Below are 72,089 nucleotides of genomic sequence, written 5' to 3'. Positions count from 1 at the left end.
TAGTATGTCTCCCTAGAATTTCATCAGCTATCACTTCTTCTACATTTCTAGGTAACATCTTTTCTTTTTCAACTGGACAACCATTTTTAACCTCATAAGCACGACCAGATGTATCAACTGTCTGCAATAAAGTATTGGTTTGAAAATAGCTCTCTTCATTAAAAAAAGGCTCTGAACTTGAACTGTGTTCCCATTCACCCAAAAAAAATCACAAAAGTTAATTCTGTTAATTACTCTCTCCTTTTTACTTTTGGCCTTCATAAAATGTATTGGCTTATCTAATGATCGAATTCTGTTTAAAACTAACATGAATAATTTCCTTTTTAATTCAAAAGCCTTTTCAAAAATAGTTTCCATCTGTTTCTTCTTTATATAAAATGCTGATTTTTTTTTATATTTCTTCACATCTTTTAACAAATTAAAGACAACTCTATTGTAAAACATTCTTTTCCTTATTTCATCAAATTAATTCTTACACCTTTTACCATCCATTGGTTTTTGAGAACGAAATGTCCCGTTAATTTCTCCTTTTTTCTTTTTATTCTTCTTTGTTGAGGCATTCTTTCTACTTTTCCACACTATGCACACTGTTTCTAGCCTTTGAAAGCTTTTTTAGTAAATTCTTTTGTTCTCTTACCGCAAGACTTTTTCTTTTTTCCCACATCTAATTCTTGCTGTTGTATTTTCTTCAAATAATAGTCCTTTTTTTGTTGTTTGCTCTTTTCAGTTTCTTTAGTCATGGTAAGTTTGTTTTAATGATGATGAACAATATCTGTTAAAAAAAATATATATATAATATTATTGAAATAATTCTCTAAAATATACTACTGTATTAGTAAACAAACATGTATATAAAAACCATTTAAATGATTAGTTTTAAAATCACAATCCATATACTACAGTACACAGGTATTAGCTGGATAATTGTAGGCGTAAATGAGTAGTGTTTATGTGTTTAGAGGACTCCATCAATAGTGGATAGATGATTGTAATACTAGATGTATTAGTACCTGGGTCATTCCATGAGTACATGGGTACGGACTGGATGATTAGAGTACTGCAACGAAAGAGAATGGTGAATTTATAAGTGCCTTTGTTTTGGCACAGTGATTAGATAAAGACAAGCTTCTGACAGGATGATTCCAGGAGTGGACAGAGAGTGACAGTGTGAATGGTGGACTGCATGGGTACTACCTGGATTATTGCAGGAGTGAATCAGTAATCTGCGGGGGTTAAGGGACTGGATAGATTATGCACATTTGACTGTAGCATTGTGTGTCTTAATGCATGAGTCATTGTACAAGTGCATGCATATTGACTGGTGGGTTAGAGAGCTGGTGGTTGACAGCAGGGTGAGTTTATAAGTGCATGTGTTTTGGTAAAGAGATTAGATAAGGGCATGGTTCTGTCACGATGATTGCAAGAGTGGACAGAGAGTGACAATGTGTTTGGGGCACTGCCTGAGTCCTACTTGGGTTATTGCAGGTGTGAATCAGTACTCTGAAGGGGATTAGGGGACTGCATAGAATTTGCACATTTGATTGTAGCACTGCGTGTCTTAATGCCTGAGTCATTGTACAAGTGCATGCATATTGACTGGTGGGTTAGAGTGCTGGTAGTTGACAGCAGGGTGAGTTTATAAGTGCTTGTGTTTCAGCACAGTGATTAGATAAAGACAGACTTCTGACAGGATGATTCCAGGAGTGGACAGAGAGTGACAGTGTGATTGGTGAACTGCATGGATACTACCTGGGTTATTGCAGGAGTGAATCAGTAGTCTGAAGGGGGTTAGGGGGCTGGTTAGATTGTGCACCTTTGACTGTAGCACTGCGTGTCTTAATGCCTGAGTCATTGTTCAAGTGCATGGATACTGACTGGATTGTTAGAGTGCTGGTAGTTGACAGCAGGGTGAGTTTATAATTGCTTGTATTTCAGCACAGTGAATAGATAAGGACATGGTTCTGTTAGAATAATTGCAGGAGGGGACAGAGAGTGACAGTGTGATTGGGGCGCTGCATGAGTACTACTTGGGTTATTGCGGGAGTGAATCAGTAGTCTGCAGGGGATTAGGGGACTGGATAGATTGTGCTGATTTGACTGTAGCACTGCATGTCTTAATGCCTGAGTCATTGTACAAGTGCATGCATATTGACTGGTGGGTTAGAGTGCTGGTAGTTGACTGCCGAGTGAGTTTATTAGTGCTTGTATTTCAGCACAGTGATTAGATAAAGACAGACTTCTGACAGGATGATTCCAGGAGTGGACAGAGAGTGACAGTGTGATTGGCGGACTGCATGGATACAACCTGGGTTATTGCAGGAGTGAATCAGTAGTCTGAAGGGGATTAGGGGACTGGATAGATTGTGCACCTTTGTCTGTAGCACTGTGTGTCTTAATGCCTGAGTCATTGCACAAGTGTATGGATGGGGACTGAATGGTTAAAGTGCTGGTAGTTGACAGCAGGGTGAGTTTATAAAGGCTTATGTTTTGGCACAGTGATTAGATAAGGACATGGTTCTACCAGGATGATTGCATGAGTGGACAGAGTGACAGTGTGATTGAGGCACTGCATGAGTCCTACTTGGGTTATTGCAGGAGTGAATCAGTACTCTACAGGGGATTAGGGGACTGCATAAATTCTGCACATCTGGCTGTAGCACTGCGTGTCTTAGTGCCTGAGTCATTGTACAAGTGCATGCATATTGACTGGTGGGTTAGAGTGCTGGTAGTTGACTGCCGAGTGAGTTTATTAGTGCTTGTATTTCAGCACAGTGATTAGATAAAGACTGACTTCTGACAGGATGATTCCAGGAGTGGACAGAGAGTGACAGTGTGATTGGTGGAATGCATGGATACAACCTGGGTTATTGCAGGAGTGAATCAGTAGTCTAAAGGGGGTTAGGGGACTGGATAGATTGTGCACCTTTGTCTGTAGCACTGTGTGTCTTAATGCCTGAGTCATTGCACAAGTGCATGGATAGGGTCTGGATAATTAGAGTGCTGGTAGTTGACAGCAGTGTGAGTTTATAAGTGCTTATGTTTCAGCCCAGTGATTAGATAAGGACATGATTCTGTCAGGATGATTGCAAGACTGGACAAAGACTGGTAGTGTGATTGGGACACTGCATGAGTACTACTTGGGTAATTGCAGGAGTGAATCAGTACTCTGCAGGGGATTAGGGGACTGCATAGATTCTGCACATCTGGCTGTAGCACTGAGTGTCTTAGTGCCTGAGTCATTGTACAAGTGCCTGGATAGGAACTGGATGGTTAGAGTGCTGGTAGTTGACAGCAGGGTGAGATTATAAGTGCTTGTCTTTCGGCACAGTGATTAGATAAGGACATGGTTCTGCCAGGATGATTGCATGAGTGGACAGAGAGTGACAGTGTGATTGAGGCACTGCATGAGAAGTACCTGGAATATTGCAAGAGTGAATCAGCACTCTGCAGGTGATTAGGGGATTGCATAGATTGTGCTAATTTGACTGTAACACTGTGTGTCTTAATGACTGAGTCATTGTACAAGTGCATGGATAGGGACTGGATAGTTAGAGTGCTGGTAGTTACAAGCAGGGTGAGTTTATAAGTGCTTGTGTTTTGGCACAGTGATTAGATAAAGACAAGCTTCTGTCAGAATGATTCCAGGAGTGGACAGAGAGTGACAGTATGATTGGTGGACTGCATGGGTACTACCTGGGTTATTGCAGGAGTGAAACAGTGATCTGCAGGGGGTTAGGGGGCTGGTTAGATTGTGCACCTTTGACTGTAGCACTGCGTGTCTTAATGCCTGAGTCATTGTTCAAGTGCATGGATACTGACTGGATTGTTAGAGTGCTGGTAGTTGACAGCAGGGTGAGTTTATAATTGCTTGTATTTCAGCACAGTGAATAGATAAGGACATGGTTCTGTTAGAATAATTGCAGGAGGGGACAGAGAGTGACAGTGTGATTGGGGCGCTGCATGAGTACTACTTGGGTTATTGCGGGAGTGAATCAGTAGTCTGCAGGGGATTAGGGGACTGGATAGATTGTGCTGATTTGACTGTAGCACTGCATGTCTTAATGCCTGAGTCATTGTACAAGTGCATGCATATTGACTGGTGGGTTAGAGTGCTGGTAGTTGACTGCCGAGTGAGTTTATTAGTGCTTGTATTTCAGCACAGTGATTAGATAAAGACAGACTTCTGACAGGATGATTCCTGGAGTGGACAGAGAGTGACAGTGTGATTGGTGGACTGCATGGATACAACCTGGGTTATTGCAGGAGTGAATCAGTAGTCTGCAGGGGGTTAGGGGACTGGATAGATTGTGCACCTTTGACTGTAGCACTGTGTGTCTTAATGCCTGAGTCATTGTACAAGTGTATGGACAGGGACTGAATGGTTAAAGTGCTGGTAGTTGACAGCAGGGTGAGTTTATAAGGGCTTGTGTTTCGGCACAGTGATTCGATAAGGACATGGTTCTACCAGGATGATTGCATGAGTGGACAGAGTGACAGTGTGATTGAGGCACTGCATGAGTCCTACTTGGGTTATTGCAGGAGTGAATCAGTACTCTGCAGGGGATTAGGGGACTGCATAGATTCTGCACATTTGACTGTAGCACTGCGTGTCTTAGTGCCTGAGTCATTGTACAAGTGCATGGATAGGGACTGGATAATTAGATTGCTGGTAGTTGACAGCAGTGTAAGTTTATAAGTGCTTATGTTTCAGCACAGTGATTAGAGAAGGACATGATTCTGCCAGGATGATTGCAAGACTGGACAAAGACTGGTAGTGTGATTGGGGCACTGCATGAGTACTACTTTGGTAATTGCAGGAGTGAATCAGTAGTCTGCAGGGGGTTAGGGGACTGGATAGATTGTGCACAATTGACTGTAGTACAGCATGTCATAATGCTTGAGTCATTGCACAAGTGGATGGATAGGGACTGGATGGTTAGAGTGCTGGTAGTTGACAGCAAGGTGAGATTATAAGTGCTTGTGTTTCGGCACAGTGATTAGATAAAGACAAGCTTCTGACAGAGTGAAACAGTGATCTGCAGGGGGATAGGGGACTGGTTAGATTGTGCACATTTGACTGTAGCACTGCATGTCTTAGTGCCTGAGTCATTGTACAAGTGCATGGATAGGGATAGTTAGAGGGCTGGTAGTTGACAGCAGGGTGAGTTTATAAGTGCTTGTGTTTTGGCAGAGTGATTAGATAAGGACATGGTTCTGTCAGGATGAATGCATGAGTGTGCAGAGAGTGACAGTGTTATTGGGGCAATGCATGAGTACTACTTGGGTTATTGCAGGAGTGAATCAGTAGTCTGCAGGGGGTTAGGGGACTAGATAGATTGTACACATTTGACTGTAGCACAGCATGTCTTAGTGCCTGAATCATTGTACAAGTGCATGGATAGGGACTGGATAGTTAGAGTGCTGGTAGTTGACAGCAGGGTGAGTTTATAAGTGCTTATGTTTCAGCTCAGTGATTAGATAAGGACATAGTTCTGTCAGGATGATTGCAAGACTGGACAAAGACTGGTAGTGTGATTGGGGCCCTGCACGAGTACTACTTGGGTAATTGCAGGAGTGAATCAGAAGTTTGCCGGGGGTTAGAGGACTGGATAGATTGTGCACATTTGACTGTAGCACTGCATGTCTTAATTCCTGAGTCATTGCACAAGTGCATGGATAGGGACTGGATGGTTAGAGTGCTGGTAGTTGACAGCAGGGTGAGATTATAAGTGCTTGTGTTTCGGCACTGTGATTAGATAGGGACATGGTTCTGCCAGGATGATTGCATGAGTGGACAGAGAGTGACAGTGTGATTGAGGCACTGCATGAGTAGTACCTGGAATATTGCAAGAGTGAATCAGTACTCTACAGGGTTTTAGGGAACTGCATAAATTGTGCACATTTGCCTGAGGCACTGCATGTCTTAATGCCTGAGTTATTTTGCAAGTGCATGGATAGTGACTGGATAGTTTGAGTGCTGGTAGTTGACAGCAGGGTGAGTTTATAAGTGCTTGTGTTTTGGCACAAAGATTAGATAAGGACAAATGTTCTATCAGGATGTTTGCAAGAGTGGACAGAGATTGACAGTGTGATTGGGGCTCTGCAACCAGTATTGGCAAACTTTCTCTCTATTTTTCTATACATATACACATAAGCCACAAATGGCATTGCTTCCCAGTGTTTTTCAAATTGAAAAACAAATTTCCATTGGTCATAGAGAATAATACTTTTCAACTGACATCTTCACCCCTTGTCCTTAATGTCAGTTTCCATAGCAACAGATCATGCAACATTCAATTTAGCTGCCGGGTCACAAGTTCACCACACAATGTTGCAAATGACAACCGCATTTGTGGTTGGCTTTGCAAAGCATGCCCTTATCCTTTCTGCTGTACCTTTCCAACATTTGTTAATAACCAATAAGAAACATGCTTTCTAAACAAAGTAAAATGCACCCTATATTTGAATATAGTTTGTTCTGAAACAGCCAATCAAATCTCTAGTTTCTAAAAAAACAGCATGTTGTCCACCATTTAGATAGATTACAGACATCTTTTGATTCCCTACAGAGATCCCTTCATGATGCTTTCAGTGTGGATTGTTGGGCACAGCTATGTTTTCAAAGACCTAGCTTTGCAAAATGGCTCGAGCCCCCAACACAGGTTTTTTTTTTTTTCCAAACAAGCCCTGGGGGTGGCAGTCCCCGGGGCTGCGAGGAGGCCATGTGCCCCCCGCAAATATTTCAGATAAGCCTCAGGGGTGGCGGTCCCTGGGGCTTGGGGGGGCTTTGTTGGTCCTCACACTATAAATAAAACAAGCTTTGGTGTTGGCAGTCCCTGGGTTTGCGGGGGTGCCGTGTGCTCCCGCAAATATTTAAGGAAAGCCCCGGGGATGGCAGTCCCCAGGGCTGCGGGAATCTCCCTGGGCCCCCGCAATTATAATATTACATGCCCCCAGGACTTGGCCCACCCGGGCGCTAAATATTAACAAAGCGCGTTTTTTTTCCGGTCGAAATTCACCCTGGGTGCAGACCTAGGGGGTCATGGTATTTCTACTCTGCCCCCTTTTCTTCTTTCTCACCTTTGTTTCCCTCTTTTCCAATGACTCGGTCACAAGGTGGCTGCCAACACTTGCTGGTTTAGAGTGTTGACAGCCAATTAGAATAAAGCTCGTGGTCGGGAGGGTGCGCGGATCCACCATGCGGGTCCACAGATCTGCCGCGCCTCTATATATTGAAACTTTTAATTTTTGATTTTCTTAGCAACTACTGAATTTTGCCAAATTTGGTGTAGTTCTGTTCAGCAGTTCGAGCTCTAGCCATGACTAAAGTTTCCTATGGGAAATTGATTTTCTGACCTCTTTTTAAAAAAAAATTCTCAGGAACTACTGAACGGATTTACACCATTTAACAACAAGCATTTGCAATGCAATAGGTCTCGCATTTTTTTTAAGTTACAGCTGTTGGCATTGAAAATGACAATGTTGTTACTTCTTAGTTTTTTATACCAGTGGCATAGTGCTATTGCGAATACCAAAGTCAAAAACGTTGTCATTTTCAACGCCAACAGCTCTAACTTTAAAAAATGTGAGACCTATTGCATTGCAAATGCTTGTTTAATACTTTTTGTGACTACTATACACAAAGTAAACCAAAATTTGCATGTGGCCATCGCTATGAGGGTTTGGCCATCACATTGCACTTTAAAATATATAACGTCCTTGCTTTGGCTGTTCGTATTTCAACAATAACGTATACTTTATGCACAGCAAACGCAGCCAGGTGCTTTGCTTCGTACTATTGCAAATACCAGATGGGAGTATACCTCGAGTCAATGAATATCATTTCATTGACTTGTAAAGGATGGAAGGCTCAGTCTAAATGTCATGGTTAACATCCACGCAGGGACCCTGAAGTCCAATGTCAGAGACGTGCGCGAGATTCTTCAAGGTTACTCCGTGGCCTATTGATGGAGTTGTGTCCCTTCCTAGAAAAACCTTAATTTGAAACCCCATTTTCAGCTTCAAAGTGCCTTCATTATGACTTTTGCTGCTTGAGAGAAAGAAAGAATCAAAGAAAGTAAAATAGAAAAGGAGGAAGAAAGAACCAAAATAAATTAAATGTGAAATACGATTATGGGGTCGAAAGGAAGATCGCATGGGTGACTGAACAGGTGCAAGAAATAGATTTCTGTAAATAACAATACAGGTTTGAAACCCTCTGCTCTCATGCAGTAGAAAGAAGGAAAGGTGGTGGCCTAAAGGGTTAGATTTAGCAGCGAAGGCTCAGAAATGAAGGAAAGTAGAGAAAGTGACTCAGAGAATGCATGGGGTATATCCCTCTATGCATCAGGGGCATGTTCATTCCCCAAGCAAAGGGCACGATGGAAGGCCCCTTTCTGAACAGAAGAAGAAAAACATTTCTGAGAGGCAGAAAGCTGCTCATCACATGTATGCCCAGGGCACATGGAGCGCCCCCGTTATCACTTGTAAGGGCTCAAAATGGACACACTGGTGTTTGCTATTCATCACAAAGTGCAGGAGAAAGACACACCTCACGTGATAACCAGGTAACTTAATGTGTAGCACGAGCAATTAAAAGCAATTAAGCAGTTGATCAAAGTTAGTTTTCTGAGAATTATTCTCTTGGAAACCTATAATAAGTCAAATAAACAACTGAATCATACACAGAACAAGTATTTGCAATGCAATAGGTCTCGCATTAGGAAAGTGTGAGCAGTTGGCATTGCTATTAATAATGCAATAGTATCTATTGGCATTGTAAATGATAATGGCATGACTATGTGTTTGTTTTATAAAATATATTAAAAAGGCATTGTCATGAGCAATGGCATTATCTTAAAATTTTGCAAAAGCGAGAACTATTGCATTGCAAATGCTTGTTTCAGTACTGCAGTTTTTTTAAAACTTGTAGTCAGTATTCACAATGAAATCCATTTTATCAGCGTTGCCAGTGCTCCTTTATGTTTAATGCTATAACTGAAACACAATCTTCAAAGCAGATTACTAATTAGCATCTCCAGCCCCGATTACAATGTCTCACTTCATGATGCACGTTCCCAAAGCTCCTTCTTGTGTAAAGTAAGTGTTGTTCATATAAAGCCCTCTAATAATAGCCCCAGGTAGTGTTCATGCTTGCTAAAACGGCATAAAATAAATAGAGCTGGAGGATGGAGCATGTAAACGTAAAACACGAGGACTGTCTGGAGTGTCCCAAGACAAAGTTACTACAAAGTTATTAGTGCGTGTTTTTAAGTCCCTAAATTGTTCTCTGCATGTATTTCGTTTTTAAAACCTTCCAATCCAATCTGCGACTCTAATGTGTGTTTAAAAGCAGAACCAGAACCGGTTTTGCAACTTGAATTCGTAAGGATGTCTGGTATAGTTTCTGTGCTGGCGCCGGTGTTTACTGTATTTGTAACACTTGTGAATGGCGCCTGTTGTCTGTTCTCTCACGTTAGTCTCCTGTGCAGTAAGGGAGTTGGAGGTGCGGGTGAGAAAGGGGGAGCAAAGTCTGGCATGCGAGTGGCATGCTAAAACGAGACCTATTTCATTGCAAATGCTTGTTTCAAATAAGAATTTTACTAATTAGAAAGACAATTTTCAGGTGTTTAATACTTCTAGTTTTTCAGGCCTTTAAACGAAGGGTTTACAGTGAAACGTACTTCTCCAGGCAAAGGAAGCTATGTTTTTTCGCAGTGGGAGGGAAAAACAAGAGCCGGGAACAGGAAGGGGGAAGCAGAGAAGGGCGAGAGGAGGGAGGAAGTGGTGGAAGGCAGTCCGTGGGGTTTGGGGTGCTAGCTATTTTTAGCTGCAGGCGCTGGAGATTAGAGTGTTTTCCAGAACCCTGTAGGCTGATTGCTCTGCTAACAACCCAGAGGCGATTTTGCTTTTTTTTACCTTTTTGTTAACCAATATTTTCTTAGCTGTATCAGATTTTCGCAGTTATGTTCTATAGGTTTGCAGTTGACCAAGGTTTTGAATTTTTAATAATGCACACAGATTACACTAAGAAGGTATCGGTGTCATGTTTTCATATTTTTATCTAAGACTGTGACCTATTAATGTTGTCCTAAAATATCCCAATAAACCGTAGTAATATGCAGTGCTTTGTGCCTTGATTGCTGAGCAGCATCGAATCTATGCGCCTGAACACTGGCGCCCATGAAAGATAATGAATTAAGTGCGCGATAGGTTCAAGAGAACAAAGCTCATTGCATTTGGTCTGTTTTCCAAAGCCACTTTCTATGTTGATGTGTTTAAAGCAACAGGGGCTTTTCTGAAGCACCAACCTCCTCTCACTGTGTTCCTAGAATTGCGCTGATATGTAAGCAACTACTTACCTGAAAACTATCCTGTCACCTGTGAGTGTATCTGAGCGGTCCGTGCGTGGTGGTGATTTTTGAGAAGGTTCACTATAACATTGATGTACAGAAATGTTGTGTTCAGTCTTTCACAAGAATAAAAACATTAGCGGACATGTTGACACGGTAATTATACGATTACACGGAGGAAACGCCCAGGTCTGCCGTCCAAGGAGTTAAACTGCATTCCTGTACAGTGATCAGGGCTGCTCTTTCATGGAGGGAAGAGTGAGTTTGGAATGAGGAAATCAGAGGTGGTTGGGAAAATGGGGAACCTCGCTTAAATAAATAGAGTGCCACGGCGATTGCTGCTTATTGCTGTTTGGGAGGTGGGAGGGGGGCCACGGCGATCGCGATCGCTGCTCGATGCTGTTTGGGAGGTGGGAGGGGTGTTCTTTTCAGGCAAGCATTACGGGTGTTCTAATAAATAAATAGAGTGCCACGGCGATTGCTGCTTATTGCTGTTTGGGAGGTGGGAGGGGGGCCACGGCGATCGCGATCGCTGCTCGATGCTGTTTGGGAGGTGGGAGGGGTGTGAAGCTGACGGATGGGAGGGGGAGTGGGGGCGGGCACGCAGGCTGCCAAATGGTGCGATGAATCACGGCTAAAGTGAAAGCAAACAAGTGGTTGCAGGACTCCAAATGGTGCGCGCGCCCGGACGGGTCACATGCACTGTAGTTGGAGGCCTGCAAAGCCACTGTTTGCACTTCCAAAACGCGCTTACTATAAGTCTCGCCAGAGCAGCGCTAAAGCGCTGGTCAGGCGAGACCTAAAAAGTAACATTACCATCCTTGTATACAAAACAAACACGACAATTGCAAGTCAAAGAGAGTGCCACAGAAGGTGCGTCCATTACCAAATCATGTGTCAAGTTAAACTTCATAATCAATTCCGAACCATTAAAGTCCCAATTAATAATTCGTAAAGAAAAACATACTGGTGGAATCCTTAATTAATGTGTCCGCACATGCTATCCAACAAAGAAAAGCAGGGTGCTGGGTTCATGCGATAGTAAAATTATAACTTCTAATATACCCTTCTGCTCGCTACTGCTTGTGTTATCGATATTAAGCACGTGTATCAATGGTATTGATTATTGGCCTGCGGCAAGGGAGCGCAGTCTGAGAGGGAACTGTGGTGGGGGTTGCATATGTCGACTGAACAATAACGCACTTCTTGGTGGTCTAGCGGTCGGCTCTGCTCACTGCCGGTCCGTTATAGGGTGCATTGGGTGAAAATGGTGGACCTGTAGGAAGGGAGTGCGATGACTTAAGCCCTCCGGGCTCTTGGGAAATGTAATTGTGGCCGGACTGGTTCGAGTTATTGATTGGGTTTGAGAGCATGGGCGTGGAAAAGTCAAGTTTAATGCCAATGTACTATAGAGGCTGTACAGAAGTCAATCACTGCACATACGTGTTGCGTCTGGGGCATAATATGAATGTGCGAATTGATGGGCAATTGCGTGTATCCGGCTACGATCATTCAGGTGGCAAAGCCAATATGAGTTCTGGAATGCTAAGTCAGAAAGGATCAAAGTGTGAATAAAAGTATAAGATGTTGTGAACCTCAGAGATGTTCACTGGTTAGTACCGGAATCATAAGATGCAGTTCTTCTGACCTGTTTGGGATATTCCAATTGAATTGGCAGTGAGGAGTCGGAGAGGAAATGGATTGCCTTAAACACCAGGAAGTGAATATGTGTGGTGCATCGTGCTGCGTGCACTTGAATGCTGACTGCTTTTCTTAGCTGCGCAGCCCAACACACAAAAACAGAGGCAAAAAGAAAACGTTTTTAAAAGTAAAACTCAAAAAATAACAAGCGTTGGCCGCGCGTGAGCGGCCGGACACGCAAAATAAGGTGGGGGAGGGGGAGAAGCGGGGGTTGTGTGTGCGCGTGCGTCATCGCAATCGCTCTGAAAGCGAAAGTGATCGCGATGACGCACACGAGTTTTCAAAGTGCTGCTGGCGGCCGGCTGCGCGCGTGCACGATCGCGTGAAAGCAAGCGTTAGGCCAGCCAGCAGCACTTTGAAAATCCCACATACAAAATGTCTCTTCGAGCCTTTGGCTCAGCGAGACCTAAAAAGGGCTCTTTCTGAACCAAGGGCTACCTTTTAGCCAAATTTGTTGTAATTCCGTTCAGCAGTTCGGGCTGTAGCCGTGTCTAAAGTTTCCTATGGTAAATAACATGGAGAAAACACGTTTTGGGACCCCCTTTTTTTCTCGGACCCTGCTTGGTGAATCACCTCGAAACTTTCAGAATAGGAGCTGACCGGAGCAGCCACAAGTTTTGAAAATTTCACGAAGGTTTGTCAACTGGCGCCAAAGTTAATCTGAAAAAAACCGCTTTTCCTCTGGAAAATAGGTCCTAACTATAACTATCTACTGGCGACCGCCAGTAGATAATATATTACCTACTGGCAGTCGCCAGTAGGTAGTTATAGTTAGGACCTATTTTCCATAGGAAATCCGCAACATTCTATTTGGATTAACGTTGGCGCCAATTGACGAATCTTCGCAAAATTTTCCAAACTTTTGGCCAGCTCCGGGCCGCTCCTATCCTGAAAATTTCACGGTGATTCGTCAAGCGGGGGCCGAGAAAAAAGGGGGGTCCCAAAACGCATTTTCCCCATGCATTTTCCCATAGGACCTGTTGACGCAGCTACAGCTGAACGGAATTACACCAAAATTGGCAAAGAGGTAGTCCTCAGTTCAGACTCGTGCCTTTTGCTTAAATAGTGTAAATCCGTTCTGTAGTTCCTGAGAAAATCAAAAGTAAAATCACATATATATCTGGGCGGAGCCTAACCACACATTTCATCGTGTGATCTGATTGGCTGTCAACACTTCATCCAAGAAGTGTTGGCAGCCATCTCGGGACCAATATACATGATAGCACCTCATTAAAAAGCATTGCAGTGAATAGAAGGTTTTAAGACTTTAGTTACATTATAAATCATTTGTTGATGGTACCATACTCATTTTAGGAATTGTGGTGTGTTGTAAGGTGGTTTTACCATGTGAAAAAGCCTTCTGATGTGATATCATGAATCATGTTTGAGAGAAAACTATTTTCTCATACTTTTCCCACAGAGGTTTGAAAGGTGATCTATAAGCTAAACTGAGAGCATATTTTCTGTAAATTCACATTATCTTTCTCAGTCATGTGAGAATGAAGTCTGACATTCTCAGTAAAACATGTGCATCCAACAAGGGCAGAGACTGTCAGTTGATTCCTTTGTGTTCTACTGCAGCTTCCCAGAGTGTTCCAAAGAACAACTAGAGCGCTTAGTCCTACTTATGACAAACGTATTGCACACCTGAAGCCATCTTGATTGGAATAAAGTGGTAACTCTTAAAAACATTTAAATTAAAAAGGAACCAAATGAGGGGGTTCATTTTGCCATAGAAAGTATGATTAGTGCTGCAGAAAGAAAAATTAGGGCACATTTTGAGTGACTTCTCAAATCCTCTTCTATTTCATGAAAAAATTCTGACATGCAGGCTGAAACATGCACTTTCAATACCAGCAGCAGACTTCCCTGGTGAGCAGTAGCTTTACCACAGTGATCAAATGAGCAACTAGAGTGCTAACATTTTGAATTTATGGCATTGGTTACTTCACACAAGAACAAATTCATTTTGGTTGTAGACATGGGGAGATTAAGTGATTTGACCAGAATCACAGAATGTCGAGCTGAAGCAGAAACTCCAACCTGGTTCCCCAGTTGCAAAGTCTGCAGCTCTGGAAGTAACACCACATCCTCTCCCCTAAGTGCAACATTTAATCAAGTGGTCAACTGGATAAAAAAACATAAAGATAACAAATAATTTAAAAGTGCTTTGTCGCTATTTGAAAACTCAGAAAATATGTCCTCATTTTAGTTTTTTAGAGCACTAACCATAATGTTGATGCAAATAAGACCCTCTCATATCTGTAATTTCTAAAGGAAATGCTCTAGGTATTACAGTTTTGATTACATCAAGATGACGTCAGGTGTTCCACACTTTTGTAATAAATATAGATTGTTAGCAATCTAGTTGTTCATTAGGATACTGTTGAGAGGCAGAGGCCAGGGGCACAGACTCTGAAAATTTAAGGCAGGTAGGAGGGTGCAGAGGCAACAATTTGACCATACTGGGCAGGCAGGAAGGGCCTCGGCAGCACAACAGACTATGGAGGGCAGTGGAAAGGGGGCCGGGGCAACAAACCAACAATACAGGACTGGCAAGAGAGGCTGTGGCAATATAATAGATCATTGTGGACAGAAGGAAGAGGCAGTGGTAGTACAACCATACATGCCAACAGACCCGATTCAGCCAGGAAATGTCCAATGTTTTAAAGCTCAAATGGGCTTTATTTGATCTGTCTCCTGTCTACAATCTCCTCTTTTTCAATGTAACTCAAAGGGGAAAATCAATACCCCATTTTTTTCAAAATGTTCGCAAGTATGGTACATTGGATCATGGAAGGCAGGAGGAATTGGGGTAGAGACATGGACTTGGATAACAGAGGACAGGAGGGACATGGAGAGGTGCACCAAACAGACCCTGCAGGGCAGGCATCAGGGTTTGCAGCAGCACAATACACTACACAGAGCATGCGGGACGGGAGTGCAGCACAACAATCCATAGAAAGCAATAGGGAGGGGACAGGATCATGCACATGGACAACAGAGAAGAGAGGGGAAAGAGGCAATGGCAGCTAGCTGACCACAATGGACAGACGGGACAGAAAGCTGCAGCATAACAGACCATAAAGAGCAGGAGGGACAGATCAGGGGCATTACAATGGAACAGACAAGCCAGGAGGGAGGGAATAGGGGTCTGCACATGGAAACAGAGGGCTGGGGCAAGGGGGCAGGGCAGGAGCAGTTAGATGACCATGGAGGTCAGGCAGGATGGGCACTAGAAGCAAGACACACCATGGGGAGCAACAGTGAGACTATGATGGCATACACACAGACCATGGAGGAAAGGTGGGAGGGGATCACGGGCAGCTAGCTGACCACAGAGGGAAGGTGGAAGGGGCCGTGGCAGCACAGAAGACCATGCATGGCAAGCGGGAGGGTTAGTGGCAGCACAATGACTATGATGGGCAAGAAGGAGGGTGCAGGGGCATACACTAAGGACCATGGAGGATAGAAGGGAGGCAGTGGTAGTACAACCATACATGCCAACAGACCCAATTCAGCCAGGAAATGTCCAATGTTTTAAAGCTCAAATGGGCTTTATTTGATCTGTCTCCTGTCTACAATCTCCTCTTTTTCAATGTAACTCAAAGGGGAAAATCAATACCCCATTTTTTTTCAAAATCTCCCTCTTACCAAGTTCAAAATGTTCGCAAGTATGGTACATTGGATCATGGAAGGCAGGAGGAATTGGGGTAGAGACATGGACTTGGATAACAGAGGACAGGAGGGACATGGAGAGGTGCACCAAACAGACCCTGCAGGGCAGGCATCAGGGTTTGCAGCAGCACAATACACTACACAGGGCATGCGGGACGGGAGTGCAGCACAACAATACATAGAAAGCAATAGGGAGGGGACAGGATCATGCACATGGACAACAGAGAAGAGAGGGGAAAGAGGCAATGGCAGCTAGCTGACCACAATGGACAGACGGGAGAGAAAGCTGCAGCATAACAGACCATAAAGAGCAGGAGGGACAGATCAGGGGCATTACAATGGAACAGACAAGCCAGGATGGAGGGAACAGGGGTCTGCACATGGAAACAGAGGGCTGGGGCAAGGGGGCAGGGCAGGAGCAGTTAGATGACCATGGAGGTCAGGCAGGATGGGCACTAGAAGCAAGACACACCATGGAGAGCAACAGTGAGACTATGATGGCATACACACAGACCATGGAGGGAAGGTGGGAGGGGATCACGGGCAGCTAGCTGACCACAGAGGGAAGGTGGAAGGGGCCGTGGCAGCACAGAAGACCATGCATGGCAAGCGGGAGGGTTAGTGGCAGCACAATGACTATGATGGGCAAGAAGGAGGGTGCAGGGGCATGCACTGAGGACCATGGAGGATAGAAGGGAGGGTCAGGACCTGGGCACAGACAAGATAGTTCAGGGGAAGGGGCCTCACAACAGACCACGCGGGACAGACAGGAGGAGCAGTTGCAGCACAACAGACCAGGGAGGGCAGAAGGGTGTGGCAGTAAAATGGACCATGGAGGACAGGAGGAAGGGGAGAGGGGCATGGCATGTGGACAGGCAAGGTGGAGGTGGCAGGGACAGGTTACAGTCATCTGACAATGCTAGGCAGGTGGGAGGTTAGTGGCAGCTCAACAGAACACTCAGAGTAGATAGGAGTGGCAGGTCCATGGAACATGGTGGGCAAAAAGGATGGAGCAGGGGCATGCACAAAGACATTGGAGGGCAGGGGGAAGGAGAATAGAGGCAGCAAGCTAAGCACAGAGGCTAAGCAGGAGGTCAATGATGGGGCATATAATTGGGCAATGGAGGGCAGGAGGAGTGGACTGGCACATCAAACTAAATGGAGAGCAGTGGCAGCACCTCAAACCATGCATGGCAGGAGGGAGGAGGCTAGTCCACGGATTCAGACAACAGAGGATAGGGAGGAGGGGGATGGGGCAGCAAGCTAACTGTTCAGAGAAGGTGGGTATTAGGAAGTTTATTGTCATTTGAGATGTCATCAGTGATGTCATGAGTGATGTCACTGACCATGTCATGAGTGATGTAATATGTGACGTCATCAGCAGTGCATTGCGGGAGCGCGAGTTATAGTTAGCTGAACTAACTATAACGGGGGAATTTCAATGGTTTTGTACGAGTCAAAAGTCCACCTAACTATAACGCCCCTGAAACCTATGGTTTTTGCAGTGAATTTCTAAGGTTTTTTAAATGCTAATTACTAACTTTAACGTGCCTGAAACCTATGGTTTTTTCAGTGAATATATATATATATATTTATTATACTATGAATACATGTGAAAATGTTTTGGTCCTCCTGTTGGCCTCTGTGGCACAGAAACAATGGGTAGAACTGACGTCAGCACACCAACGAGGTTCTCTTATGGCCCGATGACGTCATATGGTGTCGCGAGCGGAGCTGTGCTATTATGACGTCCTCGTCGATGTGGGAGAGCTAGGAAAGAATTTGCGTGGAATGCTGGTGCAGGAGATATTCACCTAAGTGTTCAGGCTAGTCCACCAAAACCAGTGATCCAAAGAGGCCCTACAGATGGCACATGAGGTTGGGTGCCCAGTCGTGTGCACCGGCGGGAAGTGAAGTGACAAGCACCACAACCCAAAAAAAAGGTAACAAGGGCACTGAATAACAAAGGATCTTCTCTTTGTATCTGGCAGGAACAACAAAGCTTAAATGCCCTAGTACCAAAATGTAGAATTAGTGCTACAAACGTCTTCAAGAGGACCTGCGATGTCGCTTCTGCCTCCCATACCCTGGAGGCGGCACATGGGTCACGAGGTACAGTCACACACTTGTTGACCTCTCATGGCACTGCTCCACACTTCAGGGAGGACGCTTTCCATTAGCTATGCTTTCTGATGACGTGTCGCACCGGCCCCGTCCAACAACAGAACTCCTTTAGATCCAAACAGACTCTTGCACTTTCTTACCGGAAGTGAAACCAGGCCACGCAGACACTTTCACAATACAACAGCTGGGAATGCACTTTTCGGTATAAAAAACACATTCCTTCCTCCTAATTAATCAAATAAACATCTCACTGAATATATATATATGTATATATATAAATATATATATATATATTATCTACTGGCGGTCGCCAGTAGATAGTTATAGTTAGGACCGTGTTTCCATAGGAAATCTGAAAATTCTATTTTGAATAACTTTGGCACCGGTTGACGAATCCTCGCAAATTTTTCAAAATAGGTGGGGCGCTCCGCTCCGCTCCTACCCTGAAAGTCTCGGGGTGATTAGTCAAGCGGGGGCCGAGAAAAAAGGGGGGTCCCAAAACACGTTTCCCCCATGCATTTTTCCATAGGGACCTTTAGTCCAAGGTACAGCCCGAATGGCTGAACAGAATTATTTGAAATTTGGCAAAGAGAAAGTCCTCAGGTCAGGGATGTGCCTTTTTAATATCTGGAGTCAATCTGTTCAGTAGTTCCTGAGAAAATTTCAGTTAAAAGTACATATATATCTATAGGCGCGCACCGTGCGCGTACGGTAAGCATACCGTACGCGCACCCTGACGTGCGCGAGCGTAATTCTGATTGGTGGTTACATGACAGTAAACATTCCAGTCGGTCGAAATCAGGAAGTTTCGGCTGCCATTTTGTCTCTCGCAGTCTGAGGCAGTGAAAAACAAAGGTGGAGAATGTGAAAAGGGGGCAGGGTGGACAGTTCCTGACCCCCTAGCCTTTGTCAGGGGGTCACTGAAGGACCCCAAGGATGAAAAAAACATTCGTTTTTTTTCGAAAAAGCGCGGGGTGCGCGCACTATGCGCGCACGGCACGGACAACGCATCGTGGGTGCTCGGTGCGCGAAGTGCACCATGCGCGCACGGTGCGCGCACGGTTAAGAACCTGAAAAAAAAAATATTAATAAATACATAACTTAGCATTTAAAAAAATGTACAAATTCACTTAAAAAACCATAGGTTTCACACACGTTATAGTTAGGAATTAGCAATTAAAAAACCTTGCAAATTCACTTAAAAAACCATAGGTTTCACACATGTTATAGTTAGCTGGACATTTCCCTCGTAAAAAACCAATGAAATTCCCCCGTTATAGTTAGTGCAGGCAACTATAACTCACGCGACCACAATCCTCTGCTGATGACGTCAGATATTACATCACTGATTAAATATGTGTCTTTCTGAAAAATAAATATTTGTATATGTATAGCTAAAGATTAATGGAAGAAGACATGGGTAAATAGGTGTCTAAATACAGTGATGTAATATCTGACGTCATCAGCAGAGGATTGTGGTCGCGTGAGTTATAGTTGCCTGCACTAACTATAACGGGGGAATTTCATTGGTTTTTTACGAGGGAAATGTCCAGCTAACTATAACATGTGTGAAACCTATGGTTTTTTAAGTGAATTTGCAAGGTTTTTTAAATGCTAATTCCTAACTATAACGTGTGTGAAACCTATGGTTTTTTAAGTGAATATACATATATATATACTACACTCCAAAGCACATAGATAAAAGACATTTTCACTAACAAAACACCAATAGCTCTAACTCTCGTTTCCCTACTTGTTCTTATTTTAAAACCTCCCCGCACACCTCACACTGTGATATCATTGTTGACAGCAGCTATTGTAATCTGATCCATATTGTAACATTAATTCAAAAAGTTTTGTTCTTAGTTTGATGTCTAACACATATGCCATGTTAACTATATTTGTGTCAACGACCGGTATGGCATAGTACTGTGACTTTTGCCTAAACTAATGTGGAATTTGATTGTTTTTTTACAGCATAAATGTGCCGGATAAATAAACCAATCTATCCTATGTACAATAAAGTTGAGTAACTAAATGTGTGTGTTTTATCTGGTTTTTCACATTAATAGCACAAACATACACCCCAGTAAATCTACTCAATGCCACATAAATACACTCCACAACATGCCTTATAATTCCAGTCAACATAATTTCACTGAGCACCACACTGTTCCATGCCACACTATTCAACTCAACACAAATCCATTCCATGCCACATAATTCAACACCAAACCATATATTTCAACTCCACAACACAATTCCACTACACACTACTTATATCCACATAATTAAACTCCACTAGATAACACTCCTCAACATAATATACAATTTCAAATAAATACACTCCATTACACACACCCCAATACACACACACCCACTCAACATAACTCCAAATCACATAATTACTATCCACATATTACAGCTGCTCACCTTACCACACAATTGGACAACACAAATCCACTCAACACCACACAATGCCATAACTAACAATTCCAATCCAACCAACATAATTCCACTACACACTACATACATCCACTACAATCCATAACACGTCAGTTAGAGACATTTACATTAACAAAGCCAATAGCTCTAACTCTCTTTCTCTTTTTAACACATAAGCGCACATATCTGGAGCTTAGCTCCAACCTATTCGTTCTTTTTTGTCACCAAAACACAAAGACATCCACAATGTTCCACATAATTCAACTCTACACATTTCCAATCCACATCACATAATTCAATACCAAACCACATAATACAACTCAACAACACAAGTACACAGCACATAATACAAGTCAACAACACAATTACACAGCAAACCACATGCATCCAATACACACCACACAATTCCACAGCAGGTCACAAAATTCAACAGCACAACTCATAATAAAACTCCAGTACATACCACTCCACAACACAAAATACCATTCCACATTATAACACTCTATAACACACAATTCCAATCCACATATTTCCATTTTACACTCAATTCTTCATAATTACTATCCACATATTTCTACAGCATACCATGCCACATAATTCCACTAAACAAATGCACTCCACACCACGCAATTCCAAGCCACACAGTTATACAACTAACTGATATAATCCAACCCACATAATTCTGCTACACACCGGAAAACATGCCCTCCATAACGCAGAGGTAAAAGACGATATCTACAATGCCAATAGCTCTAATTCAAACAAATGCAACACCAATTGCATTTCTAATGGTTGTTAATTTAGTTCACGTGTAATGATCTCATTGATCAATTCAAGTATACATTGGAATACATTCTTGCTTTACGGTGATTGCTTCTGAACTGCATTCAAATTTTTGTTTTTGTGAAATGTTATTCCCAATCACATGCTTCTCAACGCTTCCTGCATAGTCCTAATACGGTCTTGGAGTGAGCTAGCTATCTCTTGTTCCTATGCAGTGACCATAACCAAATATCAAACTATACAACCATGCTCCCGATCTCTATGTCACAGCCAGAAGGAGCAGCATTTTATATTTTCAATTGTATTAATTAAATGCCAGGGTTTCTTAATTTTTTTGAAACTGTCTTTTTGATAATGTCCAGTGTGCTAACCATCACACCATGGAACCTCTAAACTGCTGTGGTTAAAAGTACACTATATAGTTCTGGTAGTGCATTGCACCTATATATTTGTGGTAGTAACATATGTTCCAGGGCAAATTCCTGTTGTAACTAATTGCTTTATAATTCTGTGCCCATTCAATAGCTGCAGACATGAGAAATGCAGCCTGCAGGCTGAATCTCGTTCCCAGGGTTCAAAAGCAAACAAGACGCGATAACGTCAGTCAGCTTAAGAAGCAGTACTTTTAGTCAGATGAGGTGTTGTATTGCCAGGGTACACCAGAGACCTGCGTCAGTTCCTGATCACAAGACACTTGGAAACCACATGTTCTGGTCATCTGGGGGCAACAAGCAGCATCTCTCATTTATTTTTTTCAATACTGTACTACTCTGTTGGATACACAAAGGCAACGTCCACCACTCCTGCGATGTTGCAATTCTTGCCAGATTGATTAAGTGACATGGGTTTAGGACTCCATGGGCTCCCCCCCCCAAAACGTGCCTCTCGAACATGCAATTTGTGCACAATGCAAAGAAGAACGCATTAACACATTCTATTTTCCTCCGCTGCTGACATTACAAAAAAAAGCCACTTTGCCAGAGATCATCACTCCTGTAGAAAGTGACCACAGAGGTCACAGCATTAGGACACCCACATGCAGCTCTCTCAATGACTCTCAGTGTGGCCTTGAAGGTCAATTAGGCGATGTGTGAATTAAATTATAGAAGAGAACTCACCTGCCAATCACCAGTTTTGCTGACCTTGCTTTATACTGTTTTGTCTTACAAGGATCAGTTAAGGTCCCTTAACCGTAACACAGTCATTCCTTTGGTATATAACCAGCTCAAGTATTAAGATGAATTTTTAACGCTTGTTAGTCCACTATAATAATTCTGACCTGCATGTTGCACGTTTTGGAGACTTTCGGGTCAGAGCATTTCAATCGACCATTCAAGTTGCTTGACATCTCTTAGCAGCCAGTCTTTATGTATTTCAGTTTGATCACTTGTCACATCCCTTGACACATTCCATGTGCCCCTGGTGCACAGTTGAGATACTTCATGAAGGAGATGATGCCCTGGGGGGATGAAGATTGCAGGTTTTGAGACAACTGTGATGGTGGAATTAGGTGGTGAAACTCTACGCAGCCACTTGTTGGGATAGTATAATTGCCTGGAAGCCATTACTGTGAGACATTAGAGACGTAGAGAGGGGTGGCTGGGAAAAAGAGAAGGAAAGAGTGTGGAGATTGGCATGAACATGTAACCAGAGAGCTACAGGTGGAGCCTATTTAATAGGTGGGGATTATAATTTTAGGGCAAATGTTGATTTATCGTCTAACAGGTCACAACCTGAAAATTACGCTTAGTGGTAAATTCAGAAGATCACGTCTAGAGAAGGAAGCTTTTCTCCCATAGGTGAGAAGGTAAGGGTTTCCTTCTGAGCATCCAGCTAGAAAGCAGAAATAAATCATAAATGTCATAAAGTTTCCCGATGATTTGCATTAGGTGCAGGCCAATTTTGCAGCAAGAATAACTGGTGTCTCAGAAAGGCAGAAGAATCCCTGATTACTTACCAGTAAACCTCATTACTTTGAGCACAGGTCTTCCTCGTCTCAGTTATGTTATGTATTGTTAAATTTTCTCATATAGAGCACGTACACTGATTGGTTTCTTGATGCTGTATCTAGGAAATGCCGGGGCCCTGTTATCGCATACAGGAGTTCAGTCATAAGCTTGGGTAAAGAACAGAGTTTTGAGGAGCCTTCTGAATCTCAAAAGGTCAGTGCAGGCTCAGATGGAAGGGAGTTCCAGAATCTTGGCACCAGGACTGCAAATTTGATTCTGTCTTGATGCTTCAGTTTGTAGGGTGGTGTGACCAGAAGATTCATGTGGGCTGAGTGCAGGTTATGCGTAGGTTTGAATGAGGCTAGAGATGAATTTTGGGCTTGCGCCGTGCAAAGACTTAGAAATAAGATAGCCGACTTTGAATGTACATCGTTGTGGAATGGGGAGCCAGTGTAACTTCATCATGAGAAGGGAGACGTGTTGCCATATGGGCTGGCTGGAAGATCAGTATTAGCTGACTGGTTTTGCACCAGTTGCAGTCTCTTGGTAAGATATGATGGGATGCCAAATTATAGAGAGTTGGCATAATCTATACGTGATATAACCATGGTTAACACAACCTGTACCAGTGCTTCCCTCGTAAGGAGTATACTGATCTTCCTTATCTTTCTTAACTGAAGGAAGCAGATGGAAATTACTGATCCAATCTGGGTTTTCATGGTAAGGTCGCTGTTAATTATTACCCCGAGACTCTTAGGTGAGGGGGCTGGAGTGGGGGTAGAACCTAGCTCAGTCCTTACTGCATGATCATTCTTCTGATGCCACAGATACTTATTACCTTAACCAGCCATAATCACACCCAATATGGCCACCACTATCAAAGTATACCATATAAAAGGGAGTCCCACGAAATCCTGACATATACAAGCCAACAAAAAACAAAATACAGGACGGTGACAGAGGGAGCGGGAATTCAGGACTGAGATGAGGAAGACCTGTACTCTGAGTAATGAAGATTACAGGTAAGTAACGGGCATTACCTCATCATATGTCTTCCTCATCCAGTCTTTACTGCATGAGCCTATACCCAAGCATACACATTTTGGTTCAATAAACCAATCACAGTTTACACTGAGCGCTAAATTGCAATTCCAAGTTTTTAATAAAAAAAGGAACTCAGGAAAGCTCAGACGTCATGTACAACAAATAACAATGATCAGCAAAAGAGGTAGATGACGAGTAATGCTCCAGGTTTTATCGTATTTATTTCTTAACCGTTCAGTCTGTATTTAACCATATTTATTTTTGGGCCATCTTATTGGTATTCATACACATTTATTTTGTGTTTTGTGAACAGATGAGGGCATAACTCATATATTTCTGCATTTATTTAATGGATACATATGCACTCATATTTTAATGCCTATCAGGCTTTTGCACATTACACAGCTAAAAATAATAAAGTAAATATCCTGCATCAAAAATTTGCATAATATCACAAATGCATGTAGAGATTTGCAGTAAGATAAGCAAATCAGCTTCAGCGTTGTAACTCCTCATGCTGCCAATATGTACAGTTAGTTGCCTGAACGTCATTAATCTCAGTATGGAGAGTCACTCAAAGGAGCCAAATGATCTGTTTTTTTCCACTATTAAAAATAAATACCGACAGGAAACACAATGTTTTTGTCAGTAATTATCTGCAAAAACGAGCAAAAATGGAAATCAGGAAGTCCTAATGATGAACCATCAACCTGTAACCTATAGTGAGACATTTCCTCATATTGGGACACACAAGTGGCAGCGCAGCAAATATCATGGAGCAAAAATGCTCAACTTCCACCTCGACAACCAAGTGGACCCAGCACCACATCCCTCCTAGACAACCTACACAAAATTGGACTCCGCCAGATCGTGACCGAATCCACGCACTCAGCAGGACACACCCTCGACCCCCTCTTCACAACAGGAAACTCCATCACCTTCAGCCACACCACCGAACTCCCATGAACCGATCATCGATGCTTTCACTTCACCTTCAGAACACCCACCATCCACAGATACCAGCACCTGCTTCCACGAAGAAATTGGACCAGAATCACTGACGACCAGCTAACCTCATCACTCAGCAATTCCACCCTGACCGTCGTAGAAAATGACAACCCCAGTGCGGCATCCCGAACCCTGCACAGATGGATCACCGACGCACCAACAGGTTAGCCCCACTCAAGAAAAACAAAACCCATGCCAAGAAAGCTAGATGGTCTAGCACCGAACTTCGAGAGTCCAGACGCACTTGCCGCTGCCTCAAAAAGGACTGGAGGAACACCAAATCCACAGAAGCCCACAACAACTTCAGAGCCGCCACCAAAGTCCACCACCAACTCAACAGAAAAATGAGGAAAAAAGAGACCGAAGACAGAATCTCCACCCACGCACACAACAGCAAAGAATTCTTCAACATCATCAAGGAGTCTGCTCAACCTACTAGCGAGTCCACCGACATCCCACCCTCACAAGTCCTCAGCGACAAACTCAGCACCATTTCCACCACAAAATCAAGGGCATCTACGACAACTTTGATGAAGACAACCAACACACTGAACCCTCACCAACCACCCCGACACCATGAAGCCAACAATCGACAACTGGACAGCCCTCACCACACACTGAAGATGATAACCTCAATCTACTCCGGGGCTCCCAAGTACCCCCGCCCCACCAAATTTTCAACAGACCGCCGACACCATCGCACCCATGCTCCGCCACACCATCAACTGCTACCCGGCAACCGCATTGTTCCCCGATGACTGGAAACACGCCGAGATCAACCCCCTCCTCAAGAAACCCTCAGCAGACCCCACCGACCTCAAAAACTACAGACCCATCTCCCTGATCCCCTTCCCAGCGAAAGTCAATGAGAAAGCCATCAACAGCCAACTCACCACATTCATCGAAGAGCACAACATCCTCAAACGCCTCCGAATCCGGCTTCGGAAAAAAACACAGCACAGAAACCGTCCTCCTCACCGCAACAGACGACGTCCGCACCCTACTGGACAAAGGAGAAACAGCAGCCCTCATCCTCCTCGACCTCTCAGTGGCGTTCGACACAGTCTCTCACCGCACCTTAATACACAGACTCCATGACGCAAGGATTCAAGTCAAGGCCCTCGACTGGATCTGTTCCTTCCTCTTTGGCAGAACGCAGCGGGTCAAACTTCCTACTTTCCTCTCGGACCTTACACCATCCACCTACAGAGTCCACGAGGGGTCATCCTTCAGTCCTACGCTCTTCAGTGTCTACATGGCTCTGCTCGCCCCCATTGTCAGAACCTACGGACTCAACATTGTGTCATACGCAGATGACACCCAACTCATCCTCTCCCTATCCAACGAACCCAACACCGCCAGACACAATTTTCGAGAAGTCATGGAAGCCGTCACAAAATGGATGGGAAACAGCTGCCTTCAACTAAACACCAACAAAAAAGAAGTACTCATCATGGGTCCACACCCTGACACCTGGAATGACACAAGGTGGCCCCCGCCCTCGGAGGTCCACCCACCCCCATGGACCACGCACGCAACCTGGGAATCATCCTGGACTCCAAACTCAAAATGGACCGCCAGATCAACGCCGTCTCATCCTCCTGCTTCCACACCCTCTGCCTCCTATGCAAGACCTTCAAATGGATCCCCCTCCAACACAGAAAGACCGTCACTCATGCCCTGGTCACCAGCAGACTCAACGACGGCAATGCACTCTAAGCAGGAATAAACAAAAACCTCACACGCAAGCTACAGAACATCTAGAATGCCGCCGCAAAGTTGGTCCTCAACCTGCCAAGACACTGCCGCATCTCCCAGCACTTGCACACACTCCACTGGCTCCCCTTCGAAGCTGGGGTCACCTTCAAGATGCTCACCCACGCTCACAAGGCCCTCCACATCACCGGACCAGTATACCTGATCAGCCAACTCAAACTCCACGTACCCCAAAGCTTTCCTACTCCGTGGTCCCCTGCACCAGATAGACCAGATCAGGTGGCCACTCCTTCTCCTTCCTCACGGCCAGAGCCTGGAATGCCCTCCCTCTCCACCTCAGACAGACAACATATCTCCCCATCTTCACAAGTAACCTCAAAACCTGGCTCTTCGACAGACCCCCTCCTTGATGGACTGGAACCTGCAAAACCCCCCTTCCCCAGTGACTTGAGACCCTCACGGATGAGCAGTAGTGCTTAACAAATGCGTGATTGATTTGACTGAACGTTCCTTTAAATGCTGCCCTAAGAGGCAGACATCCCCCTGGTTGATCTGCCCTGTTATGTTATGCTATATGTTATATCCACTTAGTAAAGCGCAACAAATCACACTAAAAGGTGTATCTCAGTGCTCGGTCTACACATAACTTACATCTAACAACTAAAACATCCAGGTTTTTAATAGTTTTTTTAATTTGGCATAATCCGAGCAGCAGGGAGATAGAATGGATTTTGGTTCCATGCCATGGGGGCAGTGTAGGAGAATGCTCTGCCACCGTGAATCAAGGCACAAATGCGAGAAATGGTCAGAAACGCCTTGTCGCTAGATCTTAGTGTGCAAGTGGGACAATGACAGAATAATTTGTCTTTCATATAAAAAGGAGCTATACCGATCAAAGCTTTGTGTGTAAGACAGTACATTTTGAAGACAGTGTACTTTCTGACCAGAAGCCAGTGAAGGGCTTTGAGGATGGGTGCAGAGTGAGGTTATAAACTAGGTGGGCAGCCATATTTGAATAAATGAATGAATGAATGAATATAAGTCTTGTAAAGTGCGAACTATGCCCAAAGGCGTCACCACCTGTAGTTTGAACAGGAGGGTATCATTCACTGCCATAAACAAGGTGTTGCTATAATCAAGATGGCTGATTATCAGAAGCTGGACCAATGTTTTTCTAGCCGATGATGGCAGCCAGGGAAAAACTTTCCTTAATAGCTGTATGCAGCAAAGCATGTTCCTCTTACAGTGGCTATGTGGGCTTTCATAGACAGCTCCTGGTCTATTTTAATACTCAGATATTTGAAGATTGCCTTGGTGGGGGCTAACCCCATTTCAAGAGGCCACAGGTTGGAGGACTAGAGGTGTTGAACTTTGCTAACTGGGTGCCATCTGCATAAGCGATTCGTTCAAAACCCAATGATTTGAGGATCTGAGCCAAAGCAGCAACATAGATGTTAAACAGAGTCGGGCTCAAAGATGAGTCCTGTGACGATCCTTTGGAAACCATATGAGATTTAAATAGACCCAGGGCAATTGTTTGCGTCTGATCACCTAGAAAGTCATCCAGCCATCGAACAACATTATCTCTGATGCTGATCTCATACATTCTGCTCACCAATATTGCATGCGAAACTGTGTTGAAATACCCTGCAAGATCAAGCAGCACAAGCATAGGAGGTTACTCTGGCAAACAAAGAAAGACGGGTGCAATCTGTGACTGCAACAGTGCAGTCTCTGTGCTACGGGCAACACTAAATCCTGATGGTGAGAGATCAAAAATTGCATGGGCCTCTAAAATTGTTTATTCACCCAGCGTTTGAGCATTTCTCCAGCAAAGGGAGGAGAGATGTGGGACGATAATGGGACAGTCTTTTGGGATCGCAGTTAGATTTTCAAAGTATATGGGGAGACCAGAGGGGTCTTCCAGGCTAATGGTAATTTCGATGACTCTAGAGAGAGGTTAAATAATAATAAGATGGAAGGGACTAATACTACTGCTAAAGTAGCAGAGACCCTAGGGGACAGACATCAGCAGGAGAATCTGATTTGGCTTTAGTCATGAATGATAGGATATGTTCTACAGTGAGGGGAGTTAAAACCTATACCAATGCAGAGTGGAATCATTAAGTTAAGGGGCACAGTCTTTGAGATGTAGTTAGTGTGACCTTAATTGATGGAAAGTTTCTTGTATATGACATAAGTCTATTTCTCGAAAAAGTCAGCTAAGGAATTACAAAGTTGTCAAGAAGCAGTATTACCTGCAATGCAGGCACAAGGCTTAATAAAATCATTGGAGCCTGGACAGAAAAAGGAATCTGCTGACTCACTGAATCATAAGCCCCTGTAATTGTCAACTTAACCCACTTGAACAAGGTAGCAGAAGAGGTGTGAAGAACCATAGTACGGAGGCCAAAGGTAACGACAAATGAATCCACTTTATGGAAAGACTCTGTTCGAGGCAATAAAAGTCCTATGAAGATCTAGGGTATCCAACTGGACTTGGTCCTCCAAGGAAGGATCCATAAAAGAAGTATGATGTTCTCCGAACAACTGAAGGATGTACGCATCTCAGGAAGGAAAGAAGGATTCAGTCTCAAAATAACATGATCCACAAAAAAAACATAGAAAAGGAGGAGAAGATAACAATAGACCAAGTTCCCCAAACCGTTGACCTGAGCAGATGTCAACCAGAAACATCACATTGCCCAACAAAATTAGCAAAAAGTTTAGGGATTATTTTATAGTCAGAGTTTAAAAGCGTGATGGGACAATAGGAATTGGGGTCTTCACTATCCTTGCCTTTTTTAAAAACAACTGACTATATTCCCATTTCTAAATGACAATGGCATCACCCCACCATCTAAAATTGAGTTGGCCAGCAATAAAAAAGAATCCAAGATGGTACTGTAAAACATTTTAAAGAATTCTGCCGGGAGGCCATCCGGCCCACAGGCTTTACCATTCGGAAGATTTTTAATCACATCCTCCAGTTCATTTTTTGTGAAAGGACTCGTCATGTTTAATTTTTCATCATCTGAAAGTACAGGCAGTTCATACTTCTGAAGAAAATTTCTCAGGGTTGTTCTATTAATAGTCTGTTGTTGCCCGTATATGCTTCTATAATGATGTAACATTACATCCCCTATTGCTGCCTGGTCGTCAGTTCGGGAAGCAGTTATAGGACATTTCAATACAGTTAGTAGATTAGTTGCAGCCTGCTCTCCTGCCTGCCAGGCTAGAAACCGCTCGGTATAGTTACTTTCTCCATATATTTTTTGCCTGTGGTGCTGATAAAAAGATTCGCCTTTGAGATAATATTTTTCACTAAGATCCCGCTTAGCCTGTTCCAACTGCCATTGGTTAAAAGCTGAAGGACTGCTGAGAAATGTATCGAAGGACCTTTGTACTTTCTGTACTAATGTTCGCTCTTTGACCTTGGCTTTCCTAAAATTGTTGGCATCCTTTCCGATAGCTATTCCCCTTAGAAAGGCCTGGAAAGAGTCCCAGACTACATACAGAGGTGCTGAGTCATAATTTCGCTCAAAGAATTCTGTAATCTCAGATTTAATAAAAAGTACTCAGTTCTCATCTGATAAGTATTGCCTATTTAACATCCATCTTTTGGGGTCATGGTGTATTTACCTAGCTCTGAGTCAAGAATCACCATGGCATGATCCAAAAACCCATTCTGTAGAATTCTATGCTGGCTAAAAATCAATCTCATGGAAATGAGAAAAAAATCAATGCGCGATGAGGCACGAAATCTACCTGAGGAGCAAGTATAGGCAATCTTAGTAGGATATGCAGCCCTCCAGGGATCCAATATATCCATAGTCAAGCTATAATTTTGCAAAGCTCTTAATGTTTTAGGTTTTAACTGTTTTTTGGACAAAGCAGAGGAGTCGATTTTAGGGTCTATTAAAAAATTGAAGTCCCCCCCTAAGATCAATTCGCCAGGTACTTGGATTTATGATTGAAAAAGTTCCTCATATGGCATAGGGTTATCTTCCACAGGGGCATATATGCTGGCAAATGTTAAAAGTCTGCCCCCTACATTACAGGTGGCCCAACACCACCTTCCATTCTGATCATTTAAAGAGTTAACAATATCGGCCTGAAGTTTTTTGCTGAGAAAAATCGCCGTGCACCTATGAGATGCCGGAGATGAAGAGAAACCCATATAAGCTGTCCAGGACCTAAACATTGAGAAATCTGCTAGTTTATCATGCTGGTATATGGGTCTCTTGTAGTGTAATGTCCGCTGGATTTTCTGTCTTAATCCATTCCTCAATGGCCCGCATTTTCTTTTTGTTGTTAAGTCCATTGACATTGAAAGAAACTATTTTCAAAGTTCTCTTTTTATCCATTAATTTCTAATTTCTAGGTTTGGTGAAGCGCGACAGCTACCCCAGCAATGGGGCGTCCCGGCGCTGAGAGACAAGCTCACACCTACTAGACGGGGGGGTGGCTAAGAGCCCTGAAGAGCAGGAAAGAGGAGGGTCTTGATTGCTTTGCGAAAGGTTGGGAGACAGTCTAAGGAACGAATGCTGAGCGGGAGATCGTTCCAAAGTTTGGGACCGAGGACGCTAAAGGAGCGACCTCCAGCGCGGCAGAGCTTAGTTCTGGGTACTTCCAGAAGAAGTTGGTTAGAGGAGCGTAGTTCACGGCCAGGAACATAGGGTCGGGCCAGGTTTAACAACGGGCAAGGTAAAATCTGAATAGCCTAATACCATAGATAGAGATATGATGAAAAGCTACGACGATCATCAAAGGCTCCGTCTGAGATCTCGAAAAATATCAGTCTATAAATGATTGAAAATGAAAGTATATGGATCGCTGTCCCTGCCCACATCTGCCACACTGCCCCTCCTCCCCCTTAACTGGCACTATGACTTGGTGCCTAGTGCTACCGGTCTCCCTCCCTCCCTCCTAAAAAAAACAATTTTTATGAATGAGAAATAAGGAGTTCAAACAAAATAACTAACTATATGCAATTATCTACGGATATGCGCTAGCAATTGGAATTGGAAAAAGCAACAGGAAAAGAGATCCATAATACATGGTCACTTATAACATCAACACTTTGACATTATATTAGTATGTTATAGTCTGTAGACCATTAGGATTTATGTAACGAGATTTGTTGCAGTAATTCCTGTGCTTCCGGAACATTGCAAAAGACTTCAAATCTACCTTTAACTAACACTTTTAACTTGCTCTGTTGAGCAATCGTTACTTGCGCTACCTGTTCTTTAAACAAATACAACATTTTTACAAATTCTTTCCGCCTTTTAGCTGTGGAAGCTGACATTTCCGGGAAGATACAACAGAGTGGTACTTCTGTTGAGGGGAACTGTCACTGTTTTATGGCCTTACTTAATATTTGTTCCCTAACCCTGAATTCACCAAAATTAACCAGAATAGTCAGTGGGAATTTGGCGTTGAGGGGGGAAGGTGTGCTGGCACCCGATAGGCTTGTGTAATAGTTAGGTCTCCAATAAACTCCGGCAGTACATTCTTTTTAATAAAAGAATCCATCCATGATAAGGTCTGCTGTCCCTAGAGTCCCTTCCGGAATTCCAAGAATGCGGATATTGGAGCGTCTAGAGTGATTCTTTAACTCTCTCAGTTTATATTCCAAAGCTGACTTCTGGCTCTGGAAGGTGGCAACTTTTTTGTTCATAGTCAAAACCTGGTCTTCCGATTGTGAAATCCTGGTCTCTGCCTCAAGAAGACGCGCTGGGACCTGAGCCATATTTTCTTCTATTTTGGTTAAACGGGCGTGGACTACAGCAATTTCCGCAGATTGGGAGGCTTTCAGATCTCAAATCTCCTCCAGAATCAAGTTAAGGATGCTCTTAGCATCCCATTGCATGGAAAATTATCTATAATCTTGAGAGGGATTGTCTTGAAATAATTCTGCCTGACCTCAGACTGCGAGACCTGTGGATCCAAAGATATAGTCTCTACTGGGGGTGTCGGGAAATCTTCCATAGGAGTAGATCGCTCAGATCATGCAGGCGAGCTCACCCCAGATGAAGGCAAAAGCAAGGAGGCAGAAGGAGGGGGAGAGTGACTGCCCACTGTGGGGTCCCTAAGACCCAGATCTTGACTTAAAACCAAAGAATTATCCACTGACTAAAGTCTGTTCCCTGCCACCTCCTGCACTGCTGATGGCAAGCCTGTCTTGGCTTTGAAGAATAAGGGATACTTTTTGAGATCCCTCATTTTCGCAGGTGGATCAGCCAGCGTCAATGTCTTTGGCTTTATCAAGTCTAAAGTACCTGCCCTGGGAGAGGTAGAAGGAAAAGGGCTAGAACTGGTACTCGAATCAAGATCAACAGAGGCACTCTCAAGATGATTTTGTTCGGCAGCCTCAGAGCTTGCCATCTCAGTAGGTTCCGAATTCGGATTTGGATTCGGATCCAGGTCCCTCCTAAGAGTCGCCTGCGCTTTGCTCGAGCAGCAGGCTGGCCTACTCGTTACTTAACCCGCTGGCCCAGATTTGGAGAGTCAGCAAGAGCGTTAGCTGTTACAGTGCCTTTAGCGCCTTTGGTGAGATTTTGCATACTGGAGTTACCGGTGTAGCTCCAACCAAAAATCAAAAAAGAGTCCATTTTAATGCCTGGGACCACCCCCAGCGACCCTTAGCCAAGTGGTGTAGGAAGCTCCCATACACCAAAAAGGGAATAATGCATGCACTTGCCCTCTCTTGGAGAGAAACCTGGTGGTCCCAATGACATAAGAGGAAAAAAAAATATCCAGGCTCGAGGAGTGTGAAGATTTAGCTGATAAGCCACTCCAAGAGAATATTGAGCCTGACAAATGGTAAAATGTTAATAGCAATGCTGAATGCTGAGAAAAAAAAGAAAAAAATTATGGGCGCCTCAGCAGTGTTGTGAATACCAGCAGAAAAGCACACCGCTCCTAAATTGCTCTGTTTTTCTACACTTGCGCTGGTGTATTTTCTTGCCTCGGCTCCTGTATTGCACCAGCTCCAGTTCCCTGCCACCCGTTTCTCCCGGGCTCACGTTGGCATGTTTTCCACGGATCCCATATTGCTTCCAAGGCTGCTTCAACTCAGGCACAGGCTCCCCTGTCTCTTATTATCTGGGGTTGCACGGGGTCGAGCTGGTGAGTTTTTCTCATTCCCCACCCCCCCACACACCCACACCGGGCCACAACGCTTCACGGCATTTTCGGTGGCTTCCGTAGCTTAACGAGTCTCCTCCTGCTTTCCCACGTCTGACATCGGGACAGAAAAGGGGGTTGTGGTTCCAGCGTTCTTAGCTGATAGCCTTCATCCGGTCTAGGACCGCGCCAGGAGTGTCTCGTCACCTCAATGTGATCTAATGAAAAGGATGAGAACAAAGACAGAGCGCTGAGCATCTGAGTCTATGACTGAAGTCCTGGAGCTGACCCCACACTGGTCATGCCTTTGGAGTGGAAGAGAGTGGGTCTGGGTTTTGACACTGGACTGGTGCTGGAACCTGTATTTATCAAATCCAGGGGTGCCTTGGCCGTGACCCCTGCCTCGAAAATGCAACTGCTAATAATAAATTCAATAATTGTACATTCATTGATATATTTTCCCATTCAAAAGATAAGCTTCCTAAGAATATATTATTGAGAGAGAAAGGTACCTTTAAGTTGAAGATGGAATATTTCTAATTTTGAATTTTCAACCAAAAATTATGAACATAAGGACATGTGAATAATAAATGGTTTATGTCCGCAGGCTGTGATTGACACGACCAACAAGTATCGCAAAGGTCTGGTTCATTTTGTGCAAAGTTGAGGGGGTTAATAAGAGTCTATTGTGATTATAAAAAAATGTTGTGTGGTGTGTGCTGCACGGGGGGATTTTCAAAGTTTTCTCCATATTTTCGTCAACATTATTTTATTTATTTATTTTATTTAGGAAATTTTATATAGCGCTGGCCTGACCCTAGGGTATCGGAGCGCTTTACAGCAGGAAACATTGCATAGATTCACAACAACACAAAACAGAACAGTGACACAATAACAGTGCAGGACAGACTTAGTCATTGGAGTCCTTCGGAGCCTTGGCGTTGGAGCAGTGCACGGTGTCAGCTAGCTGCTCCGATTGATCCTATCCACTCCCTAGGGAGCAGTTGAGGAACAAGATTTTGAGTTGCCTTTTGAATTTTACAAAGGAGGGAATGGTTCTGATGTGGGGGGTAATAGAGTTCCAAATTTTTGGAGCGCTACCGGCGAAGGACCGATCTGCAGTTTTTTGTTTTCGAGTTTTTGGTGGGATGAGTAGAAGGGAGTTTGAGCTTCTGAGATTCCTAGCCTGACCGTTTTTTTTGAGGTTTTTTGCCAGATATTCGGGTTTGCCGGTGTGTAGTGCTTTATGTGTGAGGCAGGCTGTTCTGAAGCTAATCCGCATTTCGACAGGAACCCACTTAAGTTCCCTGAGTGCAAGAGAAATGTGGTCGAATTTCTTGATACCGGTGATCATTCTGGCTGCCGCGTGCAGCGTAGTTTTGAGGTGAGCCAGGTGTGATTTTGGAATTCCAGATAGAACTGCATTCCCATAGTCCAGTCTTGACAGTACCAGAGTTTGGGTGGCCTGTTTGAGATCACTGGGAGGAATGAAGGGTTATATTTTGTTCAGTAGTCTGAGGTTAAGGAAAGCGCTCTTGGCCGAATTCTTGATATGTCTGGTCATGTTCAGTTTCGGGTTTAGAGTGATGCCTAGTGATTTGACAGAGTCTGCTAGAGTGAGATTTCCTTTGAGCGCATTGATAGCCTTTAGCCATTCGGCAATTTGGGGATTTTCTTCCTTATTCGAGATGAGAAGTGTCTCAGTTTTGTCCGGGTTTAGTTTAAGGTGGTTGCATGATAGCCAGTGTTGAACATCTCTCAGTACGTCATTGAGTCTTTGAATGTCTTTGAGGGAGGTAGTTTCCAAATAGATCGGAGTATCATCAGCGTAGAGATGAAAGCAGACGTTGGCTTTTTTGAGTAGTTTGGAGAGAGGCTCCATGTAGATGTTAAAGAGTTGCGGGGATAGCACTGAGCCTTGCGGGACACCCTTGTTGACTTGGTGGAGGTCGGAAGTGAAGTTTTTTATTTTTTATTTTTGCGTGCGATTATGCAGGAAAGAGGAGAACCATTGGAGGACCACTTCGCCAAGGCCGGCTCTTTCTTGGAGAGCCATAAGGAGCAGATTGTGATCTACCGTAACATTAAAATAGGCTCCTAAATCTTTTTCCCATGAAGTTTCAGTGTCAGCTTTACTTCAGTCAGTAGGGACTCTTTGCAAATCATTATAATAGTAGATAGTCAACGCTTTTCTAACAGATCTGTGCAAAGGGAGAGATTCAGGTTTAGCGCACTGATAATGTTCTTGAAAATCCTCCTCTGTAGGCATCACTACAGGGGCAGAAAATCCCAAATCATCCAATATGTTAGCCAATACCTCCATCAGGTCTGTACCCTGCACAAATCTTCCTTTGATATCCTCTTCATCTGTATCAGGCAATGGATCTGGATCCAGGCCATGCAACCCTTGAGGGACAGGATCAGTCTCTCTCACTCTTATTGTTGCTTCCACTGCTGCTGTAATTATGTTCTGCAGTATCTTCATAGAAGGCACAGCAGAGGAGGGCCCAGCCTGTTCTTCCATGCTTTCAGTAACATTCGCCTCCATTGTGCTGGTAGGAAAAACATCTTTTCCGAACCTTCCTTAAACTGGCATCACTCCAGGCAGTTTGGAGCCTTGACAGGAGGAGGAAAGATCTTTCAAGAACCAGATGTAGAGGCAGATTGGGCATCACCACATACAATGTCTGACACCATCTATAAATATTGGACCTCCAAGGCCACTCTGCAGAACACGCCTTGACCTGCAAACATTACAGAAGGACTGCCTTGTTGCCAAGGGACTGCCCAGCTGCTGAGGTCTGCCTTGCTGTCTGAGAAGGAAAACTGGGCCTGCTTATATTCAACAAAGGCTAACTTGAGTGGCTCCAAGGGTCCGTTGGTTGACACCCTGTTTGAGCTACAGGGACATGACAAGCTCCAGAGGCATCCCTGAAACTGCCCGGGTGACATGCTGCGACTGGGCCTGAAACTGAACCTGTTTGTTTGTGCACATTTGGGAGTGCTGGACTCTTCTGGAGTGAGTTCCCCATCCCAGATGCCTTCAATGTCCTGGATCCTTGGTTGGTATCAGTCCAAGTTCTTCCCAAGACGAACAAGTAAAGTCCCAAAGTTTAGGCGTTTGACGTCTGTAATTAGCCCCCTTTGTGCCGAGACTTTGCAACCTGTGATTACTGCCAACACGAAGCTCCAATGAAGAACTGCTCTTCGCACTACAGCAACGGCCAGCGGTGACCATAAACCCAGGATCTGCATTTTGGGCTAAAGCAACGACAGCTCGCAGAGCCCGTCAATACCAAGCTCCAGCAGTGACAATCTGCAAATCCCGATTGGATACTCGCGCTTCAGCGGAAATCATCTGCAATGATCTGCCTGATCCTCACGGCCTCCTTCAAGGCAAGCGGAACTCTTCACACCAGACATTGAGAACATAACTCAGTGGGACTAACCTGCTCCCTGTATCTGACCTGCGCTCCATCACTATAGGCCTGTACTTGTGACTTTTCCCCCGCTCTAGACTGACTAGAATGCTACAAGTGACAGTTTGTGCTTTTAGGTGCTATTTTTACTTAAAACTCTAAAATTATATATCTCCTGTTCTACTGATTGAGTTTTTGTTGTTCTGGTATCATTTTATTTACTACAATTTACTCTGCTTCCTAAATTGGTTTGGTATTTTGCCTGTGTTGTGTTTTCACATCGTTAATGTTCGTGTGCTGCATACAAATTTTACACATTAATTCAAAGTTAAGGCTGTCTGCTTTGTGCCATGCTACCAAACAATCCTTGCCAGCACAGGTTAATTTAGTGACTTTAAGCAGTTCACCCTGGCAAGAGTTGTGGTTATTGCCTGAGTGGGGCTTCCACCACCCCTCAACCAACAACTCAATTTCTTTTAGGTAGCACTCTATGGAGCGGTGAGGAGGATGCATCTACTAGCAGCCCAGCAGGACAAAAGGAGAAGAGTGGGGATATTTAGGCAAAGGACAGCACTGTTCGCCTCAACCAGTAAGAAACTATGCTAAGTATAGGTGATGTAGTCAGGATTAATTCAACTTATAAATGACTAGGAGCCCATATTATGGAAAGGCACCCACTGCAGCGATGCATCCAAGCCATGTCTGCACATATTCAAGTTTTGCTTGGCCTTCACTTAGTTGCATCTTTAAGCTACCGATGGATTGTGGATGTTGTAAGGTCAATTTCTCAAAGTGCCTTGTCAAGCGTTTCACAAAAGTCCTGTATACAATGTTGTCACAAATAAATACTAGAATCAGTTTCCCAAGTACACCCAGTGAAACTCAGAATACAAAAGTCGAATTAAATGCCATAGCAAATTTTCCAATTGTAATTGGATTTGTTGTTGCCATCCGCATCCATGTAGTCCTCTCTAGGAGTAAATTGTTATACAGAAACAGGACAAATCAGCATTGAATAAACATAAAGGTGGTGTGCAATATGAACTGAATATTACAGGTCTATTACGCAGGAAGCAGACATGGTTCCTATATTTTCTGTCACGGGTAAACTGTATCACCTACTAGCAAGAGCAGATCTGGAGAGTAATTCTTATATCCATTTTAGCAGACAGTGCATAGGGTTTCTGGCCATGGATCCTGGCATCAAAGCTGTTTACATAAACACCAAGGCAATGAAAGTATAAGGCTACACACAAGCAGACCAGGAATACTGTTGAAAAAACATTTTGATAACTGAACGGAAGAATTTGTTGTTTGTACAAATGTGAGGATGCACTGAGAACATGATCTAAAGATCTGTTGTTAAATTATAGCCACATGAGCCATCGTGCACAACATAGCAATGCATGGAGGACTGCTCAATGAGACTTGGGGATTTAATGATGATGACATTGAATATCGACAACATCAAAATTAAGGGCAGGATGTAGAGAGCATAAAAGAGACATAAGCATGAATGTAAACAGATTTGTTTCCGGTATTTTACCCATACACCCAAACTTAATTTAATTTGTAAGTTTTAATACTGTACATAAATGAAGGTACAATTTGGAGCCAACCAGCTCTTTATATAATAAACATCAAAAGAAACAATGTATGTATTTAAGCATGAACATGAAAAAATCATTCTTGAGCATAGTTCTGATTTTATTCAGTGTTATACCCTACTAAGAGTTGTACTCTCTATTGTGCACTGAGTTCCACTGCCCTGTCACTCTTCACTGTGGCTTCCTCTAGTTCCTGTTTCAGCTGTCATAGAAATCATCCTAACACTCGAGGGCTTTTCACTTCCCACTGGTGCTGGGGTGGACCTGTTGGCAGCATTAGCAACCTCATTTCCCCAAGAGTATTCGTCAGCTGTGCAAGACTTCTGTCTACATTACCATTGTGACGAATCATTTCAGTTTCTTTATTTGCTGTTTGTCTTCACATGGTAGTCATTCTTGAAGCCAGTGTTGAAGGCTAACTCCATTTACACAATTCCTTCCAGAGGGGATAGGTCTTTCTAGAAGAGTGAGCGGTGAAAGGAAACAAATGACTGGTTATCATCATATTACACTGCAACCAATGTGCAGGGCTGTAGATACGGGGGCCCAGCAGTGCCTGCCACCCCCATCTTGATGCTTGCCCCCCAAATGTTCTTGGCAGTGGGCAGATGACAAGGATATTTTTAAAGAGATGCTCAGTACCATGCAGGCATTTATTGCCTCAAGATAAACACAGAATGTAAGTTAAAGTGTGCTCCAGTTAAGAATAAGCATTTCTTAGTAAAAAAGCTTTGCATTCTTTTTATGATGGTGAACGAATCAGTTTTCCTCTTCCATTTAAACACTCTGATTTCAGAGCATGATGATTTGTGTTCCAATAAATGGCAGGTAACTGAACAATTCACAAGTATAATACATGCAATCTGGACTAGAGGAAGAGTAAGAAGTTCATACTGGTACTGTAACTAAAAATGAAAATCAGGTATGCTTGGGAAATACTTTCAGGAATGCATGAATTACAGATTAGAATTAAAAACGCAATGCAGGGCTACATTAAATACAAATGGACCTAGAAACAAGATACATGAAAGCATAAAAACAATCAGGCTTTGGGACACAACGTTAGAATTTATAAAATGTACTTTAGACTTTGGAAAACAATTGTATTGAAATGCATTCTTTTTTTACGTAGCCGGAAGCCTGTCCCTTGCAAGGCTTAAGTCAAATCATGTTTCCGATTGGTCAGCTTTCAATATTTATAAATAATTTCATACCAGGGACAAGGATATTGAAGCACACAATTTGTATCAACTGCTTGGTGCATGATTGAAAGGATGGTTGTGTGGTTTCACCTTTATTGGGCATGTTAGGTGAAGGAAATGTGGTATGATAGGAGAGTATGTTCTGCCGACGCAAGTCTTGGCATCGGCTCAGCATCTTCTGACTCCGGGTAAATCACTTAATCTCTCTGTGCCTGAAATAAATAAATGTGACAGTGTTCAATGCAAATGATGCTCATGTAAAGCACTCCAATACCTTCGGGTTGACTTTACAAGACATAAAACTGCAAAAATTAAAGAATATAAAAAATGAATTAATATATGATGACATAGAGGGCACATGTCATATGGCGTGTAGCTGCACATGTGTTGCAGAGGGTGTGAGAGAGACTCAGCCGCACCTGCATGCACTATAGATGGAATTCACTGCTGATGTGCATCAGCATGGTCCATTATGGTATAGAGCACTCACCAACTACCAATCGAACACCATACGTATTTGGAGGAATTGTTAAATCACCAAGTAGTATTATAAATGGGATAAACTTCCCCCTGCTGTACATTAAAATGATATTGCTAATCACCAAGGAGATCCCAGACCCTATTGAGGAGCAAAGTCGAAGGACAAGTATAACATCCCCTTCTGGCAAACACCTTAAAACCTTTGGCCCAGGCAATCAAAAATGTTACAAAATGCAGCACAGCAACCAAAGTTGCTGCGCTGTGTCACGTGACAAGGAGAGAGGAGAAAGTGCCATCTCTACAGAGATATGGGACTCTCTTCCTCTATCCCTAGTGCCAACGCACAGTCAGGGTGCTGAGTGCCATGCACACACATTTGCACCATTGTGTCTGCATGAGTCTTGCATATGTTTTGTGTTGGAAGGGCACCTTTCCAGCACAAAATACTGTGCTTAGACTAACTTTAAAACTTTTCCCACTTCAGATGTGTGCTGTGCAGCGCAGTACACATGCAACGTGGGAAACGTTAGGTGGAATAAAACCACTGCTCCTTTTTAGTGCCTGTAACAAAGTGGCATTATTTCTTGTCACAAACTCTGCCTACTATTGTCAGTAGATAGGGCTTTACATCACAAAACATGGGTGGTTGCATTAGAACGCACATACACAACCAGTGCAATGCCCCCTTTGCAGTGCAGCACACATGCGAAGAGAGAACAATTCGAAGAAATAAAAGTATTTCTCCTTTTTAATGCCTGAAACCCATTCAACATCCTCCCCTGCAGAGTAATGGGAAAGTTAAGGGCTTCTTTGCGTTTCTGTGAGAGAACTCAAGTTGTGCACTGGAAGGTATATTAAAAAAGTGCACAAGTTTAAATGTTTGCGTCACTTTTGTGGCTCATAAGCAGCAGAAAATGATTGGTTATCTGGGCCTTGGTGTCTTGCTCTTTCATGTTCATTACAGATAAGAAGTATAAAGGCAGAATCTGTAGGTCGAGATTAAGCACACCAAATGCACATACTAGTTTTTTCAAAAATAGAATAGAATCAGTTTAAAGCAAGTCGGGTTAAAAAGGCTGTAGATCAGATTGTGTAGAAACTTGTAGAGATTCTAAATTTCTTCCAATGACCTACAGTGTGGAAAAAAAGAAAAACCTTGGCATGAATATCTCATAATGGCTGTTCAACTTTTCTTTTTATAAAAATATATCAAAAGGAATAGCCAGCTCCCATTTTCATTAGTTAAACGGCCTTTCATCCTGGCTGCTGGCAGCAGGCATTCTGATGTCTCAACTCAAATGTAGTAACTTATAATAAGTGAACAGCTATGTTGTTTCTTTATAATAGATGACTAGATGCAGCCCAACTCAGCAATTTTAAAGAAATTAGACATGGCCCTTTACACAGAGATTGGAGGTTTCAATGTATTATGTGAAGTCTGTCTGGAAGCATCAGCGAGAAACAGAAGAGCAACTAATTGGAGGAGCTGATGAAACAACAAAAGAGTGATGTATAATTTTCATGCTGGAGTAACAAAGGAGTAATCCATTGGAGAGATTGTTAAATTACAAAGGAGTCTATCCATGTGTGACAAAGAATTAAGCACCAAAACAGTAGTTTATGAAGTTCACCCTGGGTGGATTGGGTAGAGGCTCGAAGAATAAGAAAAAAGAGATGGAAGTGAACCAAACTCTGGCTCATGCCCTTGTGTCTATCAGGCAAAACCAGGGAGCACACCACAGACGGACACTTTTATCCTCCTTGCTTTTAGTTGGATGCCTGAGATGGACACGTTGATGGTGAGAGATAAGATAAGTGAGCTTAGCAACATTCATCATGGAGAAGGAAGGAGGGGCTGGTGTGCAGCAGGCTCAACTACTGCACCTGCAGGTCAATAAAGACATTAAGAGACCAGCCCTTGAGGTGGTAGTAGTCATCCTAAAGCAGGGAGGCAGCAAGGGGCTGTAGGGTATGAACGTAAGCCAATATTGTGTGAGCACAATGCTAGACACATGGGAGGAAAAACAACACAAAGCAGAAGAGGAAACATTTTTTTAAACATAAAGTACTGTAGATGCACAATAACAGCAAATGGATGCCTTTACACTTTCTGACTTTCTCGTACATAGGTGGGGTACCTAAGACCACTCACACATAAAACCAAGAGTGCACAAGTCACATGTAAAAACCGAGGCCCCTATGAGATTAGTTCATCACATGGATAGATATTGTCTAATTGAAATAAGATAGTCTATATATTTTACACTTTCTCACAAATACCTGTCATCTTTCACCGTTGACATCTTTAGCCACACCGCCTTATAGACAACAACAATTTTCAATATGCAAGTCATACATTATTTGGAAAAACGAGTCTGCAAATCCCAGAATGACAAAAAGGTGTTCTCTAAAAAGACACAAATGAATGAAGTCAACTCCACATTGTGGAGCCATTGGCAGTCCTGGCCATCTCCTCACTGAGCTGCAGACATTAGGCCATTGCAGTAGCCTGTTTGTTTTCTGCTGCTGGAAATATGCTAATTTTATCCCCAAGAAGAGAGACCCGCCCAAGGAACAACAGTGAGCATTGTAAAATACCCTGCCCATGTTCTTTCTTATGTTGCGTTAAGATCTAAGGGGTGAAGGAACAGTTTCCTCTCTCTTTGAACAAAAAACAAAAAAAAGAGTGAAAATAATAGAAATCTGTTATTTGTATAACCCTCTGCAAAGGAAATTTACTATGCAATTATTATTAGCAAGTCATAACAGAATCTTATGACCAGATGTACATAATTTGCAACATATACTTTTGTGACAGCTAAATTATTTGGTTAAACAACCTATGTATGAATAGGTTGGTTAGCACAATAAGGATTTGGAGTGAGGCACATTCCAACTTACCCTATCACTGTTCTTGAATTAGGTAGCAAATTGTGACCTACTCCAATGGATGGTCAGTAGAGGAATGGTGGTCTGTTGTCAGCAGATCACCATATCTGTTTTCAATATGTTGTTGTTTTCAATGCAACCATTTTGTCTTGAAAGAAACAGTGCTGCATTTAAAAAAAAGGGTTCCTCTGGACCACTTCCCTCTACAAACTTTTGTCATACATTCACAGAAGGGAAATTGTCTTAACATGGCCTCCTCGCCTTTGTGAATGGGTTACAACCATCTTTGAGGAATTGGTAACCGAAGAATGGTTGAGCCCCAAATTATGGATGCAGGCAATTGGCACATAGAATTTTAAAATGCATCTTATTTGAGATGCTGTACCCACCCCTTCAAAATTTCGCTTTGGTATACATTTCTAAACCCATTGTATGATTTGGTAAGGGAGTGCTTAGCAATCTATTGTATCTGTGGTGGTTAACAAAGATAAGGTCTGAGTGTACACTCACCAACCCAAAAACATTATGTGAGTCCTTCCCACACTATCCTGAAATGTATACACCTACTTTAACTGCATGTCCTGCTTCCAGCAGTCTTTACAATCTAGTCATAATTTAGCCATTTTTTTTAAACAATTCAACAAGAAAGCTTATTTTCCTGTCCACTGAACCATTCTTATGTTGCTTTCATTGCTCGGGGCAATGCCTCCCCAAACAAATATTCCTGGCTACGGGCCTTCCAATGTGGCTACACATTAATTCACACAACTCTTGATCTGAGTTAAGTAGGAATAGTAATAAGTTCAGAAACAAATCAATATATATCATTCTCAGCAAAATCATATCATAGCACAGAAAAATCAGAGTAAATCTAAATCTCCTTAAGAGATATACCCTATATAGTAAAAAGTAGATAACTAACTCTAAGATAATGACCCCAGCAATCAGTAAAAATAAATGATGTTAAATTGCACCGGATGATTCTCTTTAACAAACATGAGTAATCTGTCTTTCCCTATACTACCTAGATAAGGGCAACCCTAAACTGATTGCATCTGAGTAAAGACACAATCAAAGAAGAAAAGAACAAAGGTACTCACCAGAGACTTCAATAAAAACACTCCGATGATGGGTCAAGTCGCCAAAAGCCACGCAAGCAGAAGCATAGGTCTGCTCTCTAAGAAACCCCAAGATGGACTCTCTCCCTAACTGAACACAGCACATAACATCATCTAACATTAATGTGACACTCTCATGTGGGTTCACCTTAGGGAAATTTCCATAGCTCTGGCACAACTGGATATTTTCAGCTCCTTTCCAGACAGACAGCATATTATATCCTTTCGTCCTTGGACATTCCTCTCCCATGAGAACTCCTCTCCTCGCTCGTTACCGTTATTCCTCGGCCGACTCCTCCTTCTCATGCTTTAATATCTACTAAGACAAAAGTCCTTTACTCTAAATAATGAGGTGTATCAATACCTGCAATAGAAGGACTCTCAGCAGCATACATTCCATAATGAAGGTTAAGCGTGAATTGTATTATGAGTCCTAATATGAACTGCAATCGATGAATCGGTATGTAAATTTCACCCTTCTAATACATATATCCCTCCACCTTGTTTATATTTCAGATTCTGTACAACCGTGTGTTTTTCTTCTTCATACTTAGCTGGACTCAAGCTTAATCCTGAAATGAGTGCTATTACAATAACCACTAATGTGATTACTAATGCAACTATTATGTACCTATGTCTAGTGCTACCATTATTGGATTTCATACTATTCAGATTCAGACCAAGTGGGTAGAGAAATAGCATCAACAGATTTTTGGCCATAGTCTCAACCTGTGCAAAATGCAAAAGAGTCTTTAATTTTTGGATTAATTTATTTAGTACCCCGTTTTTCTTTATTTTATTTATTTTTTCTTTGGATTATTCCCTGCTTTTAAATCCGCATACTTGCACTATAAAATTAATAGACACACCGCTGCTTCAGCGGGTCCCCAGCGTGGTGAAACGGACACCTAGCGCCATCTTGGGGGTAGGAAGGGACGGATAGCAGGCGCCATTTTGGGTAGCGGTCTAGCAGTCAGGCTGACACGCTAGACCTCTATTTAAGGCAATTATGCAAGCGCGCAGCGTATGCGCGCAGCGGGCGCGCTGTAATCGCGCCGGAGTCGCGCCAGAGTCCAGCCCGTCTGCGCCCGTCCGCGCTAAGGACCGGCTAGAGGACGGGCAAGGCGAGAAGGTAGCTGGGCATAGAGATGACAGACATGTAAGTTTTACGTATACATATCATGACTTAGTTGCCCTTAGACCCCACGATTACAATGTCATTATCCTTGCCCTCCGGAGGCTTTTTTGGACTCCCCGGACTGTGGCTGTTACTCTCAAAAATGCACGTTGCCGTCAGACTGTGCTTTTTCTTTTGGTCCTCCCATTAAGTCGAGTGCCACCTCTAACATCATGACTGAGAGCGGTTTCCTCATTATTGTTAGATCGTTGGTGAAAAATAATATTGCCTTTAGTGAGTTTGTGTCGGCAAGAAAACCCTCCTGGGTTTTCCTAACGGAAACTTGGGCCTCTGATTCCTCCGCCCCGGATTTGGTAGATGCCATTCCTGACGGCTATGCACTAGTCAAGTTGGACCGTGTGGGAGGAGGGCTGGGGATTCTTCACCAAACATCCCATTCCTGTCGTATTACTACCCTATCTGCCCCCTCAGATTCTCTTCAGGCCCTACACTTTGTAATAACCTCCCCCCTCGCTGATCCTTTTGTGGGCATATTGATTTATAGACCGCCAGGACCTAGAACTGAGTTCAGTCAGACCCTGCTTAACTTTTTAGAACCTTATTTCGGATGTGCGCAGCTGACGGTCCTGGGGGATCTAAATTTTCACCTTGATAACCTAGACTCTGGGGAAACTTTATCCCTCTTGGATTCGCTGTCCGCATGTGGCCTTCAGCAATTGGTTAAAAACCTTACTCATCAGGCAGGTCACATCCTGGATGGGGTATTTTCAAATGACTCTAGGTTATCAACAGACCTGCCTATTCCAGTGGTTTGGTCTGATCATTTAGCTGTCCCACTGGAGCTCAAGGCCTCTCCTGCAAATACTAGGCTGAGTGCTCCTAGTAGAAAAGAACTTAAGCGAAACTATAAGATGATCTCCAACGATACCTTGGCTCCTTTAATTTCCAATAGCAATACTGCCACAGTGAGTGATATCAGCACGGCGGCTCTTGAACTGACTTCCTCCATTGCCAGGGCTGTTGATCTGTTGGCCCCCATCTCCCTGCGCTACTCCGCCAGGAAGAGACCTTCGGCCCCCTGGTTTTCAGACTCTTTGAGACTCCTAAGGCAGGGTTGCAGGAAGCAGAAGAGGCTGTGGAGGGTGAGCTGGGACAATCAAGAGAGGGAAAAGCACAAACTTCTTTTGAAAAGGTATAAGGCCGAGGTAATTAAAGAAAAGCAGGAGTACTTTTCCAAGTTAACTACTGCCCTTTCCTCCCCCAAAGATTTTTTTAGAATTGTTGACTCTCTGTGTACCTTGCAAATGCCCGACCCTATTGTCAGCTCCCAAGATTTCTGTGATAGGATCGCCCAGTTGTTCCACTCTAAAATAGTCGACATCTATTCTGCCCTTGAACTGCAAAGGGCTTCTCTGCCTTCCCCTCCCAGTTCTGTCACATCACCCCCAGGAAATGGAAACCTGACCTCCTCAGTGAGCTTGTCCAGATTTCCCTCGCTTTCCTTATACCAACTGGACTTGCTGTTGAGTAAGACCAGGTCGGTGTCCCCTCTGGACCCATGCCCTCTCAAAGTTCTTAAGGATTGCAGGGAAACTTTATTGCCCCCGTTTTGGGATATCATGAACAGGGCAATACAGGAGGGCATTTTCCCTACCCTGTGGAAGAGTGCTGTGGTTAAGTCTCTTTTAAAAAAAGCCAACTTTGGACCCTGAAACTCTTAAGAATTTTCGACCTATTTCACTGCTCCCGGCACCAGCAAAGATGCTGGAGACTCATTTAAATGAACATCTGATGGCTTTCCTGGATACCTCGGGTCTCCTGGATCAGTCCCAGCATGGTTTTCGGAGGTTTCACAGTACGGAGTCGGCTCTCACGGTTGTGCTAAATAACATCCGCACGGAGGTTGACCATGGCCATACTACTCTTCTAGTCCTGTTAGACCTGACAGCCGCCTTTGACACCCTATCCCCCTCGATCCTAACATCTCGTCTCAGGGAGATAGGGGTGGAAGGTTCGGCCTTGAGCCTTCTGGCCTTCTTCCTTGATCAGAGGGAACAGAGGGTCAAATTGGGCGAGTATCTATCTCCATCCCTGCCTGTTCAATGTGGGGTCCCACAGGGGTCGGCTCTTAGTCCGACCCTTTTTAATATCTATGTGGCCCCACTTGCCAGGTTAATAAGATCTTATAGGATGGAGGTGGTTTCTTATGCTGATGATACCCAGATCATGGTGTCCCTCTCACACTCGGGCAATTCCTCTGCTCTCAGCTTTAGGAATTGCATGGAGGCAGTTTCTCAGTGGATGATCTATAACTCACTGAAGCTGAATGGGGAAAAAACTGAGGTTCTTGTCTTTGGTGGAAAGAGGGACATCTGGTCCTCTGAGTGGTGGCCTCCTACCCTGGGAGTGTGTCCCATTCCCACGGACTCGGCTCGTAATCTAGGAGTTCTGATTGACCCCTTTCATTCTATGGCTCAGCAGGTAAATAGGATGGCTGCCACCTGTTGGGGCATCATTAATATTCTTAGGAAAATAAAACACTACCTTGCTCCACAGGCTCGCAAACAAATTGTGGTTGCATTGGTTGCCTCACGGCTCGACTACTGCAATGCCCTTTATTCTGGTATAGATAAAGGTTTTGTGCAACGTTTGCAAACCGCCCAGAATACGGCTGCCAAGTTTGTGCTTGATGCCCCGAGGCTTTCCTCGGCTACAGCTGCAAGGAAGAGTCTGCATTGGCTTCCGATTTATGCCAGGATTATTTTTAAGACCCTCTGCCTGACTTACGGGGCGTTATCTGGCTTTGGAGCTGGGGGGTCAAGGACCTGCTGGCACTATATGCCCCTTGTAGAAATATCCGCTCTTCGAGAAAGAGCTTGTTATCAGTGCCTCGATTCAGGAGAGTCAGGTGGGGAGGAAGGGCTTTCTCCTATTTAGCCCCCAAGTTGTGGAATGCCCTTCCTATTGAAATTAAAACTCAACACCCTGTCCCTCTTTTCAGGAAGGCATTGAAGACATGGCTTTTTGTCAAGGCATATCCGTGATTTTGGTTCTGTGTATATTTGATTTTATTTGTTAGGCGCCTTGATGCCTTTGGGCTTAGTCTGCGCATTATAAATTTTGCTTCATTCATTCATTCATTCATTCATTCATTCATTTCCATGGCCTAGTTTTGCTAAGTTAACAAGTGCACGGGTTATAGAATTTTTGCACCGTTCTACACATAAAATAAAGGCAACTGTTAAAAAAATGAATAAATGAAGGAATTAAAAAGTCAATTAATGATTGAAAATGTTTAGTAAATTGCTATTTGGATAAGATCATTCCTAGAAGATCTGAAATTGGGATTTGGATGTTGTAATTCATTATTTTTTGCAATTTCCAAATCACAGTTTACTAGGTTTGTACTTCAGGTCCTGCGGCTCAAATTTGAAATTGTCTCAAGAGACTCCAGGAGTACAGTATGTGCATGAAGGAGCGGAACTTGTTGTTCTAATGGAACTATTGCTAGTGATCCTTGTGAGTCCATCTAAGGGGAGAAGACTCAACCAGTATTTTTTCCAGATGACTGTTGCCCTCTCAGTGGGGATGGTAAGGCTCCTGAGTTTTCTCGCAGAGGAGCCCGGAGATAGTGGTGTTAGTCTTGTCTGCAATGTATCTACCTGCTGTGCTAGTATAGCTAACCAAAATTTAGTGGGCCTCCTGGTTTATTACGGCTCACTCAGTTTGCAAATCCAGGTACTCAATCAATCAATCAGGGGTCTTATAAAGTGCGCTACTCACCTGTGAGGGTCTCAAGGTGCTGGGGTGTGGGGGGGTGCAGCTCCGGCTCAGTAGAAGAGCAAGGTCTTGCGTTTCATTCTGAAGGTGTGGAGAGTGGGGGAGCATCTGATGTTCACTAGCAGTTTGTTCAATGTTTTGGCTGCGACGTAGGAGAAGGCTTTTCCTCTGCTCTGTGGATGCGGGGGATCTCTGCGAGGGCGAGGTCTGTGGAGCGAAGGTTCCTCTTGGGTATGTGGAAAGAGACTCTCTCATTGAGGTATTTGGGTCCGATGTTGTGGAGGGATTCGTAGGCGTGGGTGAGCAGTTTGAAAGTGACTCTTTTCTCGACGGGGAGCCAGTGGAGGGTACGCAGGTGTTGTGTCATGTTTTCGTGCCGCGAGGTTCCGAGTACGAGTCTGGCTGCAGCGTTCTGGATGGTCTGAAGCCTGTGTAGGAAATTTCTGTTAATTCCGGCATAGAGGGCATTGCCATTGTCCAATCTGCTGCTAATGAGTGTGTGGGTGACGGTTTTTCTGCATTCTGGGGGAATCCATTTGAAGGTCTTGGGGAGGATCCGAATGCAGTTGAAGCTGGTGGGTCATGGTGAGGGAGGAGTCGAGGATGATGCCAAGGTTCCGTGTGTGGTCTGTTTGGGTGGGTGGACTCCTGAGGGCAGAGGGCCACCAGGTGTTGTCCCAGGCAGAGGTGAAGGGTCCGAGGATGAGGCCTCAGTCTTCTCCGGGTTGAGCTTTAGGAAGCTGCTTTACATCCAGGCGGCCATGCCTCTCATTCCTTCCTGAAAACAGAGTCTGGTGCCTTCTGGGTTCTTTGTGAGGGAGAGGATGAGCTGGGTGTCGTCGGAGTAAGACACTATGCTGAGCCTGTGTTGTCTGACAATGGCAGCGAGGGGGGCCTTGTAGAAGTTGAAGAGCGTGGGGTTGAGTGATGATCCTTGGGAATCTCTGCAGTTGAACTCTGTGGGTTCAGAGAGGAAAGGGGGAGTCTGATCCTCTGAGTTCTGTCAGAGAGGAAGGATTGGATCCAGAAGAGGACGGTTCCTCGTATCCCTGCATCGTGGAGTCTGGCTACGAGGGTGCGATGAGAGACAGTGTCAAAAGCTGCGGAGAGGTCTAGTAGAATGAGGGTCTGTGGTGGGCCCCTGGCACAGAAGTATGTGAATGTCGTCGGTGGCAGCGAGGAGGACCATCTCAATCCTGTGGTTGCTGCAGAATCCAGACTGGGAGGCGTCTAGGATGGAGTTTTCTTTGATGAAGACGGTCAGCTGGGTGTTTACGAGTCTCTCTGTGACTTTGGCAGCAAAGGGGAGGAGAGAGATGGGCCGGTAGTTTTTCAGGCCTGTCAGGTCGGCCGAGGGATTCTTGAGGAGAGGTTTGACCTCCGCCCGCTTATGATCCGGAAAGATGCCGGATATGAATGAGACGTTAATGGTGCATCCAAGTTTGGATGTGATGGAGGTGGCCCTGTGGTAGATGTGCGGTGGGCAGGGGTCCATGGGGCCATGGGGGCTCCTGAGTGGGTGGTCTTCATCCCCTTTGGTTTTGCTTTGTTCGCCCTAAGTTGGCAGGGTATGCCCAGACGTGGGTCCCTTGCTCACTTTGCCACTGGATTCAAGCTAGCCTGGCTGATGACAGCTGATTAGCCAGAAACTGGTCCCAGGATGCTTGTTTCCAGTCCAGGGAAGACATGGCAGTTCGGGCTGGACTGTTCCATGAGGCACAGGGTCAGACTGATTTGCATATGGCCATGTCTGAACTTGGGTGGCGGAGTGAGCTAAAGAATGATGATGGACTAAACTCAGATCAGTTGACTGGGGGTGAGTGCTTGCAATGCTCAACATTCTGTCCATCATCCCCTTTGGTTTTGCGGTGATTTTCATGGTCACGGTGGTGTGTTCGATGGTGGCGGGATTCCAGGTGGGGATGGTCGGCTCTTTGTCGATGTTGGTGGTGGAGCGTGGGGTGGTGTCCGGTGTCTGTTCCCTGAAGTTGCCATAGAGGGCCTTGATTTTCAGATGGAAGTAGGAGCTGAGCTTGTTGTAGAGTTCCTGGGACGGTGTGATGTTCGTGGCTTCGCTAGGGGGTTCAGTGAATTGCTGTATGACGTTGAAGAGTTCTTTGGCGTTGCTCGCATTGGTGTGGATCTTGTTTCTGATGAAAGTCTGCTTGGTGTCTCTTAACCGCTGGTGGTATTCCGTCAGGGCGTTCCAGTAGCTGTTCATGTCTTCCATGGTTTTCCGGCTTTGCCAGTTTTTCTCGGGGCGTCTGCAGGAGTGCCTGGTTTCTTGGAGATCGGGGTTGAACCAAGCTGCTTTCAGGGGGCGTTGTTTGCCAGGGTGGCGGAGGGGAGCGAGCTTGTTGGCACAGCTGACAATCCAGCGGTGCTGTTCTCGGGCTGCGGTGTTGGCGTCAGTCGTGGTGACGGGTGGGTCTAGGAGGAGGCTGGCATTGAGGTGTTCCTCTGTGGTCTTGCTCCAGTTCCTTCGAGGCGGGCTTGGGGGGGATTTGGGTCCGGAGGATGTGCTGAAGGTTAAGTGTACGCAGTGGTGGTCCATCCAGGGGGGCTGTATGGTAATGCTGAAATGGATGTTTGTCCCTCCTGCAAAGATGGGGTCGAGGGAGTGTCCAACTCTGTGTGTGGGGGTGGTGACGAGCTGCTTCAGTCTGAGGTTGGAGAGGTTGTCGAAGAGGGTGATGGATTCAGGGTCGCTGCTGTTGTCTAGATGGAAATTGAGGTCTCCGAGTAGAATGTAGTCCATGGGAGCGATGGCATTGCGTGTGACAAGATCAGCTATGGCGGTTGCGGATTGTGTGCGTGGTCCGTGGGGTCTGTAGACGAGGTACCCCAAAGCATAGTTCTGGGGTTGGTCTGGATCTGGATTCTGGGGATGGTCTGAATCTGGACCTTGCTGCTCTGACCTACTGCAACAGGAAGAGCAAAGATTCTCGGACTTTATTCATGGCTCAGGTGTTGGGATCAGAAATGTAGGTTAGGCAATGAGTAAAGCATAAACTTCTGTCCAGCAGTTGAGATGATCTTAAAGGATGTTCATTTTGCTGGCCAGATGGCCCTTAATCCGACTGAGAGTCACAGTGAGGCGAAACTAAGCTCTCGGTCAAAGAGGATTGGGATGTGAGAGAGAAAGCAAGGTTGGTCCTTTACTAGTGCTCAGGTGTATCAATAACCCAAGGTCCACTTTCTTTTTTAAGTTTTCTTTATTGAGAGAATCATGAAAGAGATAAACAGCAGTAAAATGGATACAACCAATACTATTTGTCAATAAAAAATAAGTAAGTAAATTGACCAGGAAATATAGGAGTTAAACTACTTAGCAGTATATAAAAGGAAAGAAATGCATCAGGGAAAGAGAAAGGGAAACAAAAGGCAATTAATATAGAGCAATGAAAACATCATGCAAAATGTACAAATAATGTGGCATTGTAAGCATAGCACTGTTTAAAATTTAGAAAAAATATTATGATAAACATTCGATTATAAAGAACCGGTTGAAAAACTATAAGGGAAAAGGGAAAGGGAGACAATTAAGGTGGTTTCCGTACAATATCTGATACATTTTTGGAGGCGGCATTAGAAGAGGCAGATTGAAATAAGTAGGTTGTTAAGGAAAGCCATAAGAGATCTCTTTTAATTGCTATGGATATGGGAGAAACATAATTAGTATCCAATCGATGGTGAAAACAGACAGCATTCCACCAGGCTTTCAAGGTAACTTTGCCGGTTTGTTTCCAATTTGAAGTTATTAATAAATGCGATAGCTAATAATAAGTCTAAGCGTTTAAAATTCAATGGCATTTGAGGCCATTCGTGATAAACTACCCAAAAATATATTTGCGAAAGAAAAAGGGATTTGGAATCTAAATATCGTCTTAATTTGGGACCAAACTAATTGCCAGAATTGATGGATCGAGGGCCATTCAAATATAATATTCTTTAAATCTGCAGCAGCACAGGGACAGGACCAACAAATAGGAGATGAGTCTGATGTGAAAGAAGCTATCGACATTGGGAAGAATAACGCTCGATGATATATGAAAAAAAGGGTTTGTGTGGTATTAGCAGCCCGAGAGGTCTTTGGAGTTTAGACCATATTTTATCCCATGTAGTAATGAGCCATTCTTGCAAAAAATCTTTTTCCCACGCCCTCTTAGTTTTTGATTTTTGTCTATCTGAGGAGAAAAGTAAGGATTTATAAATATTAGATGCTGAAGGAGAACTATCTAGGATTGAGAGTAAGGATGCATAAGATACGGGAGAATCAATAGAAGCTGATAGATTCTGAAGAAGCTGAGTAAGAGCAGGATAGTTAAGATTGTATTGTAATTTGGAGGATGATGGTAAAGAAAATGTATATTGACGATCAGAGAAAGGTAGGGCTTTATCATCAGATACGAGTTGAGAAATCCAACGTAAGCCTTTAGAATGCCAAGTTCTCCAATATATAGAACGGTTACGGATGCATATTGATTTCTTATGCCAAATAGGTTGTTGATGGAGGGAATTAGTAGAAGGAGATGGTGAACATATTAGAGGAGATAAAAGTTTACGAGAATAAGAGATGACAGGGGAACGCAACAAAGCAATATTGGCCGTAAAAGTTAAGATTTCTTGAAAATCAAAAGGAGCAATAAAAGATTTTTCCAATTGTAACCAGAGAGGGGGATATAGGGGAAGATCTATAGAGACCCACTCAGCAGCTTGTTTTAATGAAAAAGCGGAGTGATACGTCTTAAAGTCAGGAAACTTGAGGCCACCATTAGGTCTATCCTTCTTTAGAGCAGATAAGGCTATACGCCATGATTTACCCTTCCATAAGAATTTTGTGGAGTCAATTTTCTTAAAATAATATTGAGGGATGTGAAAAGAGATCATAGAAATAATATATATTACAAGAGGGGAAAGCATCATCTTAATAGAATCTAACCAACCCCACCAGGAGAGGAAAAGGGGATGCCAGCGAGTAATAGTATCATTTAACTTTTTAAGAATATATAAAATTTTAGTGTATCAGATATTAAAGGCGCAAACCATAACCCCAAATATTTTATTTTAGTTGACTGCCAGGCAAAACCAGAGGATTCAAAGAGATGTTTTTGACAAAGAAAATTCAAAGGCAAGATTTTGCATTTTTTTGCATTTAGACAGCACCCTGAGAGTTTAGAGAAAAAGGAAACTTGCTGAAGAAATGGAGTGAGAGAGGCTTCTGGATTGGAGCAATAAAGAAGAATTTAATCTGCGAATACAGACATCTTAACTTGTTGAGAGCCAAATTGAAACCCTGTAATCAGATCATCATTCCTAATTTTAGTTAGGAAAGGCTCCAATGCTATAACAAATAACAATGGAGATAAAGGGCATCCTTGCCTTAACCCCCTATGCAGTGAGAAGAAATCGGAAGCCTTACCGTTAACAAATATTGAAGCCTGGGGATCAGAGTAAAATAAAGAGATTAAAGCTATTAGGTTAAGCGGAAAACCAGCCCATTGCAGAGCTTGGAACATAAAGTCCCAACCAATCCTGTTGAACACTTTTTCAGCATCTAGGGTAATTGCCGCAACAGGATGATCTAGGGAAGATGCCGTAGTGAGAATATTAAAGAAAACTCGAGAATTGTTGGAAGCAAGTCATACTTTAACAAAACCTGCTTGCTCAGGACCAATGAGATTGGGGAGAATAGTATCGATACGGAGTGCCAAGATATTTGCAAAAATCTTGTAATCTGTGTTACCTAATGAAATATGTCAATAGTTCTTACAGGGAGAATGATCCTTATCACCCTTGGGGATTAAGCAGATCAATGCTTCTTGAAACGTTCCCCTAGATAAGCCATTATCCCCAAAGGATTGTAACAAAAGTAAAAGATTAGGTAAAAGAGTTTTTGCAAAGTGGGAATAGAATTCAATGGTAAAACCATCTGGTCCAGGTACCTTCCCATGTCGTAATACAGAGACAGCCTGAGATATATCTGCCAATGAAATATCAGCTCCTAAAGGTTCGAAATCAATGTGATTAGATGGAGGAGAGGGAATGGATAGGAAACAGGAAAGAAGATCTGACTTATCTGGTAAAGATTCAGGAGTATATAGAGTCTTATAAAAAGAAACAAATTCATTTAAGATATCTGTATCTTTATAAATAGGAGTGCCAGCAGAGCCTTGCAAGAAATCTACTTTTGTTCTCTCCTTTCTCACCTTTAAATAATTAGCCAATAGTTTGCCCATTTTGTTTTGGCCACCATAATAGCGGGAACTGCTTTTTAGTAGATAGTTGGAAGCTGCACCTGAGGATAATTTATTGAAAGTAATTTTGGCGGCAAGGATATTTTTTAAAGCAGATTTAATATTAGAATGATAATAAGTGTATTCCAAATGCTTAATTTTATCAAGTAACTGAGAGGACTGGGTTTCTGGACTTCTTCTTTTGAGATACAAAATTCATATTCAATCCCCTAGCAGCTGTTTAAAAGAATCCCATGCCATCCCAAAAGGAGAACCTGGGGTATTGTTTATAGTGAAGAATTTAGAAGCAAAAGAATTAAACTTCTGACATAAATTAGGGTCAAGTAATAGGGAGTTGTTAAAGCACCATCTCCCAGAGTGAGGAGAAAAGGGAATCCAATTGATATCAACAAAAACTGGAGCATGGTCTGATATTAGGATTGAACCAATTTCAGAATGAATTGCATGTTGGGTCAGAGATTTGCTTAAAAAGAGGTAATCAATACGGGATTGGGAGTGATGGGCAGACGAATAAAAATTATATTCTCTAAGGTCAGGATGGCAAAGTCGCCAAATATAAACTGGTGCTTTAAGCCGTACTGTGGAGGTAAATTGTGCACGCATTTTTGATGGGGCAAAACTTAACATTAGAGTGCCTGTTAGGAATGGGATTGAAAATTTGATTACAATAACCACCAAATATAATGTAATCATCATCATAAGTAAGTAATTTATCAGAGATATTAGATCAGAAAACGTTATCAATAGAAGTAGGGCCACATATATTAAAAACAACCAAAGGAATCTTATCTATAAGGAGCTTAACAATAACGTCCCTCAACATGATCTTACTGAACAACAAAAACATTTAATTTCTTGTGACATAAAATTAAAAACACCATTTTTCTTACCAAGGATAGGAGAATAAAACACATGCCCCACGCAGCATCTCTTCAGCTTAGAAGCTTCAGTTTCTGAAATGTGAGATTCCTGAAGCAAAGCAATGTTGGTTTTTAACTTTGCCAATGTGAGATAGCTCCCGTTGCCTTTTAATAGGATTATTTAGTCCTTTAATGTTCCAGGTAGTGACCCGAAATGTAGTTGAATGAGGAAAGTATGAACAAGCAGTACTCTTACAAGAAATAGAGTTAATTTTACTTGGAAGATGTAGGAAGACAAAAGGTAGGAGAAAAATAGCATGAACAAAGAAGAATTATAAGATAAGAAGGTGTAAGAAGAAAAATAGAAAAGAAAAAAGCAGGAAAACAGAAAAAGAATCATATAGGAAAAAATCGATAGAAGAAAAATAAAAGTAAAAATTAAGAGACAGTACAAATCAAACAAGTGATGACTGAAAAACATACCTACAAATACAAGACGAAATGGGGAGTAACTACACCAGAAGATGACGACAACAGCACTGGAGACTCCACCGAACCTTCAAGGAATCATGAACAAAACTCAACATAATGGGAGACCTATAGTAACGGGATTGTATGGACAAAACACCTGTATATGAGGGGGAAAGAGACAAAAATATAAGAAGCATACATTGAAGGAACAACATGAGAAAAATACAAATAGCAAGAAAAAGTGCAAGAGCAATACAACAATAGAAAAAAGACAAAACAGAGTTCAAAGTACAATCAAAACAACAAAAACAACTATATCAGATAGAACATAAATAACAATCATGTCGGTGAAGAAGTGTCCATGTTAGTAGCTCCATGATGGCAATGGAAGTGCTGTAGTGCTGCTGGATCTTCAGAAGTTGTGGTCTTTTCTTTGTACATGACTTTGAATATACAAGGATGTAAGAGGCCGAACCTGGCTTTGATAGCTCATAGTTGAGGTGGTAATTCCAGGATTTTTTTCTGATGGTCTGCCGTGACTTTAGCCACATCCTGAGAGAAAAACAGGGGATGACCTTCCCAGATGATCTGCTTCTTGATTTTGACAGCAGATAAGACTTGTAGAAAGTCTGTATACTGCAAGAATAGCATAATGACACCGCAAGGTTTAGTAGAAATATTTGGACCCAGTCTGTGAGGTCTTTGAATGTTTAGAGGAGAATCTGTAGGTAGGCCTAGGAGCTTAAGCAGGAACGACTGAAAAAAACTGTTGGATTAGAACCTTCAATGTTTTCAGGGAGACCATAAATTCTGAGATTATTCCTGCGATTTCGGTTTTCTAAATCTTCAGCTTGTTTTTTAAGCGTAGACACCTTCGATTCTAGAGAGGAGAGACGAGAGCATGAAACTTGAAGAGACTCCGTTCTTTGCTCTACAATGAGCACACGTGAATCCAATGAATACCATTTGTCAATCAAAAATTGTAGTCTTGTTGGTTTCCTCTTTGAAGGGTTTTAAAGCTCGGATTTCCTCAAGGATTAAATCCATAGATGATGAAGAAGATATAGAAGAGTTCACTGGTGAAGGAGGATCTTTCTTCAGTCGTTTGGTGGAGATCGCAGGTAACTTGCTGGAGAGTTGAGTTTTTGGTATGGTGCATGACGGATGCTCAAGCTTTCAGTGAAGATTGTCTTCTATTTAATTAAAGTCGGAGCACTCAGTAACCTTGGAGACAACAGAAAGTTTAAGGTTCCTCAATCTTCCCATAAGAGGACTAAAAGCTTGGTGAGTAGAATAGAAAGAACTTAATTAAACCCCCAAAGTCTCACTCCTCAATTTGCTTAACTCACTGCAAGAGAAAGCATCAAACTGAAAACGGTTGAAAAATGAAAGTTCAAACCTCAGAGAAAATCACAGAAAGTCAAAACCCTGCATTGAAATTCCAAAGGATTTAGTGCAGAGACACCTTATTAAAAAGCCTTGCGGTGGAAGCCAGAAGAAACTGAAATTTCTATAGCAACAACAAAAGCGGCATTATGTTGAAGAAAATGTCACTGCTTGAAGCATTGCATGTACAGAAACAAAGTGGTTGCTCTGTCATGAGGAGAAGAAGGCTGGCAGGGGTCTTAAACTAAAATAGTGTACAAGTTGAAAGCCTCTAAGATGGTGGCCGTTTCCAGAGAAAGCCAGTTGTGTCGTCAAATAGGCCACAAAAACAGTGTACCAAACCGCATTTGAGTAGTAAAGGTGTTAAACTGCTCACCACTATCCTGTAGAGCAGAAACCGTGCATCTTGGAAGTAGAACAGGAGTCCTGAAACTAAAACGATGTTCACGGAGAAATTTTCTAAAATGGAGGCTGTTCTTCAGAGAAAATAGGCACATCGTTAATAAATCAAAAAATCGTAGCCAAACAGCACATGAGAAGAGAAGATGTCAAAGCGCTCACCGCTGATCCATGGACCAGATATCTTGTTATGTTATGTTATGATAACAGGGGTTTTATAAAACGCACAGCTACTCTACTGAGTGTCCCGGCACTGAGTGAGTGAAAACTAACATAAAAGGGAGGGATAATATGCAGGAAACATAGTGGTAAGTTATTGCTGAAACAACCATGTCTTAAGGGATTTTCTAAAGGGAAGCAGATCCTGAAGTAGTCTCAGAGCAAGTGGTAGGTTATTCCATAGTTTAGCCACCTGAAGCTGAAAGGAGCGTCCTCCTATTCGGGAGTGCTTCACCACCGAAATGCAGACTAATGCCAAAAAGACGGAACGAAGAGGGCGGTGCGGGTGGAAAATTGAACTCTCATCCTCAGACAGGGGGCTCCCGAGCAATGTAAGGACTTGAAAGCCAACATAAGGGCCTTAAACTGTATCCGCTTACGAATCTGTAGCCAGTGGAGAGAGTTCAGATGAACAGATACTCAAGTCCTGCTGCGAAGAGATAGAATAGCCCTGGCCGCAGCATTTTGCACTACCTGAAAGGGGCAAGCAGATACTCTGGGAGGCCAAGATATGGAATATTCACATAGTACAGCCTAGAGCCAATCAGGGCCTGGACCACAGTTTTCCTGTATGAGATCTGAAGTAGTGGCAGTAATTGTTTAAGCATTTTCAAAAAGCCAAAGCACTGACCGGCCACAGTCTGAACCTGTAGCTTCATGATCAGGGAATTGTCCAGCTTTACACCTAGATTTTTTATGGACAACACCGTGATGCACAATCAAGTGTAGCACACTGCACACCCACAATGACCGTGGAACAGGTCCCTGATTGGCTTGTCACACTGTAGTACACATAGAAATTCCAAGTAGGCCCCCACCCACAATGTGCACAGAGGGCCCCCCCTATCACCAACATCACAACCTACCCATGCACATGTGCTGAATCCTGCAAAGCCACACTGACTATGCAAGTAACACTGCATGTCTGATAGCATGGCAGCAGCCCAAAAAAAATGACATGGCCCACAAATCGACATGGAGGTAGCCCAGTGCGGATCACATCCATTAAGGAGCAGGTCACACTCTGACATGTCCACGTGCACCCACAACCCATGCCCTACGAAACATGCAGCAGACGTACAATGCACCAGGCCACAAAATCTGTCCGAGAGCACATATGACCCAAGTCAAAATCAAATTAGGCCCGATAAGCACACAATTCTAAGGCACTCTGCCTCAAAGGGAGAAGACCACATGAAATCAGAGCTGCAGGGGTAACTTCCTCAAAATGCAGCACACACACATAGCAATCACAGGACATCAGCAACGGCGCCAATGTGGTACAATGCGCAAAACCAGCACCACAGGACAGAGCTCACAATAGGTTCCGCTCATGTGTAGTAACTGTCCACTCACATCTGGCATTGCCTGACACAGTGTGATGATAATGAATGGGTACTACCACACATCCGTCATGTATTCGGAAAACACACTGACTGCCATCAAATAGCCAGCTCCTCCAAAACAGTCACAATGTACATTGGCATGCAGTCTGAATGTAAACATCTGCAAATCAACAACATACATGTGAAACTCTGTTAACCTGCATCTCCCCTCAGAGAGACAATCAACACCTACTGCAGAGCAGAACACAAACCCCATCATTGATGACCTAGACGACAACCTGCACATATGTCAAGATACACTTCAACGGATACTGGACAGCCTCTGCACCCTACCCCCAGGAGCAAGGCAGGCCAGCTGCCTCGAGGTGACCCCATCACCTGCACAGACCACACAGCAGGAAACACACACCACCACGGCTGTCTCACAGGACCCCCCCGACTAATTCATGGAGCACATACAATGTGTGTGGTCTTCCCAGGCGGAGTTGGCTGAACAGCTGTGTGTGGGGTTCGAGCTCATGGCAGCCAAACTCGATGCCATACGTGGGTGTCTGAGTCCCATCAGGGACCACGTACAGTCCCTTTCAGACACCCCCTGTCCACACCATACTCAGCCACAGATTACTGCAGTGGGAACATCGACACACACAGCTCCGACCCATGATGTGTCCGTGGCACACAGTGATGCTGCCTTATCACCTTCATAGTCTGATGTGTCAGTGGCACACAGTGATGCAGCCATCACCCCGCCACACACACCGAACACATAGGACACAGAACCCATATCAGGGGAGTAAGAAGAGGTAGTGAACTACTGTGTGAGGAAGGAGGCAGTAGCAGCCATTACCACCGTATGGCCTGTCCCTGCCTGGGTATGACCTATGCATCATGGCCTCGGAAACCCCTCATAGTGACCCCCGGAAAACCCTGCGGCTTTCACCCTGATTAGGACTGCCAGTTCATCACCGCAGGCCAATTACACAGCTATCCTGCTGCGGACTGCACTCTCCTTCTTCCCAATCACTGTGTAATCCCCAAAGGACTCTGGTTGGCACACCACTGGGCTTCCATGTGATGTGTGCTTGGATGGCCATGTATAGTTCAACACTCCGTCCATCATCCCCTTTGGTTATGCTTTGTTCACCCTAAGTTGGCAGGGTATGCCCAGACGTGGGTGACTTGCTCACTTTGCCACTGGATTCAAGCTAGCCTGGCTGATGACGGCTGATTAGCCTGAAACCTGTCCCAGGATGCTTGTTTCTGGTCCAGGGAAGACATGGCTTGGCAGTTCTGGCTGGACTGTTCCCATGAGGCACAGGGTCAGACTGATTTGCATAAGGCCATGTCTGAACTGGGGTGGCAGAGTGAGCTAATGATTAGATTGATGATGGATTAAACCCAGATCAGTTGACTGGGGTTAAGTGCTTGCATTGTTCAACACTCTGTCCATCCTCCCCTTTGGTTTTGCTTTGTTCGCCCTAAGTTTGCAGGGTATGCCAAGACGTGGGTCCGTTGCTCACTTTGCCACTGAATTCAAGCTAGCCTGGCTGATGACGGGTGATTAGCCAGAAACCGGTCCCAGGATGCTTGTTTCTGGTACAGGGAAGACATGGCTTGGCAATTCAGGCTGGACTGTTCCCATGAGGCACAGGATCAGACTGATTTGCATATGGTCATGTCTGAACTGGGGTGGGAGAGTGAGCTAAAGAATGATGATGGATTAAACTCAGATCAGTTGACTGGGGGTGAGTGCTTGCATTGTTCAACACTCCGTCCATCATCCCCTTCGGTTTTGCTTTGTTCACCCTAAGTTGGCAGGGCATGCCCAGACGTGGGTCCCTTGCTCACTTTGCCACTGGATTCAAACTAGCCTGGCTGATGACAGCTGATTAGCCAGAAACCGGTCCCAGGATGCTTGTTTCTGGTCCAGGGAAGACATGGCTTGGCAGTTCGGGCTGGACTGTTCCCATGAGGAACAGGGTCAGACTGATTTGCATATAGCCATGTCTGAACTGGGGTGGCAGAGTGAGCTAAAGAATGATGATGGATTAAACGCAGATCAGCAGACTCGGGGTGAGTGCTTGCTTTGTTCAACACTCCGTCCATCATCCCCTTTGGTTTTGCTTTGGCCATGTACAGCCCCAGCTCCGTCAATCACCTAAATGTGAATAAAACATTCAAAATCACACAGATGTGTCATCACTATGTTCACTCACGTATGGAGTTGTGGCTGGATGTAGGGACAATGTTTGCACATGAAGGTACACCCTGGTAACTGACATCTATGCGCATGTGTATCCCTGAGACACATGGCCAATTGGATGACTGTCAAGGTGAGTACTAGCTGTGTCCCCATTGCACATCAACAACAATCTCACAACCCCCAACGTAGGCACAAGTCCATGTACTAAATAGGGCTGTGTGTAGGACCGACCCAAACGAATGCAGGCCAGGAGTGGTGTCCTACACCACATGTGACACCAGAAGTTCAAGTCGCATACCTACTCACACACAGCTGTGTCGACACATTCTGTTGTGATATATGACATTGCTCCACATGGTCAGATGTTGGACACCGTCCTCACATTGCTGTAGTCACGTAAGTCACATGACACCCAGCACCAAGCTAAAAACACTGTCTGGCTCACAGAGGTGGAGCTTGCCAAAGGGACATCCCCGCATTGCACAAGCATCAGTCAGTTCCTCCCTGTGTAGGGACGATGCTCATTGTGGCACACAAGTGGACATTCCAAACAACACACCTCACAGTTAGACACCAGTGGAATTGCATTAACTTTCTTGGCATGTGCGTGTTAGTACGGACGAGGCAACGGCCACAACAGGCAGGGACATGCTTGAGACACTTACTCGCAGCATGGGTACATGTCGAGGTTCAGGAAATGTTAGGGCTAAAATGGGCAACATTCATAACGGATGGCAATGCTCTCAGCCCACCTTGCCTTGCTGGATGAGTCATGTTTTGTTTGGCATCTGCTCATTGCCCATTGTGAGGGGGCACGACTCACTGCCCATGGGATCTGCATGGTGCTCTGCCTCCGGAGTGTGCCGATTGTCTGCTCTGCTGACAGTGATCAGGTGTGAGGGTCCAACAGGTGCACATGTCATGCTACATTGCCATGTGTGTGTTCTCCCCCAGCAGTGTGTCCGAATTGGCAATTTTGCCGAACGACACTGTGTTGGACTGAGCATGGACCTGCAACACCTTGCACAGGTGTGTGTACACACGCATTGTACCACACACATGCATCCAGAGCCCGGACGAAGGCACACGTTTTCCCTGTTGTGGTGGGATATGTGAGCAATCCCCATGATGCAACAAGTTGTTGGGACATGTGCTGTGGATGAAAATCGGACGTGGCTGCAGGAACGTAGTTACTCATCCATGAATGCCCGTGCAGCTTCATGTGCAATGTGTTCCAATAGGACGTCATTGTCGTGTTCAAGGAACACCAGGGTGAGGCAATCCATTAAGTGGTCCGGGCAGGTGTGCTCAGCACATGCCGTTTCACCAATTTGCATCACAGCCCAATAGGGGAGCGCCTTGATGTGGTCACTGCACACGAGGAATTGTGCAATCTCTCATGCACAACTACCAATACATACGCAGTATGTCGGGGCATCCCATGCACGTCTGTCTCGGTTACACTCCCGATTGTGATCCAACAGGGGGAGCAGACACAGGTTATAGTCCAATTCATCAAACAGTTGTGTTGGATAGGCAGACATCCATGGGACACTCGAATGTGCATGTTCGCCAGTGGAACCAGGGCTGGACGCAGTTGATGTAGGCAAGGCGGAAGCTGAGCCGGTAACTGATCCGCAGCACTGCGCCCAGAAAAGGCAGCATACGGGCACGGTACTGTTCCACATGACAGGAGTTGTGCATGTGTCCGATGTGGCCTGCCATTGCATTGGTGCGTCTCGTGGAACCAGCACTCTTCTGAACTGCGGCAGTTGTGTGGAGGATATGTCACAGCTCTGAGCAATGATTCGAATGTGTGTGCAATGTTGAGGAGAGTGGCTTTCTGATTCTGTGTTTGTCAAGGGCATTTCATGCGTGGGTACCACAGGCAGGGGCTTCTGTGTGTGGGGTGTGGATGAGTCGGATAGTTCATTTGCAGAATACGTGGTGTGGGAGTCGTGCCCGTCTATCATGGCATCTCTCTCAGGGTGTTCCAGGCGCGTTCTGGGGCAAGGTCAGAGGTATAGGTGTCCTCCCACCTTCTGCATTGGAACAATTGAGCTTTCATCCCCGATGTTTGTCTGACTACTACTTGCTTTTTTAGGGATGTGATGTGACTTTGGCGCTGAGATTGGGACCCGGTCTTGGGATCATGGTGTACGGATGGCGATACACACACACATGTGGCATGTGGAGCCAGGTGGCCAAGAGGCCTTGCGCTGCTTGTGCAATCTCACGTCTTCTCTCTCCCTCACTCTCTGCCTCTCTTTCCTTTGGTGGGCGCATAGCACACCTTCTTCTCTTGGATTTGGTCTTCCAGGCTGTGTGCTACAGATTGTCCAGTAAGGAGCCGCTAGGAATCATCCTAAGGGTTTTCTGGGATTTTTGTTGTATGGTGTTTTGTGTTGGTGATTGCATTGAAGTTTGACTGAGTCTCCATTTTCTGGCCACGCAGGTCTGTTGAATTTCCTGCTTGTGCGACATCAGGCAAAATGTTTGTATTGGGATTCGTGGTGTTGGTGTGCAGTTTATTTGTCTGGGGTTGGGGGTGGTCCCGGGCGGGGGGTGTTGCGGGCCTGGGTGTGGTGTCGGTGGGTGTTGGGGCCCTCTTGGGTGTCCTGGCCGCATGATGATTGGCTCCAGGGCATCTGTTGCCTTCCGATGTGGCCCTGGGCTGGTCTCCCTTTTGTGGTGCTGGCTGCCTTCCAACTTAACACCAGGTCAGAGCAGGTGTAGATTTCCTGGTGCTAACGTGCCTTATTGCCGTTTTTTTGTTCTTATCACCTTTTTGGCTGGTCGTTGAGAATGTTGAGGAGTGGTGTTGTCGCGGATTTTGGCACGGAAACGCCTACTCTGCATCTCATTAGCGATAGTTGCGGGGATCCTCTGTGGTGATGTTTTTTGCGGCTGCTATCGCGTGTAAACTGGTGCTGTGGGCTGTTAGCCCCAGCTTGTGAATGGAGAGGTACATTTATCATGACTTTGGCTGCAATAAAGTGCCGTTAATTCGGCAATAGCTCCTTGTGACTATGGCCCCCAGCGTTCTGGTCAGCTGGGGGCAACAAGCAGTGTTTCACATTGCTCTTCATCATTACCTTACTTCTCTGTTGCATGCACAAAGGTGACGTCCACTGCTCCTGCGACTTGTATTCCTTGCCAGAGTAGTAAGGTGGCATGGGTTAAGGACTCTATAGGCTTCTTCCACCAAAATGTGCCTCCCGAAAATACATCCATCCCTGTGTGCAATGCATTGGGATAGCCACATGCAGCTCTCTCAACACCTCTCAGTGTGGCCTTGGAGCAGGCTACCTATTCAAATAGGTAAATTATAGAAGAGAACTCTCCTACCAACCGCCAATTTTGCTGACCTTGCCGACCTTGCTTTATACTGTTTAGTCTCAAAAGGATTATTTAAGGCCCCACAACACTGACACTGTAATTCCTAACGTATCTAGCCAGCTCCGCTACTAAATACATTTTTAATGATTGTTAGTCCACTAAAATCATTCTCAACTTACACATTTTTGGCTACTTTCAGGACACAGGGGATATTTACAAAGAGCTAGTGCCTCCACAGCATCATTTATATGGCACCATATTCAGAAAGTGATACTAGAGACGTTTAGCATCACTTTTTCAAATCCTGTGCCGATTTTTTACAGCGCCAGATACAGGTAGCGATAATGAAATGCAAGGTAGGCGTTGCCCCTTAAAAAACCATGCAAAAGTGATGCAGCCGTATTTACAACGATTTGGAAAAGTGACACTACTTTGCAAAAATACATGTAGAGTCCCAATAACGGCAGAATTGTACTGCTATAGAACACCAGGCATAACAATTATGCATGTTCACTGGTATAAAAGCAAAACATGCCCAAATCACTATGGCAAGCTGAACGGCACCATAGACCTACTCCTACTGCAGCTCAGAGTACCAAGAAGACCCCCGCCACCACCACCTCCACCATCACCATGGGGGCAGCGCAGAAGAAGGGAGGGGACATACCGCTATAGGAGTTCCCTCATTGGTCTCAGGGGGGAGGACATAATTGCCCATTACAAGGCCAGGAGGGAGTCCATTGTCCGCCTCTTGACCATATTGCACCAAGGCTGCAGCCAACATGGCAGCAGTGCACCAACATCACTCTGCAGGCCAAGCTACTGGCTGTCTCACACATGCTGGCATCTGGAACTTTCCAACCCATTACAGCCAGATTGGCAGGAGTATCCCATGCATCCTTCCCCAAATTGTTCCCCTCTGTCCTGGATGCCATCATAAGCTTCTAACCTCAGTACCTCTTCTTCCCCAAAACAACACACAACCAACGGGAGAGCAAGCAAGTCTTTGTTATGCCATTGCAGGATTTAAACTTCTGTTGGGGGTACACTGCACCTATGTGTAACTTGTGGCTCCAGTGGCTACATGTATAGGGAGGGGCACTGTCATGCCCCCATCCGACCGCACAACTGGATTGCGCCTCTTTGGCTAACAGTTCATGTTTTTCATCCGTTTTTAATCCAATATTTAACCATATAAACCATACTTTATGTATTTTTCCTTTCATTTCACATTTTTAATCCACACGCGGGACGTTGTGCTATTTTCAAAACTTCTGATGTAAAAGCTGTGCCCATCCGGACCTCTTGCTCAAACACGACAAGTGCAGGAATTCATTCAAAGCAGCGTTTATTTTAAAAGACCAATGCATTTCGGGCCCCAAGTGCCCTTCATCAGGGTGCGCTAGAAATAACAATAAAACGAACATTCATTACCATCATCATAATGCTTAACATCTAACATCATTGCCATGAGTCAATGCACTTAACATTAATTGCGTATCTCATTTTTTGCTTTCATTTAACCCCTTACGGGAAACGATTTAGATGTTACCCCTGTCTACATGAAAAGCTAATTTTCCTCCCTACCGAATTCCCAACAATCCCTTCCCTTCTGTACAAAACTTATTCACCCCTCTTCTGGATATAATGTACATTTGAATGAACCATTTTCCTCATTTCCTGCTTGGTATACTTAAACTGTTCAACAAATATGTTAATCAAACCCTCACCCCCAACATGACCCCTGCTCTCTCCTCTAATAACCTTACAATCCTCATACTAATCACCCGACTAACTAACGAATACATTCTTCAAGCCTTCACCACCAGCATAACCCCTGCTTTCTCCACGTGCATCCTTACACTCCTCATGCTAATCACCCAACCGCTCACAACTACACTCACATACTAACAGTCATACTTCCAGATTTGTTACGATGCCGTCTCTCCCCATTCTCTCGTAATTATCACACACAAGCACTCCCTTTCATAAAGTAAACTCAACTCTAATTTACAACTCTCGTATTCACCCATAAACGCTAACAATCAACTACCCCACATTCATTCGTCAGTTTAACTAAACGTAACATTCTTCTCACAACCATCAACCCGGTTATCAAGCCGATAGATTCACATACCTGCTTCAAACACTCGCGCTAATGCGTCTCCATCTTGATTACAATAAGTGTTTATGCAACCTTTAGTCCAACCCTTATTTAAGCCCAAGCCTCTCACGACCACACCTCCTAATTAAGGCGTTAATTATCTTTTTCCCGCCGTAAAAACATTCGCAATAGTGTCTACAGGTCAAAACGCACTGCATTACCCATAGTGCCTTATTCCCAAAAAACGAAACATGGTTGCTATTGTTTTGAATTCATCGTTATCACTATTAGTTATGTATTAAATCACATTGTGTCATCCTAAATATCAACAAATGAGTGTCAGTTTTCAGTCCTTTGCTCCACGTAAAAACTCCGCTTCTTGCTTGAACGAACCCAGTTGTTGCTCCGTTCGTGTGGATGATCGTAAACGTATCTATTTTCTTCGTTCCACGGATGGGGGCATGACAGTGCCCCTCCCTATACATGTTGTTCAAATTCAGATGCCTGTTGGGTTAGGCATTTTACCGATGAGCACGCCAACCAGGACCACTAGATACACAATTAAAATTTATATAAAAATGAGAAGAAGAGGTGTGCGCCCCACAACCCCCATTTGAATATTCACAAGATTTAACCCAAAATGGGGCAGCACCCGTCAAGCAAACTAAGTGGAACGAAGAAAATAGATACGTTTACGATCATCCACACGAACGGAGCAACAACTGGGTTCGTTCAAGCAAGAAGCGGAGTTTTTACGTGGAGCAAAGGACTGAAAACTGACACTCATTTGTTGATATTTAGGATGACACAATGTGATTTAATACATAACTAATAGTGATAACGATGAATTCAAAACAATAGCAACCATGTTTCGTTTTTTGGGAATAAGGCACTATGGGTAATGCAGTGCGTTTTGACCTGTAGACACTATTGCGAATGTTTTTACGGCGGGAAAAAGATAATTAACGCCTTAATTAGGAGGTGTGGTCGTGAGAGGCTTGGGCTTAAATAAGGGTTGGACTAAAGGTTGCATAAACACTTATTGTAATCAAGATGGAGACGCATTAGCGCGAGTGTTTGAAGCAGGTATGTGAATCTATCGGCTTGATAACCGGGTTGATGGTTGTGAGAAGAATGTTACGTTTAGTTAAACTGACGAATGAATGTGGGGTAGTTGATTGTTAGCGTTTATGGGTGAATACGAGAGTTGTAAATTAGAGTTGAGTTTACTTTATGAAAGGGAGTGCTTGTGTGTGATAATTACGAGAGAATGGGGAGAGACGGCATCGTAACAAATCTGGAAGTATGACTGTTAGTATGTGAGTGTAGTTGTGAGCGGTTGGGTGATTAGCATGAGGAGTGTAAGGATGCACGTGGAGAAAGCAGGGGTTATGCTGGTGGTGAAGGCTTGAAGAATGTATTCGTTAGTTAGTCGGGTGATTAGTATGAGGATTGTAAGGTTATTAGAGGAGAGAGCAGGGGTCATGTTGGGGGTGAGGGTTTGATTAACATATTTGTTGAACAGTTTAAGTATACCAAGCAGGAAATGAGGAAAATGGTTCATTCAAATGTACATTATATCCAGAAGAGGGGTGAATAAGTTTTGTACAGAAGGGAAGGGATTGTTGGGAATTCGGTAGGGAGGAAAATTAGCTTTTCATGTAGACAGGGGTAACATCTAAATCGTTTCCCGTAAGGGGTTAAATGAAAGCAAAAAATGAGATACGCAATTAATGTTAAGTGCATTGACTCATGGCAATGATGTTAGATGTTAAGCATTGTGATGATGGTAATGAATGTTCGTTTTATTGTTATTTCTAGCGCACCCTGATGAAGGGCACTTGGGGCCCGAAATGCATTGGTCTTTTAAAATAAACGCTGCTTTGAATGAATTCCTGCACTTGTCGTGTTTGAGCAAGAGGTCCGGATGGGCACAGCTTTTACATCAGAAGTTTTGAAAATAGCACAACGTCCCGCGTGTGGATTAAAAATGTGAAATGAAAGGAAAAATACATAAAGTATGGTTTATATGGTTAAATATTGGATTAAAAACGGATGAAAAACATGAACTGTTAGCCAAAGAGGCGCAATCCAGTTGTGCGGTCGGATGGGGGCATGACAGTGCCCCTCCCTATACATGTTGTTCAAATTCAGATGCCTGTTGGGTTAGGCATTTTACCGATGAGCACGCCAACCAGGACCACTAGATACACAATTAAAATTTATATAAAAATGAGAAGAAGAGGTGTGCGCCCCACAACCCCCATTTGAATATCCAGTGGCTACATCACACCTGTACTGCCAATAGGAAGCACACACATTCCATGAACATGCAGGCAATCATGGACTATATGGGCATCTTCATTAATGTCTTTGCAAAGTACCCGGGCAGTGGTCATGATTCCTTCATCTTCCGTCATTCCTTCCTCAATGAGCACTTCCAGAATGGGACATATGGGACAAATGGGAATGGCCTACTGGGTGGTAAGTACTTTTCAAACACATGACAGACCACATGACAGTCAATAACATTGGAAGACTTTGCCATATTAGTCTTGAGCTGAATGAGACAGTGTATTTGTAGTTGGTGTGGGCGAACATATTTGCGCCATACTACATGGCATATATGCAACACAATCCAACAAGTCACACATGTTGAGACCACCTATGCCATTATGGGCCACATGTACACGTTAACTGAGCTGCTGGAGCATCACTGATCATGATGCTCTGTTGGAGCAGGTCTCCAACTCAGATCAATGAGGCAATACACAGTCTGTCTGCGTGCCCTAACATGATATACAGTAAGGCACTGATGCACCCTATGTTAAGAATGTGGTCCATGGGCCTTGCAACCCCAATGAAGATCTCACCCATCTCCACATATCCAAGGAGCAGGGACCCTGGGACTGTTTGCTAATAGTGTGCCTCCCAAGGGGAGGTGAAATGGGGATACATAATTACATGTTTGTTTGTCATGTCCAATTACCATGTGTCCTGCATTCCGCATGACCCATAGAATGAGGAAATTGCATAGACTGGTTGCTTTTGGTACAGGAATGTGTTCCTTAAGCCATTAAGTTATTTGAGGATACAACGCTGACATACGTGTACCACGGTGCAAGCAGGGTGTGTTGGCACTCGTCACTAATAAATGATGGTGTGTACATGGATGAACCATGGAGGCACTGTATGTTAGGAATATGGCACATTACAGCCCTTCACTTTGGATGCAGGTCAGCACAGCTAGATGACATCCAGTGCTTCCCTGTGGCAACAACTGCTACATGAGGCCCTGTGTGTGCATTCAATTGTTTGAAAGAGCCTCACAAATGCAACATTATGTGAAATGCTGTGTCCAAATACTGTGTTGAAGTAAGGGATTCCCTTCCTTTAATCTGTGTGTTCATTGGTAAATCCCATTGCTATGAGACATGTGATGTATCCCAGACCTTTGAATCTCAGAAATGTAGTCATATTTTAACCTTGCAAGACAATGTCTACCATGCTACATTACATCACTCATCATATGCACACATCCCATCCTAAGTGCACATCGTTTTGTGACACAAAAACTTCTCTATCAGTCCTCCAAGGCTCCAGAATATACAGCAAGTTACAGTCTCATGCACAAACTACACCTTTCATGACAGCCAAAAACACAGTTATCTTGGGAATAATGTGCCTGCCTAGGAGCAATGCTGCACATTTCCTGCCAGAGTAGGCACCAAACCCTGGACACTGAATCATGTGGAAAATATATCATGCACTGTCCCCAAGCAGTGTGGCACTGTAGTGTGGTTGGTATACCAGTTGCATTGTACAGGTCAAGGCTCCCACATTACTCAACCCCTTTTTTACTGTCAACATAGTGGACACAGTGCTCTGACATGTACACTATCATATCCCACATTAATATCCACTTGCTACACTCCCTATGG

General features: G+C 43.9%; 2 long non-coding RNA genes across 5 annotated transcripts; one reads left to right on the top strand and one right to left on the bottom strand.

Annotated features, from left to right (window-relative positions):
• Positions 1-38,359: 38,359 nt before the first annotated feature.
• Positions 38,360-68,495, bottom strand: LOC146844058 (uncharacterized). 4 transcript variants are annotated; one of them, XR_014980708.1, is made up of 5 exons: positions 68,182-68,495; positions 57,165-57,309; positions 56,712-56,790; positions 44,795-44,965; positions 38,360-40,371 (listed from the first exon to the last, which is right to left on the bottom strand). It is a non-coding gene; the product is annotated as an uncharacterized LOC146844058 (long non-coding RNA). The 4 variants fall into 4 exon arrangements; XR_014980707.1 differs by having other exon boundaries at positions 44,795-44,962; XR_014980706.1 differs by lacking the exon at positions 56,712-56,790 and having other exon boundaries at positions 38,361-40,371.
• Positions 68,496-68,739: 244 nt separating this feature from the next.
• LOC146844057 (uncharacterized) lies at positions 68,740-70,139 on the top strand. Its single transcript, XR_014980704.1, has 2 exons — positions 68,740-69,234; positions 69,970-70,139. It is a non-coding gene; the product is annotated as an uncharacterized LOC146844057 (long non-coding RNA).
• The last annotated feature ends 1,950 nt before the right edge of the window (positions 70,140-72,089 follow it).

The sequence above is a fragment of the Triturus cristatus genome, chromosome 4_1 (assembly GCF_964204655.1).
Source record: "Triturus cristatus chromosome 4_1, aTriCri1.1, whole genome shotgun sequence".
Lineage (NCBI taxonomy): Eukaryota > Metazoa > Chordata > Amphibia > Caudata > Salamandridae > Triturus > Triturus cristatus.
Note: the sequence above shows the minus strand (reverse complement) of the source record. Positions and strands in the feature narration are given on the sequence as shown.